Source organism: Ovis aries, chromosome 2 (assembly GCF_016772045.2).
Source record: "Ovis aries strain OAR_USU_Benz2616 breed Rambouillet chromosome 2, ARS-UI_Ramb_v3.0, whole genome shotgun sequence".
In the NCBI taxonomy this organism is placed as follows: Eukaryota; Metazoa; Chordata; class Mammalia; order Artiodactyla; family Bovidae; genus Ovis; species Ovis aries.
In genome coordinates, this window is record NC_056055.1 from 101,679,446 (window position 1) to 101,751,534 (window position 72,089).

General features: G+C 41.6%; 3 protein-coding genes and 1 non-coding gene across 6 annotated transcripts; 2 read left to right on the forward strand and 2 right to left on the reverse strand.

The window, feature by feature from the left end:
* Positions 1 to 2,296: 2,296 nt before the first annotated feature.
* Positions 2,297 to 13,289, reverse strand: TOPORS (TOP1 binding arginine/serine rich protein, E3 ubiquitin ligase). Of its 3 annotated transcripts, none has more exons than XM_042243512.1 (3): positions 13,097 to 13,289; positions 11,314 to 11,508; positions 2,297 to 5,836 (listed from the first exon to the last, which is right to left on the reverse strand). In XM_042243512.1, exons 1-3 carry the CDS (start codon positions 13,097 to 13,099, stop codon positions 2,924 to 2,926), a joined length of 3,111 nt encoding a protein of 1,036 aa, XP_042099446.1. In that variant the 5' UTR covers positions 13,100 to 13,289; the 3' UTR covers positions 2,297 to 2,923. The 3 variants fall into 3 exon arrangements, with proteins under 3 accessions (XP_042099446.1, XP_027820398.1, XP_060265513.1); XM_027964597.2 differs by having other exon boundaries at positions 12,759 to 13,289; XM_060409530.1 differs by having other exon boundaries at positions 12,651 to 13,289.
* On the forward strand, positions 12,975 to 13,679 carry SMIM27 (small integral membrane protein 27). Its single transcript, XM_027964598.3, has 2 exons — positions 12,975 to 13,142; positions 13,469 to 13,679. Exons 1-2 carry the CDS (start codon positions 13,098 to 13,100, stop codon positions 13,589 to 13,591), a joined length of 168 nt encoding a protein of 55 aa, XP_027820399.1. The 5' UTR covers positions 12,975 to 13,097; the 3' UTR covers positions 13,592 to 13,679.
* Positions 13,680 to 14,437: 758 nt separating this feature from the next.
* NDUFB6 (NADH:ubiquinone oxidoreductase subunit B6) lies at positions 14,438 to 29,094 on the reverse strand. The gene is given in 4 exon segments (NM_001185123.1): positions 14,438 to 14,506; positions 18,390 to 18,434; positions 25,316 to 25,408; positions 28,915 to 29,094. Coding segments are annotated over 4 exon segments (387 nt in total).
* Positions 29,095 to 36,868: 7,774 nt separating this feature from the next.
* On the forward strand, positions 36,869 to 36,940 carry TRNAS-GGA (transfer RNA serine (anticodon GGA)). The gene has a single exon. It is a non-coding gene; the product is annotated as a tRNA-Ser (tRNA).
* The last annotated feature ends 35,149 nt before the right edge of the window (positions 36,941 to 72,089 follow it).

The following is a 72,089-nucleotide window of genomic DNA, read 5'->3' on the forward strand; positions in this document are numbered from 1 at the left end:
TTTGGTTGAAAGCTTATTATGTAGCTTCATGAAAGCAGGTCTCAGGCAATTTTTAAAATCTCCAGCCCCTATACCTCCACCCAGTAAGGGTTTTAAGCATATCCTATGTGAAAGAAAAGGGATACAGCAGACACACAGTTGCCAAAGAACTTTCAGAATGGTGAGAGAAAATAAAGTCAGTCAGTCAGTTGTGTCTGACTCTCGGCAACCCCATGGACTATACAGTCCGTGGAATTCTCCAAGCCAGGATACTGGAATGGGTAGCCTTTCCCTTCTCCAGGGATTTTTCGCAACCCAGGTTTCAAACCCAGGTCTCCTGCACTGCAGGCGGATTCTTTACGAGCTGAGCCACAAGGGAAGTGGTGAGAAAGAGGACATTAGTAACCAACTGCAACCAGTGATGCATGCTCTAAAGGAATCCAGGGTTGTTGAAGAGCGAATGATTGACAGGAATGGATGGAAGGGCACACTAACACTAACCTAGTTTAGCCAGAGTTTAGTTTCCAGCAGAAGAAAACTGATATGCATGAAGGCTGTGAATTAGTGGGGAGCAGCACACACGCAGACCCAAAGCGTGTCAGTGAGGCCAAGGCACAAATGAAGTGAGAGAAAAGCTGAAGATGGACTAGAGTCTCTAATGACGCAGAAGTTTGTAATTCATATGTTTTTGGACTTTTGTTTCCTTTTAATAAATATCCTAAGAATAACAGGAAGCTACTGAAGGATTTTAAGTAGAATGAAATGATAAAAAATGTTTGTAAAGGTCTTTTGAAAGCTGTATCAAGAATGGATGGAGGCAACTAGTGGATGCAGGCAGACCCATTATGGTAGCACAAGTGAAGAGATCTGGGCTCTCTAGACTGGATGATGGTACAGACAGATTAGAAACATTAGAAAAATATCTAGTAACCAGGATTTACTGATTGCATGAGAAGGCTGAAGGAGAAAAAAGAATCAAAGACTTGGAAATTTGGGGCCGGAACAGAATGATGTAATGGTGCCATGTATGAAGATGGCTTTCCACTAGTGCTTTGAGCTTTTTCATTAAAATACTATGCAAAAGCAGAATGTGCAATAAAACAACACTTACATTTTTAAGCACTTACATACTTAAGAAAAATTAGTCATTTCATAAGTTCAAAGTATATTTCTTGATTAACTATAATCATCCCACAACCTCTCACTGTCTGAGCTTACCAAAACTGTCAGTATCAACTTTAGATTTTCATCACTTTAAACCAGTTTCCTACTGCCCGTAGGCTAAGCACAGCCTACAAAGCTTGGTCCCATACTCTTGTCCCTTAATAAAACCTGCCTTAATTCCCGGAATATACCAGACTCCTTTTCACCCCTGGATTTCTGTACATCTCCTTTACTAACTCTGCTCCTGCTTAATAGCTACTTTTCTCAACCATCACTTCCATCTAAGATTAGGCCCCCACTGTATGCTCTTATAGGAAATTATACTTTCTCTCTAGATAACTTATAGTCTGTAATGTTTATAAATATATATACATAAATATCCCATGAGGACAGGGAACATACCTGCTTTGTTCTGTCACCGAATCTCTAAAAACCTAAAACAGAACCTGCCACACAAGCAGGCATTCTAATTTCTGTTGAACAATCAACGAACATAGCAGGGAGCCAGGCAAAGTGACACCTAAATTTAGACCTAATCCAAGTTCCACTGTTCACTGGCAATCAATCCTACATCAATCAGTTCGTTCAGTCACTCAGTCGTGTCCAACTCTTTGCGACCCCATGAATTGCAGCACGCCAGTCCTCCCTGTCCATCACCAACTCCCGGAGTTCACTCAGACTCGCGTCCATCGGGTCAGTGATGCCATCTAGCCATCTCATCCTCGGTCGTCCCCTTCTTCTCCTGCCCCCAATCCCTCCCAGCATCAAAGTCTTTTCCAATGAGTCAACTCTTCGCATGAGGTGCCCAAAGTACATCAATCAGGCTACCGATATTGAGCAGTTTTTATCACCTCTGAAACAGAAGAACACAAACACAGCCCTCTTTTGTGTAAAAGAACTATTTAAGTAAAAGAAATCAGGCAAGGGTTTTGTTTTTAGTAAGCTGTAACTGCATTTTGAAGACAGAAAACAAGAAAGATACTCTTCATAATCAAAGAACTAAAATAATCATTAAAACTGTTTGAGGTTAAATGCAGTTCACATTAAAACTGTGAAATTCAGTATTTATAACACAAGGATAGCCTTAACTATTTACAAGATTTTAGCTCCACTAAAATGATTTAAAAAATACTGCATAAAAAAAATTTATGGATTGTTTTAAAGTGTTACTGTTTTATTTTTTTCTTTTGTTGAATACACATTTGCTTTACTGGCAGTCCAGATAAACAAGTATATAAAGGAAATATTTAAATTTTTCTTTTGGCAGATGTCAAGATAAGCTGTGCAGATTAAAATGCCTCAATTTAACCTGAAGAAATGGTTTTGAATCATACAAATTTTTAAGAAGAAAAATAAAGACTGTCCAAAGGGATTCTTCTAGCTTATAACACATTTCCAGAATACTCTCAAAAAGAAATTCAAAAATACTCATTGGCTACTTTAAAAATATGGCAATACCATATGGCTTTACGAAATAACTTCTAAAATTTTTATTTTTTATTTAAAAATGATCCCAAGTTTTAAATAAACTGCTAGCAATATCATTTTCTTCACTTAAAAGTGCATATCTCTGAGGGTGGAACATACATACTTTTTGAACAAATAATGATTTTTACAAATTTTTTTTTAACACCAAAAAAAAAAAAAATCACAAAATATTTTTAAGAGGGAAAAGAGTTTTCACCAAGTGTCATCTCTAAACAGACTGCACTAGATGACACTGTTCTTTTTTCTTCTCTTTTTATACCATCAGAATTCTCAAAGAGATGCTTTGGCAGTTTTAAGACACATCATGGTCTCTACCAAGAGACACTGACATTAACGATGATGTCCTTAATGGCTCAGTCTGAAGAGAGACATTACTGGGTTGGTTCTCCAAATCAGAGGCCAAGGTGCTCTCTTCTCTTACATCAAGAGTTTGTTCAATTGAAGCTGCCTGGGGTGGTATATTATCCACAGTTTTATTGGCATTATTCAAGTTGTTATTAAGTATGGTAATATCACACTCCTTGCTCAGGACACCAAATTCATCTTCTATTGTAACTACATCTTTAGATTCAAAAGGAGCCAAAACTTCACTTTGGAGAGGGCCTTGAGGACCACTAGAGTCACATTCTATATCCTCCTTTACTTCACAGTCTTTATCACTGTCACTGTCAATGGTAATCACAACTGGGGAATGTGAAGCATTATCACCATGGTGTTTCTTATGCTTCCTCTTATGTTTCTTCTTTTTCTTTTTATGGTGTCTGGTTGTATCGGTAGCTTTCCCTTCATAAACTATCTCTACACTCAGGCTGCGGGTCCTCCTTTTTCTCCTCTTGTGCTTTGTCTCTCTGTCTGATGACCGGCTGTCTGAAAAGCTATCACTCTCATTTTTGTAGCCTCCATCCAATTTTGATGAAGATTTTGAATAATGACCTTCCTTTACTTTAGAAGCAAATTCATGAGATGGTTGAGCAACATCACTGGTCCCCTCCAAATGCCGTGTTTTGTATTTTCGTTTCCCACCAGGCTTTTCATTTCTCATCCGGTCAGGCCCTGTAGATGCAGTCTTTGACCTACTACTAGATAGGCTCCTCGATCTATGCCTTTCATAGTAGTAGTATTTCCTTTCACTGTGATTATTTTTCTTCCGAGCATTTGTTCTTTCAGAAAAGGACTGAATTCTAAGTTCTGGACTTGACGATTGTCTGGAATAGTGAGCTCTGGACAGAGTCCTCCTCCTGTAAGATGACTCGTAGCCATCCCTGTCCTTGTTCCTACTATAGTAAGTATACTCCCACTTGTATCTGCTGCCATAATTATTTCTCAAATAGTAACGATCTCGATTTCTGCTCCGTGATCTTCTTTTACCATGATCACTGCTACGAGACCTTGATCTGCTAGAGCTTTCACTACTTAGAGACAGAGTTTGGCTTCTTCTTGACCAACTGCTATCTCTGGTTCTTGATCTCTTTTTGTCTCTTCTACCTCTAGGTCTACTACTCTCCCTGCTTCTGGATCGCTTGCCTTTCATTCTTTTCTTCCCATGATGCTTTCTACGGTTCTTCTGATCATGCCCACTCCTACTCTGGGAATGTGAATCTGAACTTCTCGATCTTCCCCTCTTTCTGTGTCTGCGGGTATATGGGGAATAAACTCTGTCTCCTCTGAGGGATGAGCTCAGGTCTCTGAGAGAGGACAATGATATAGATCGTTTCTCTTCCTTCTTTGAGTTGATTTTTGTACCAGAATCACAACGACCTTTACTTATTTGCTCATCCTTTCCAACGACAGAGCGCGGAGACGAACATCTGCTAACGTCACTATCACCAGAGCTGTAAGACTGCTCTTGTTCTTGTGTCTTCATGGTCTCCATTTTCTCATAAGAACCTAACTCCACCTCAGAATCAGAGGACAGTTCAACAAGTTCTGGGGTCCTCTCAGCTAGTGGCTTAACAAATCCAACAATGACACAGTTATCTGAAGAAGAATCACTGTCATTATTTAGGTCCTCATTGGTCTGTACTCCTTGTATCTGAGATGTAGCTCTTGCTGTTACAAGTTCTTCATCTGAACTGTCAGAAGTATTTAAAAGGGAAGACATGGCAGCATGCACCTGTTCTGAGCTTGAGTAAGAAGGTCCTGGAGTTTCATCATCCCATGGTGCTTGACTAACAGTGGCTACATTAACATCCAGCTCTTGGGTCTCAGCTTCATCTGGAGATATCGTTATGACTGAAGAATCAGAATGGCTACCTTCTTCATATGAAGGAGCAGGGCAATCATAATTAGCATGCTGATCAAAGGCGGCCATGTTAAATGGAGAGCGAGCAAAACTGATAAATTCATGTATAAAATGCTCAGTCCGATTAAGCAAAAATGGCCTCAAATCAGACACAAATGCCTGACTCTCCAAGTCATAGCGAGTAACATTACTCATGATGATGTGCTGGACGATATTCACTAAAGATCCATGAGCTCCAAAGAGAACTGTCAGTTCACGTTTTAACCAGGGGACTAATCTGTGAAGGCAAGCTGGATTTCTACGGAAAAATTCAGCTGAAATGTCCCTGTAGCGACCACCATCTTCAATATTTCTAACTCGAGCACCAGCACGATAGAGAGTTCGCCTAAAATTAATGATATCCTGTTCTTGAATTTTCCGCAAAGATCTCTCATCTGTAGTAGTTGGCCTTATTGAAATCTGTCTCATAAATGGAGGAATTTCACCATCTCTAGGTCTTGCTGAAATGCTTAACCCTTCAAATAATACTCCACTGTCTGGTGGAGTTGTTGTTCTTCTATTCACGGTACTGCTAGGTGAATAAACAGAAGCACTTCGTTCCCTTGTCATAGTTGTGCGATAGCGGAATCGTCGGACATCAGGAGTAGCAAAAGAGCCATTGTACGAAGGTCTTAGGACATATTCCTTGAAGTCATCTTCTGCCCTCACAGAATGAAAAATAGAATCAAAGGGCTGCTTACACAGTGGGCATTCAGCTTTGTTTTTTGACCACTCCTGAACACAGCGAAAACAGAACTTATGTAAACAGCGATCTAAGTAAGACACATTATCAAATCTATCCAAGCATATAGGACACTTAGAATCGGGAGATGCATCAGCTGGTACTGTCTGTTGCAATTTGCTAGTGCCAGCTTTAGGTGAAAAGTTGTCCATTTTAAATTCCTTAGCGGCTGATGCCATTATCTGTAAAAGGGAAAAAAATACATCAGTAACCTGATAAAAGTGAAATGACTAAATCTGAAAAAAATGCAAATGACTGAAACATACTTCAGTGAAAAGTAGTACATGTCTGTAACATAAAGAGACAGCGTAGCATAGTAATACAGCACTTAAAGCACAAGCTCTAAAGTCAGATTTCCTGGTTCATATCCAGGTTCCACACTACCAGTATGATTATAGACTAGTTATTACCCTTATGCTTCAATTTCATCTGATAAGCACTAATACTAGAACCTACCTCACAGGATTTGTGAAGATGTTTAAAAAAAGAAAAAGGTCTTAGAAAAAGTGCCTGGTACATAGTAAGCTCTCAAATATTCTATACTATGCTATTATTCCTTTTTAAAAGATAATTTGAGGAAAATTTGATATATACAATAAAGTGCAAAAGAAAATATACCAAGCAGCCAAATATCCACCACTCAGATTTAGCAACTAACATTTTCTCATGGTTATTCCAGATTTTTTAAACCGTCCCTTTATGTGTCACTCCCCCAAGCCCATCCTTCTCCAGAAAACAAAAACCAAAAATATCACAATTCTCAGTTATTTCTATGTATGGTTTTATATCTTTCATACATACACTCCAAACAATATGGACTACTTGTTTTGTTTGTGATATTATATATGTACTTTTAAAAACAGCTTTAGTGAGAAAATTTGTACACCATAAAGTTCCCCTACTTGAAACAGTTCTGTGGATGATTCTTTCAAACTCAAAAAAGACCTGTTAGTGAAAATTATTAAATGAAATAACTGAGGATACAGCATGCTTGGGCCTGGTGCATGGGGATGACCCAGAGAGATGTTATGGGAGGGAGGTGGGAGGGGGTTTCATGTTTGGGAACGCAACTAAGAATTAAAGATTTTAAAATTTAAAAAAAAAAAAACAAAACTTTAAAGTTGAAAAATAAATAAATAAATAAAAAATAAATGAAATAACTGTAAAAGCATTCAAGGCCAGTCCCTGGTTTAGAGCAACTGCTAAGTAAATGTTAACTACTGTTACTATTGTTACTATATTCAGTTCATCACTGATTCCTTTCAGTATCCCTAAGAAGCTTTTCTTCACCTTTCTGTTTAATCTAGTCATTCACAAAGTATCTTGAAATCATGCTTTCAGACTCCTCCCCTTATCTATTCTCACTAGAATCTTAAAAATTCGTTGTTTTCTTGAAATTTACCAGTTTACATTGGCCCATAACTTACTAAATGAATTTTCAAGAACTGAAATCTAGTTGCATTACATCTGGGCCTTGTTCCCTGTTTAGTTGCTTTCTATACTAATCATTTTATAAATATTAAATGTTAGTTTCTTCTATATTTTCCTGGGCCTATTATCCATCTTTCTCCACCTCTTCTATCACAGGAAGTCTCATGACCAGTCAACTGCTATCTAGTCAAACAATAAAACTGTAATTTTCTAAATGAGAGACTCACTGGCCATATCTAGCTCTAACAGAAAACAAAACCCACAACAAAAATCTGTGATTGCAGAATATAAGTATTTCACCACAGACTTCAAATTAACTTGTTCATCTAGTGCATCTTAGCTTTCTCAGAGCTGTATCTTAATAGGAAACCAATCAATGCTAAATGAGTTTCTTCAAGGGGGTCCAAATACCTCCAGTCCTCTGTCTTCTACAGTGGGAATGCAAAAATTACCACTGTTCTTAAATAGAAGAGAATTATAAATATATTAATACTAGTTGCATTTTTGCAAATGTATTTAAACTCTGAAAACAATGACATAAATTTCTCAGCATTTCCCCCTACTTCTCATATTTTTAAATTCTCTGACTCAGGGGGGGAAATCTTTTAAAAATAAAAACTGTTAAGAGACTCTGTGGCCATTAGGGAAAAGAGTGGAGAGGGCATCAGATCTGGACTGATGATGACCAGGTTTCACCAAAAACTAACTCTGTCAACTGGAGAAATCCACATTAACTCTGGACTTTAGTTTGCCTCTCTATATAAAAAATCACTAGACTTTTAAAACAACTGGAGAATTTCTAGGTAATACAGTTTACCTTTATTTGTTTTTCTGGAATACAGAATTTTGGTGTTTACTAAACATTTCCAGGTCACACAAAGATTTACAACCCAGAATGAATTTATTAAAGAAAATTATTTGATAATTCTAAGTTCAAATAAAACAAAATTTCACTAATTATACATTTTTTAAGATGGAATTTTAGTCCTCCTTTCCCTAGTTTTATAAGCCTGTTAACCAATTTGACAGCACAAGTGTATAAAGAATGATGAGTAACATTATGTATAGTAGGTAAAACGAAAAAAATCCTTAGTTCTGTTTCCTATTTCTACACAGGAGTTTCTTTAGCTATAAAGAATGGTATTCATGTAAATCATCATACAATGGCAATGAATGTAAATCACCACTAAATACTAAAAATATGTGCTAATTCAAATAAAGTAGAATTACCACATGACCTAGCAATTTTACATCTATCTATCCAAAAGAAACAAAACCACATGCCCACACAAAAACTTTTAAATGAACAGCCATTGTTGCTAAGTTGCTTAAGTTCTGTCTGACTCTCTGCGACCCAAGGGACTGTAGCCTGCCAGGCCCCTCTATCCATGGGATTCTCCAAGCAAGAATACTGGAGGGGGTTGCCGACCCCTCCTCCAGGGGATCTTCCTGACCCAGGGAAAGAACCCATGTCCCTTAAATCTCCAATACTGGCAGGTGGGTTCTTTACCACTAGCGCCACTTGGGAAGCTAAAAAGTGTTTTAATAGCTAAAAAGTGTCAAATGCTCATCAACTGATGAATTCTAAAATTTATCATATTTAGAACTGGGGGTGCAAGGCAGGGTGGTGGTGCTGGCAGGTGGAGGCTGCCTCCACCTGTGGTATACCCATACAATGCGGTATATCCATACAATGGAATATTTGACAATAAAAAGGAACAAAGTACTGATGTATGCTACAACATGGACAAATCTTTTCATTATCAATCACAAAATATCACATTATATGCTATTTTATATGAAATGTACAGAACAGGAGAATTGATAGAAATTAGTGATTCAGAGAAGGCAATGGCACCCCACTCCAGTACTCTTGCCTGGAAAACCCCATGGACAGAGAAGCCTGGTGGACTGCAGTCTATAGGGTCGCTAAGAGTCGGACACTACCTGGCAATTTCACTTTCACGCACTGGAGAAGGAAATGGCAACACACTCCAGTGTTCTTGCCTGGAGAATCCCAGGGATGGCGGAGCCTTGGTGGGCTGCCGTCTATGGAGTCGCACAGAGTCAGACACGACTGAAGAGATTTAGCAGCAGCAGCAGCAGACTAGTGACTGCTGGGTGTGTGTAGGGGAAGCCTGGGTAGGGATTATAAAGGTTTCTTTCCAGGATGATGAAAATGTTCAATTATAACTTAAGAAATATACTCCATAAACACATTAAAAACCACTGTATTATAAATTTTAAAGAAGTGAACTTTATAGATGAAATAGAAATTATATCTCAACAAAGCTGTTTCAAAAATACAAATTAAGGCATAAAACAGAGATAGCAAGGGGACAGATTTAAAGATTTGGGGGACTTCTCTGGTGGTCCAGGGGCTAAGACTCTGCGCTCCCAATGAGTAAGGGGCCTGAGTTCAATACCAAACCAGCCAACTATATCCCACATGCAACTAAGATCCAGCAGAGCAAAACAAATATATATTGAAAAAAAAAAATTTGTAGTTTTGCTGGAAGAAGTCTGGGTTAGGCAGCAAAGGCAGACCTGATGACAATAAAAGTTTCTCTATCCTAGTACTCTAGGAATTAGGACTTCAAATTAATTTCCCCAAGAAGAGAAGATTAATCAGTTCTTCTGAACCCTTCCCCTTAACTGCCCCCCGAATTCTAAATAAAATGTATCATCTTTAGAACTCGGGGGAGGGATGGCAGGTGGAGGCTGATAAAAAGAGGCAGGAGGCTGGAAATCTAAATTAGACCATAGACTGGACATTTAAAAACACCTCACATTTTAAAAATTTGACAGAGTGATGTTTTCATGGAGTGATGTTAATTCTAACGCAGAATCAGGGCTGAGAATCAAAACACTCATTAGTGGTGTGATCTGCAGAAAGTCAATTTCTCAAAACCTTACATTTTTCTCAATTCTAAAATGTGTTAACAGTATCCACCTGAAAAGGTGGTTGTGTGAAGAGATATATTCCACATAAACCCTTGGCATAGTGCTTGGTGGGGAGTAAGAACTTAATACTGTTATCCCATGTTACGTGAAGATAAAATTAATTTCTATAATTTCCATCACCCCTAACTGATTATAAATGCACAACAGGATGACAAGCGAATGATCCTCATATCAGTATCACTACCGTATTTATTGTATCTAACCAAAATGGCTAAAAAGGGTTCACAGGTGGATCAACTAAACAGTCCCAACTATTATAAACAATCTGGGACCTTATCTCTTGTGACTTTAAAGAAACTGTGTACCTCTATGCACTGCAATCTAATCATCAATACCAAGAAATCAAACAATTTAAACGATCAACTAACCACACCCTAAAAAATTTAAACACTGACCAGATTCAACGAAATTTAATTCCAGGTCCAACAATAAAAGGAACTGCTTGGGAACCATTACTCTCTAAAGCCGCCCATTCCAGCTAAACATGACTGCTTTGGCTGACTGTATAGCTTCCAAAGCCAGAGACTAAAAGCAAACAAGACCCCCAACTCTCGCCGTTATTAAATCTTCTGTAACTCTTTCTGAATTTATCTTCAATTAACTTCAAAATTACCTACCAAAAATTCTATTCACTTTTCCTCGCAAAGCACTGTTTGCTTCCCCTCACTACTGCCCCCTTCCAGTCTACCAAAGTAGCCCGTGAAGAGAGATGCACTGAGTCGATGGATGAAGTCACAGGTTCACGGGGTGTAACAGACAACCACAAGAGTTACAGAGACAGTCGCTTCCTTTGGTTGAGAACTGCCACCTGCTAGGATCTAAGGTAGGCACCCCGTGCATTACATAATCACAACGAACTCCAATACTGTTACTCCCATTTTACAGACATGCTCAGAGATTAGGGGGCCATCCAAGGTCACACCTCTGGCAGCAGCGATGCCACGACTCAAGACTCGAACATTTCGTGCTTTGTGTCGGGTTCCCCCCACCAACCCCCCCACCCAGAGACCAAGCTCCTTCCAGTACGCGGCTGGGCTCGCGCTTTCGGGAGCGCTTCTCGGAAAGCAGCCCTCCCCCGCCCACCGGCACGGATCCACAGGTGCGCCGCAGAAGCCGCTCGCCCGGAGCCCGGCCCGCCGGCTCACCGCGGCGCCTCAGGCCCGGACCGCAGCTCTCTCGCTCTTGGGCCTCGCTGCAGGCTGGAGCTCCTGCCGTGCCGGCCCCCTTCCGACCCCCGCGCCCCATTGTTCCCGACCTCACTCACCTCAGAGGATGCCGGCGCAGGCCGGACTGGGGCGCTCGTGGCCAGTTCCCGGCGGCCCAGAAGGCTGGGTCGGTGACGGCAGGATCCACGAAGGCGAACTCTACGACTTCTCCGCCGGCCCTCCGGAGCGGGAGTAGGCGGGGGCGCTTCACCCTCCTCGCGAGACAGCGGAGACCCCGGCGGTTGCTGCGACCCCTGTGACGTAAAGCGCTCATCACCAATGGCAGACAGGGGGCGGGGGCAGAAACCAAAACCCACTTCGCCGGCCCCCAGCGCGTCAAAACACAGCACCCGCCCGCGTGACGCATGCGCGGTAGAGGACGCCCGCACTGAAGGCGGGCCTTCGCGCGCTCGGCCCTTCCCCCACTTGCCTCCGCTCCCGGAAGGAGAGCGACGTGACCCCTGAGGACGAAATCGCTAACGTACCGTCAACTCGAATAAATACCAGGGGATCTTAAAGTTCGCGTCTGACTTACTCGGAAGACACAACTAACTTGGTCTCATTTGAAAGTTACGTCTGACTCTGCGAGACCTCCAGGGAATTCCTCAGGCCAGAATACTGGAGTGGGCAGCGTTCCCCTTCTCCAGCGGATCTTCCCAACCCAAGGATCGAACCCAGGTCTCCCGCATTGCAGGCGGATTCTTTACTAGCTGAGCCACAAGGGCTGGGGTCTCATTTAAACCTTGCCAAATTCTGCGAGAAGTTACTCAAACTATCTCTGGTGTTCGATTAATGAACCGAGTTATCCGGAAGGGAATGTACTTGGGCTGAAAAGTTAAGAACCACCACCAGGATTCCAATGGAATCCCAAATCAATTTTGAGAGATCAACTCCAGTCAGGATGAACTATCATCTGACGTAAAATCAGTGGGAATTGAAATCTTCCCGAAACAGATAACGTCTTTTCCTTACCTGCTCTCCGAAATATGTATTAAAACCCTGTTTAGGTGATAGCTTAGATTACAGAAACAAAACGTCTGGTGCCTGACGCAGCCCGGTTGTCCCATTCTTCGCTTCAAATATAAGCATCCCGAACATTCTAGAGCTGAACTTGGTAAAACGGCCCGCGTGCCAAACCCCATCCTTTGGCTTCATATTTGATCGTGCTACAGTTCTAAGCATACAAACGCTCGATGAGCACTTGCTAATTGGCAGCTACATTATGCCGGGTAATTCGTGCCACGTTATTTCTTCTTAAAAGTAGCTGATATCAACAAGCCATTGCGTTCTCAAAAACTTTTAAGAAACTCCAGTAACAGGAAGTCCCACAACGACTCGTCAGTTATATAAAAGCAGGTTGTACTCTAAAAGGTGAATACACGAACTACCTGGTTACCGTGGTTATCCGGTTAGAAACATTAATTCTTTCAGTGCTAGACGTCGGCGTAATACTTAAACCGTGGATTATTTTTCCAAATAAACTTTTAAATGCACATGACGGTACCTTATCTCGCATTAATACTGCTCTACACCTGAAAGACCGGTTGACGAGTCAAGCCTCTCCCTCACAGCGGCAAAACAAACCCATCTCCAACGTTATTTTCTCGTTTCTCTCCCTCCCTCCCCTTAAAGCGGGCTAGGCCCCCGGGCACGTGACACCGCCCCCCCAGCTCCGGGCGGAAGAGGCTGGCCGGGCTGATGGGAAACGCGCGGGGAGGCGAGTGGGCGGGCGCTCGCGCCCGGCTGAAAGATGGCTGCCGCCGCCCGGCAGCCACCGCCCCGCAGGTTACTGTAGGGCCTGCGGCTTCCGCCCGCGCCCGCGGACCACCGCCACCGCCTTACCATGAAGCCAGTGAGTCGCCGCACCCTAGACCGGATTTATTCCGCGGTAGGTATTGGGCTTGGTGGGCCTCCACGGGGGTCTACGTTCGAGGCCCGCGGGTGGAAGGTCCCCTATATCCTCAGCGCCCAGAAACTCTAAAATCCATTCTTGAATTAAGCCTTTCACTCCCTAACCTCGACTCCGCCTCTTCCTGGAGGACACGGTCTTCCGCTTCTTACGTAAGGGCTACTGGGTGAACTCGCTTCCGGAAACACATTTATTCGAGTTTGTCACTAAAATCCCCACCTTAGCAACGTGCGCGGCAACCTGATGTGGGCCGGGAGGACGTGCCACTCACAGGTTGTTTTCACTCCTACTCTTGCATTTCCTAGTTGCTCCTCGCGGTCGTATTGCTCTCCTGGGGATACGTCATCTATGCATCAACTGTAGCTGCACGACGACAACTAAGCAAGGAATACCCAGACAAAATCTTCGGAATGAACGAAAATTTGTAATTCCTCTGGATTTGATTTCATGTATAAACAGTTCTTTACCTCTGTCTGATACATGTCTCGATTTAAAGTAAAATCTTTAATACAATGATTCCAAATTCACTTTTGTATACCGTCCGTTATAGTAACCATTAATTCTCGATTTTTCATATACCAAGAGGTTTGTCTTTTAGGTTCTCATATAACAAAGCACAAGGATCTTAGGTGATGCAGTTGTAAAGAATCTGTCTGCTAATGCAGGAGACACCAGTTCCATCCTTAGGTAGGGAAGATTCCCTGGAGCAGGAATGGCAACCCGGTCCAATATACTTGCTGGGAGAATTCCACGGACAGAGGAGCCTGGCGAGCTACAGTTCAAAAAGAGTTGAAGGAAAAGAACACGAGGAAGGATAACAAAGCAAAGTAAATCTGACAGTCTTTTGATCTAGAGTTTCTAAAATACTTCTGAAATGTCTCCAGAAAGCCGTCAAAACAAAGTGTGCTGTAATTTCTGTTCTTATTTTTATTGCAACATTTCATTCCGTTGTATACCTTCACATCAACTAGATTAAGTACAGTGTAAGAAAAACTGTCATGTGACTAAACAAGTTTCTACGTTGTGTTTTCCAGATTAAAAATGGCCAGAAAAAGTAGGTGACTGACCATATTATTTTTATTTAGCCTGTCCAGTTTTTACTTATTGTTAGATAATTCAGTCTCAAATTGTACAGAGAGAATGGCATAGGCTGGGAAGAAACAGATGACACATATGTGAGTAAATTTTATTACTTTTCCAGAAAATACTTTCAATAAGTTGGTAATGTAGCAACAAACTTAGGCTCATACACCTTTGAAATTTTAAAGTAATCTTCAATGATGTTGATCAGGAAATTCTTTCATGGGTGGGATTACTTCTCCAGTCTCCAGAATTGTATCACCCTAGAAAAACAAAGGTGCATTAGTGATAAATCTTGTCAGCAGAGGTAACAGTTCCCCTCTGAGCTCATCTGGAAAACCTAGCTCAGTTCTGGCATTCAGACTTTAAAAATGACATAGGTAAAATAGAAGCTGTCTAAAGATAAGAAAGCAGTATCCAAAATCTTAAGGAATAAGGAACAAATAGGGGAAGTTTTACTCGAACCAAACGACCACAAAGAACATGAAAGTTGTCTTTACAAAGTGACAGAAGGATGACCTTTATTTGCTTGGCCCCCCAAAATAGGAGAAGCCCTAGAAAGAAGTTGTAGGGAAACAGCTTCACTTCAATAGAAAGAAAGAAAGTGAAGTCGCTCGGTCGTGTCCGACTCTTTGCAACCCCATGGACTGTAGCCCACCAGGCTGCTCTGTCCATGGGATTCTCCAGGCAAGAATACTGGAGTAGGTTGCCATTTCCTTCTCCATCACTTCAATACAAGGTGGTATATATTCCCAGCAACTAAATATGGTAGGCAGCCACCAGTTTACTGTTTGGCTCAGAACAGATATTAAAGACAGACCTGCAAACTTTGCCTAGGCAGCTGGTCCAGCTGTCTTTCTAACTTTCCACACCTAGATACAGCATGTGTCACAGAACAGGATGGGACTTCAAAGCTAGAACCAAGTAGTGTGAATCCTGGAACCTTCCACTGACAAGCTGTATAATTTTAGGCAAAGTACTTAGCTTTCATTTCAGCTCTCTGTTTAAGATAGCACATTCCATAAGCCCGACAGTCCATGAATTGACTGAGTAGGGCAGAATTATCCCATCACCACCTGCCATTCCCTGTCCTGGTTGCTCAGGACTATAAACTTGTATTAGTGTAAGCCAGTATACATTTTGGGGAAAACCTGTTACCACAGCTAGCTTTACCCTTACACAGAAATTAATAACCTGAACTGGTATGAATGCTGCTGTAATAAAAATTGATCTACATGGCACTGGCTTAGCAGTCTGGCTTCAAGCCACGGGCACTGGAGGCTAATAGATGGAAACAAAAGGCACTAATCACTTAGAAGCACCAATAACTTAGAGGTTCTAGGAGAAGTACCTGGAAAAAAGTTATAGTATGGGTTAACCAGTACACTAATGGCTGCCTTGGGAATGTACTTTAAGAAACGTAAGCCCAGCTAAGAAGTGGCTGATTTGAGAAGAGAAATAAAAATAAGAATCTAAAAATTCAGGACCATGCAATATTAGAAAATCAGATGGATTGTTTCTGAATCTCTAAAGAGTAGGAGCTAACACTGAGAAGATTCTGAGAAGCCCATAAAGCTGAGTAAACACAGGGACCCAGCACCATGCAAAGATCAGACTGAAGCCAAGGTAGCCTTTGAGCCACAGTATGTTTCAGTGGCTTCCACATAGGGCTGCCACTGAGTAGAGAGGTGGCAGGGTGAGGACAATGCAATGAAAGAACCTGGTAACTATGTGTACAAACCACAGATACTGGCAGGTGGGACTGACTAGAAGCACAAAGACTTCTACCAGGTTTTTCTTTCCGTGCCTGCCAATTGTGAGAACTACATGGTCTAAGAAACCAAACATATGAAACAAAAGCCTGCGATTGTTTTCTCTGGCCCTCAACCTTCTGTGAACCTGAGGTAGACTTTAAAGGCTGTACAACCCTAAGAAGGGCATATTTCCCAGTCCTCATTTTAGATATGGTCTAGATTGATAAAGGAAAACAAAGGATGCGCCTCCATGGCGCTCCCCCGCCAGGAGTCAGGAAGAACAATGAACAAAAATGTTTCCTCCGGAAGCAAAATCAGTCCCATTCAAGTAACTTCCCACACACAGGGGTTAGGAGTCTTCACAGTGTTTGACCAGTGGGGTTTCAGAACCAAGGGACTGCTACGCTGTCCACATTCCACTGTTGAATAATGGGTGTGATTGGGGGGACAAGGGATACAGTTCACTTGTCATTGATCCTCAAGTCTCTAAGAGAAGAATCTCTAAGATTAACCCTGACAGATATTACTGTGCCTCATCTGGCAGTCTCAGGTTGCATTGATGGAATGGGATCTTGGGGTTTCTCCCAAGGAAAAAGTCATGTTACATGTGTGGGAAGAAGGAAGCAGAGAGCCATTTGTTGACTAGAAAGATAGATTGTGGCAGAAACTCCAGGTATGGGAAGCTGGGAAACACAAAAAAGCACAAAGATATCTGGGACCATGAGAATAAGTCCTGGCCAACAGGACTTGAATAGAAGTGATTGATGTAAGCTACATCCAAGCTTAGACCTTAAAATCATCCTCTGAGATATTCAACCCTGTGATCTTGGAGCTGCATATTCTCAATGGCCTAACTATAATTGATCTATACTAGTCTGTTATATCAACAGGAAATAAACTTTTGGTAAGCCACTGTGATTTGGGGGTTTATTTCTTACTGTCTATCCTATTCCAAGGTATGTACAGATGAGCACTCTTAGGTCCTCAAAGGGGCAACTTCTCAAATGGGTTAATGGTACAGAAACAGGAAAGAACCACAGTAGCAAAAAATACTGGTCTTCTAAAGAGATCCTCCTCCTTTCCCTTCAAACAGCAATGGCAAAATACATAACAAACATATAAATGGAAGAATAAATAAATTATCTAACTGGTTGAAACCAGCAAGATAAATGAGGCTAACTGAAGAATTGATGGTTTTGAACTGTGGTGTTGGAGAAGACTCTTGAGAGTCCCTTGGACTGCAAGAAGATCCAACCAGTACATTCTAAAGGACATCAGCCCTGGGTGTTCTTTTGGAAGGAATGATGCTAAAGCTGAAACTCCAGTACTTTGGCCACCTCATGCGAAGAGCTGACTCATTGGAAAAGACTCTGATGCTGGAGGGATTGGGGGCAGGAGGAGAAAGGGTCAACAGAGGATGAGATGGCTGGATGGCATCACCGACTCGATGACGTGAGTTTGAGTGAACTCTGGGAGATGGTGATGGACAGGGAGGCCTGGCGTGCTGCAATTCATGGGGTCACAAAGAGTCGCACACAACTGAGCAACTGAACTGAACTGAACTGGGCACTGACAAACACCAATTATACACAAATACAGAAGAAATCTCCTATTTCCTAAAGCAGAATTCCAGCTGGAAGAGTTAGCCAATTTTGGTGGTTCTCCCTAAAATTCCCTTCGACTGCAGTTGTCAATGGATTATTGTGACTATGTCATCTGATGGAAGCAAGAATCTACAGTTTTGTTTTCTAGAAGTACATAACTTAGAGATTGATGGTAATTAATTCATTATCTGTGACTAGAAATGGGAAAAGAACATAACATGTATTTGACTCTGCTAAACAATAACCTCATTGAACAGCCAGCAAAATACCAACTGACTAATAAGTAACCTTTTAATGGTAAAAAGAATCATTTTAAATTAGGTTTATAGCCTACATATCCACAGTGTACAATTTAAAGCACACAATAACATTTTAAATTCACATATGGAGAGGCTATGGTCAAACTATCACAGGAAATGATAATAAGTTTGGAAATAATAAAAGAATTCAGTTGCTCTTGCAATGCCCAGGTGTCTGCTCAGGACAGTGCCCTAAATCCTTAACCCACATGAAACAGGGCACCAGTGAACAACTATTGGGACTTTGAATTCACTTTAGGACTATGAAAGTCACACAAGTTTTACAGCCAGAGTGAAGAGAATGTGCCCATGTCCCAGGTTTAACTCCAACTGGTACATCACGCTATTTCCTCCTTTTTTCTTTTTTTTATTTTAAGAGTATGCAATAGGTACTTAAAACTTTCAGCAAGAAGAATTTTAGTCTAATGATCATTTGGGAAGGGAGAGAGAAATATAAGCAAAAGAGAAAATAGATGTTTTAAGACTTACTGGAAATATTCTGGGCTTCTTTTCAACGATGGTATATGGTTTTGTCTGCAATAAAAGTAATTCTCTGTTAATTATGGTTTTAGAGTTTTTTCTAAAATACATCGATCATATCCCAAACTTTTACTAAGCTTCAGGCTCATACATTCAATTATTTACTCAAGATCTACTTGATCAAACAGGCATTGCAAACTTAACCAGGCCCATCACTTAACATCCCTCAGCCCCAAACTATTCCCTATCTCTGCAACGGCACTTTCATTCTCCTAGTTACAAAGGCCAAAAACCCTGACTGCTCGGCAGATCCTGCTGACTCCCCCTTGAGGATTTATCCTGAATCTAAGAGCTTCTCACCACTTCTAATACACTACTACCCTCGTCCAAGCTGCTACCATTTTTTCACCTACTAGTCTCTTGGCTCCTGCGTGTGCTCTCCTACCGTCTACTCTCCACTCTGCAAAAGAGTAGAGTGATTTTTTTTTAATATTTACTTGGCTGCACTGGGTCTTAGTTGCAGCACGCAGGGTCTTTAGTTGTGGCATGCGGGCTCTTTAGCTGCAGCATATGGGATCTAGCTCCCTGACCAAGGATCAAACCTAGGCCCTCTGCGTTGGGAGCTCACAGTCCTAACCAATGGACCACCACAGAAGTTCCTACAGTGATTGAGATGCATCACTCCTCTGCTCAACTTTCATAATTCTTAAGGAAAAAAAGCCAGCATCCTTGGCCAACTCTCTGATCTCATGCTACCTACCCCACCCCACCGCCTGCACTGTACTTGCAGGGGCTCCTCTGCATTAGGACACTCTGTGGGGCCTGCTTGTGCCTCAGAACCCTCCCACTTCATGATTCCTCTGCCTGAAACGCTTTTCTCCATATCCCCAGTTCACGAACGTTTTTCAAAGAGCATTTCCTCAAAGAAGCTTAATTTGAATAGCAGTCCCTGTCATTCTCTAGTCTTCTACCCTTAAGTTTTCCTTCTACAGACTTAACCACCTGCTGTAACACTAACTTACAACATTTGCTTATCTATTTACTGCCAGTCTCCAAGACTAGAGCAAACATTTCCTGAAGACAGGGACTCAATCTGCCTTGCTCAGTGCTGTATCCCTACAGTGTTTAGAACAGTGCCTTGCACACAGGAAGTGCTAAATAAACGTACTTATTAAGCACACACATCTGTAACAAGATACGACACCAAACATTTAAAAGATTATTGGCATGATGTAAGACTTAGGCAAATTGGAACCAAAAGCAGGAGAGAAACTCATAAAACAATGTGAGGACATTCAAATGTCTCTCAAAACTGCAGCCAGAGGCAAGAAGATACTGAAATATCTTCACAGAGAATGTTCAATTTAATGCAGCATAAAGGTATTAGCTGAAGTGAACTGGCTGTAATAGTACTGAGGATGCAGGCCTACCCAAATCAAGAGAAAGAATAAAGTAAAGGAGAGGCCTGTGGACATCTACTGACACAAAGCCTTTAATTATGTCCATCTGTCCAGGAAAAATCATCTAGAAGCATGAATTACTCAGATAAGCCACCATATTAATGGCTCAAATTCTCAACCTAGCAACTGCAGGTAGTTAAAATCTTTTTCTCTGAGGAGATAAGTATTTTCTCCATCCTAGAAATATTCAGTTAAACATAGCTATGACAAGGTAAATTAAGCCAGGGTATAAACAGGTGAATGTCAAATTTAATAAGGATTCTAGTTAAAATGCATTTAGATGTGTGAATTTTAAATTTAATAAGATTTTCCTTTTAAGGGTCATTAACGTGTCCTATAAAATTCAGCAGTCCCCAACATTTTTGGCACCTGGAGTCAGTTTCCTGGAAGATAATTTTTCCAGGGGGGTGAGGCAGGGAGTGGTTTCAGGATGATTCAAGCACATTACATTCACTGTCACTTTATTTCTATTATTATTACATCAGCTCCATCTCAGATCATTAGGCATTAGAACCTGGAGGTTGGTCCTGAGGTTGGGACCCCTGTCATAAATACTTAAAAATAAAACTGAATATATAAAATATATAAATTCAGCTTAAAACATTTAAGAGAATTTGATGATGTTTGTAAGTGGAATTGTTTTATGGAAATTCAATTTGAATTATCCAAAGATAATAAGAACAAAGAAAAGAGACTGTTCATATTTTACTATATGTATATCTAGTTAACAGAATTTTAAAATTGAATTTAAAAAATTAAGAAAAGGTTTTAAATTTGAAACTAAGAAATTGAATATTAATTTATATTTCAGGTAACTGGAACAGTTATTCCTACACATAAAAACCACTCTTAGATGTTTTAAAAAAATTTCACAGACAGTAACATTTTTTTCTTCTCCAGGGTCCTGCATGTTAAGACACTGAAAAAAATAAGAGGTATAACGATACAAGGCTACCCTCATAGCTCAGTCAGTAAAGAATCTGCCTGCAGTGCAGAAGACCCAGGTTTGATTCTTGGGTTGGGAAGATCCTCTGGAGAAGGGAATGGCAACCCACCCCAGTAATCTTGCCTGGAGATTCCCATGGACAGAAGAGCCTGGTGGGCCGCAGTCCATAGTGTCACAAGAGTTGGACACGACTTAGTGACTAAACCACCACCGTCATGATATAAAGCGGGCTGTGGACGTGTAAGTGAACATGAATATAAAACTTTGTCTAAGCTCATCAGTGACAGAAACGTAAACTACACTCTGACCTTAGCCATACATTGTTTGCCCCCTTTTAGTGGCTGAAGAAAGATTTTCTGTTGGTTTCTAAAGTGAAACACTAACCCCCAACTCTTCATTCCCACTGGCCTCCACTCATCTCATGTTTCTACCATGTAAGACAGCCCATGTCCACTCAGATTGCCACGGACACTGACAGGGCAGCACGTGCGCCTAAGCAAACTTACTTCCTCCCCATCCCAGAAAGCCCTCCTTTACAAAGTCCTCCTAGTGTGGAGGAAGAAATTTTCCTTTACCTTTCTAGGCTCTGCTGGTTGGCCTAAGAATTAAGTTGACATGAGATATATTAATATGAGAAAAGCAAACAAAATTCAGTAACATCTACACATCGGAGAGACCCAGGAGAACCAAGTAACTCCCCAAATGAGTTAAATACCATCTTAGGCTAAAGGCAAAAGCAGACGCTGGGAGTGTTTGGGACTTAATTGGAGAGGAAGGCAATTCACATGGAGATGGAAAAGCAAAAATTTGGGAAACAAACGTCTGCTGGACCATGAGAGACGATGGGACACAGTAGGGGATTTCAATAGCCTTTGCTAGGTTCCTTCCTGTCTACCACATCTAGAGTTCATATTATAGTTATCTATGGTAATAGTTCCGTTCTTGGAACAGGTCTTCTAATCTACATTATTTTAAGAAGTTAGTGAAAGTGTTAGTTGCTCAGTCTTGACCAACTCTTGTGACCTGATAGACTGTAGCCCGCCAGGCTCCTCTGTCCATGGAATTTCTCCAGACAAGAATACTGGAGTGGGTAGCCATTCCCTTTTCCAGGGGATTCTCCAGGGGATCATCCTGACCCAGGGACTAAACCGGGGTCTCTTGCATTGCAGGCACATTCTTCACCATCTAAGCCACCAGGGAAGCTCTATCTCTTGTCTAACACTGTCCAATAGAAACATAATGGGAGTGGCTTATGTCATTTTCGGAGAAGGCAATGGCACCCCACTCCAATACTCTTGCCTGGAGAATCTCAGGGACGGGGGAGCCTGGTGGGCTGCCGTCTGTGGGGTCACACAAAGTCGGACATGACTGAAGTGACTTAGCAGTAGCAGCATGTCATTTTAATCTGCATGCCAAAGAGACATTGCGAAGTGGCAAATTTTGCTTCCCTGAACTTTCAAGGCTAAGAATTTTAGAGTCAAAATGACTGTGAAATTTTATTTCATCCCCACCCTGGGTTATTTATTTAAAAAGTATCTTCTGGCTCACTACTTTTTCATTCCTATTATCTCTGCCCTAATCAGATTCTCATCAACTAACATCTTGTAAACTGCAACAGCCTCTGCTGATTTGCCTGACATCAGTACTTTCCTCCCTCCAACTCGCCCTACAGTTCTACGTTTTTATGTTTTCCTAAATAGATGAGTTCAGTTCAGTCGCTCAGTTGTGTCTGACTCTCTGCGACCCCATGGACTGCAGCATGCCAGGCTTCTCTGTCCATTACCAACTCCCAGAGCTTGCTCACACTCTTGTCCATTGAGCTGGTGATACCATCCAACCATCTCATCCTCTGTTATCCCCTTCTCCTCCTGTCTTCACTCTTTCCCAGCATCAGGGTCTTTTCTAGTGAGTCAGTTCTTTGCATCAGGTAGCCAAAGTACTGGAGCTTCAGCATCAGTCCTTCCAATGAATATTCAGGACTGATTGATTGGATCTCCTCGCAGTCCAAGGGACTCTCAAGAGTCTTCTCCAACACCACAGTTCAGAAGCATCAGTTCTTCAGTGCTCAGCTTTCTTTATGGTCCAACTCTCACATCCATACATGACTACTGGAAAAACTATAGCTTTGACTAGACGGACGTTTGTTGGCAAAGTAATGTCTCTGCTTTTTAATATGCTATCTAGGTTGGTCACAGCTTTTCTTCCAGGGAGTCTGCAGTGATTTTTGAGCCCAAGAAAATAAAGTCACTGTTTCCAAAACAGATCAAGCCTCCTATACACAAACTTTCAAGTTACAAAATTTCAAAGATGTAAATGTGTCTGCATGTCCAATCACCTAAGGCCTGAGTGAAACTGCAGCTTGCCCTCCATCTCCTATTGCTGATACTCCTTCAGCCCTATCATCTTCCACCCCCTCTCCCTCCTCCAGTTAGTAACTCCTTACTCATTCACCTGATGCCAGCCCCTGTATGTCAGCTGTTATACTGTACTCCTGTACTCTTCAAGGTACTTTTGTTGTTCACTGTCACTTTTATGTATTATTTGTGTGAAAAATACTATAAACCTATTACAGTACAGTACTTCATAGACCACTGTGTTAGTTGGGTACCTAGGCTAACTTGGTTGGACTTAAAAAAAAAAACAACTGGATTTAATGAATGTGCTCTCAGAATGGAATTCGTTCACATGTAGGAGACTTACTGTATATCACTTTATCAACTCACTCTCCTATTTAAAAGTGGAAAGCTTCTCACTGCCTGCCACATAGAATTCAACATGCATAAAACCAACCTCCCATCATCACCACCACCACGTTCCAGTATAAATAACCTCCTTACCTCATTCAGGTTCTGACACCTTACTCTGGCTCGCCAACTCCATCACTGCCCCAAACCACACTTCTCCCTGATGTCCTCCTCTCCATGCTTAGGTTCCAATCTCCTACCCCAGGTTGCTGCTGCTGCAGCTATCCACACAGGTACACTCATCAACCCCCAACCCCCACCCATTCAGGACCTAACATTCATCCCTGGGTACAAAAATATCCTCCTCACTCTTTGGGTTATAAGACTCCACGCTGGGCAGGCAACTATCACCACTCTTCTTCCATTCCACTCCCTGAAATGTACTCTTTCCTCACCATGCCTGGGATCTAACACCCTACACCAAGGTATGCTGTGCTAAGTCGCTTCAGTCGTGTCCAACTCTTTGCGACCCTATGGACTGTAGCCCACACCAGGCTCCTCTGTCCATGGGATTCTCCAGGCAAGAATACTGGAGTGGGCTGCCGTGCCCTCCTCCAGGGGATCCTCCTGACCCAGGGATCAAACCTGTGTCTCATGTCTCCAGCATTGGCAGGAAGGTTCTTTACCGCTAGTGCCACCTGGAGAGCTCCCACCAAGGTATCCTGAACCTTTAAAATAAGGCAACAGGCTGAGTTCAATCATCACATGCAAACGTTCTGGACACACTGAATTCTAAAGAAAGTAAGTTGTAAAAAACCAGATAGAACAAAGGAAAAGGAAACGATGACAAAGAACTTTATCCATTTTGAATTCTATCTTATATCAGATCTGTGCTCAATAAAAGACGGAGCAGAAATTCTGTTCTCCTTTCCAGACTCAGGACCCTAATTTTGCACCAGTATTATTAGATCAACTACATTCCTGATCATTAAAACATCATTTGTATGAGGAAATACAATTCAAGTTGTAACCAACTAATATAAAGATTAAATTTTCTGGGACATTCCTGGTGGCTCTGTGTTAAATGCATCAGCCTGCCACTGCAGGAGACATGGATTCGATCCCTGATCGGGGAAGATCCTACATGCTGCGGGGATGCCCGTGCATCACAAATACTGAAGCATGTGCACCCTCAAGGCTGTGCTCTGCAACAAGAGAAGCCGCTGCAATGAGAAGCCTGCATGCTGCAACTAGAAAACGCCCCCGTGAGAAAAGCCCGTGTAGCAATGGAGACCCAGCACCGCCAAAAATAATAAACAAATACAATTATTTTAAAAAATTAACTTTCTGAAAAACCATGCATTAGTTAAGTTTCATTAAGCCATCTACTGAAAAGATTCAAAGTAATTCAAGACCAAGTTATCAGTGGCAGATTATTCCAACTAAGTAGAAGAGGGTAAGGCAAACCCATAGAGGAAATAATTTTGTGCAATATTAACAGTATCTTCTGGGATTTCCCTGGTGGTCCAGTAGTTACGAATTTGCCTGTCAATGCCAGGGACACAAGTTCCAACCCTGGTCGGGGAAGATCCCAGTTGCCAGGGGGCAACTTAGCCTATGTGCTACAACTACTGAGCCCACTGCCCTGGAGCCTGTCCTTCGCAACAAGAGAAGCCACCACAACAAGAAGCCAGTGCACTGCAATGGAGAGCAGCCCCCACTCGCTGCACCTAGAGAAAGCCTGCCCACAGCAACAAAGACCCAGCGCAGTCAAATACACTTAAATAAACAAGTATTGTTCAAAATAAATAAATTCTGAAAAACACATACTTAAAGCATACTTACAGTCACATGATACTTGAGATAATAATGAATAATCCAGACAGGAATAAGTACATGAGTAAAAGCAAAGATACTGTGTCGGTATGTCTTATAGATCTGGGAGAGAAAAAAAATACATGAAATAAATAGATTTCTCACTTTTTTTTTTTGCCAAACTACAGTAATATATGCATAGATGTATGCCTTTAAAAAGACTTCTAAAAATATCCTTAATATAAATTTATGATAAAATATGGCATTAAAAACTGATTTAACCAGAGTAATCAAAACTACAGAATTTTCAGGTAAAGTAATTTCCCTGATTTATTAACTTCAGATATGCATGATCAACACCATTTGTATCATTCCACATGTAGGTTGGACAACCTTGAGTACACTAATGCTGGAAAAAGAATGTTTTACCTACTGGGATAAGGGTGGCCTAAGCTCACTTTGAGGTGCCTTTAAACACACGTTGTTTTCAAAAAGAAAGGCAAAAGACAGCTAATAATGGAGTTTTTCGATGGCAGCCAATTTCAGTGAAAGAGACCTATCCTTTCAGGTAATGGATAATCCAGATTATAAGTGCTATAAGAGATATGATTATGGAAAAGAATGTTAACTCCAAGTAAGGTAAGACAGATTTCAACAAACAATTATTTCCTTAAATCACTGGCTGTCAACTTTCAATCAGTGGCTGCCAGTGAGTAATATCAGAGATACAAAGTGGGAGAGGGGAGGAGGGTTGAATTTTACCACCATACATTAGCACTGAATACATTCTTTGAAAAATTTGCACCAGACTTTGTAGCACAGTAAGAAAGTAGATACACATGGATTTCAAAGTGAACTCCTTCAATTACTAGCCCTGTGACCATGGGTAGATCACTGAATTTTTGTAGGTCTCCATGTCCACACATTCACAAAGAGGATGAGAAAAGTTTTCTACGTTACAGCAGTAAAAACTTAAGTTTTAACACACATAAAAGTGCCAGGCACAAAGTAAGCACCCAAGTGTTACTTATTACCACTATTTTTAGGCAAAGTCCCAAGGAATTCTGAGATACAGTATTCATCACCTATAACTGATGTGATTTAACAACAGCTTCAAGAAAATGTGAAGAGACCCCGAAAATAAAGACAACACTTGAATGATTTTCTGCAGAGTAAAGTCCAGGAATGCCATTCTAAAACAAAAGGATGTGTTAAATGTACATATTGGTGGTTAAGGAAGTTCAGTTCAGTTCAGTCACTCAGTCATGTCTGACTCTTTGCAACCCTATGGGCTGCAGCATGCCAGGCCTCCCTGTCCATCACCAACTCCCGGAACTGACTCAAACTCATGTCCATCAAGTCGGTGATGCCATCCAACCACCTCATCTTCTGTCGTCCCCTTCTCCTCCCGCCTCCAATCTTTCCCAGAATCAAGGTCTTTTCAAATGAGTCGGCTCTTTGCATCAGGTGGCCAAAGTATTAGAGTTTCAGCTTCAGCATCAGTCCTTCCAATGAACACTCAGGACTGATCTCTTTTAGGATGGACTGGTTGGATCTCCTTGCAGTCCAAGGGACTCTCAAGAGTCTTCTCCAACACCACAGTTCAAAAACATCAATTCTTCGGCACTCAGCTTTCTTTTTAGGCCAACTCTCACGTCCATACATGACTACCAGAAAAACCATAGCCTTGACTAGACGGGCCTTTTTGGCAAAGTAATGTCTCTGCTTTTTAATATGCTGTCTAGGTTGGTCATAACTTTCCTTCCAAGCAGTAAGTGTCTTTTAATTTCATGGCTACAGTCACCATCTGCAGTGATTTTGGAGCCCCCCCAAAATAAAATCTGACACTGTTTCCACTGTTTCCCTATCTATTTCCCATGAAGTGATGGGACCAGATGCCATGATCTTCATTTTCTGAATGTTGAGCTTGAAGCCAACTTTTTCACTCTCCTCTTTCACTTTCATCAAGAGGCTTTTTAGTTCCTCTTCACTTTCTGCCATAAGAGTGGTGTCATCTGCATATCTGAGGTTTTGATATTTCTCCTGGCAATCTCGAATACAGCTCGTGCTTCATCCAGCCCAGCATTTCTCATGATGTACTCTGCATATAAGTTAAATAAACAGGGTGACAATATACAGCCTTCACGTACTCCTTTCCCAATTTGGAACCAGTCTGTTGTTCCACGCCCAGTTCTAACTGTTTCGTGACCTGCATACAGATTTCTCAAGAGGCAGGTCAGGTGGTCTGGTATTCCCATCTCTTGAAGAATTTTCCACAGTTTACTGTGATCCACACAGTCAAAGGCTCTGGCATAGTCCAGAAAGCAGAAGTAGACGATTTTCTGGAACTCTCTTGCTTTTTCGATGATCCAGCGGATGTTGGCAATTTGATCTCTGGTTCCTCTGCCTTTTCTAAAACCAGCTTGAACATCTGGAATTTCATGGTTCCCGTATTGTTGAAGCTGGCTTGGAGAATTTTGAGCATTACTTTACTAGCGAGTGAGAAGAGTACAACTGTGCAGTAGTTTGAGTATTCTTTGGCATTGCCTTTCTTAGCGATTGGAATGAAAACTTAGCTTTTCCAATGCCGTGGCCACTGCTGGGATTTCCAAATTTGCTGGCACAGCAACATGTTTTAGGATTTGAAATAGCTCAACTGGAATTCCATCACCTCCACGAGCTTTGTTCATAGTGATGTTTCCTAAGGCCCACTTGACTTCACATTCAAGGATGTCTGGCTCTAGGTGAGTGATCACACCATCGTGATTATCTGGGTCGTGAAGATCCCTTTTGTACAGTTCCTCTGTGTATTCTGCCACCTCTTCTTAATATCTTCTGCTTTCGTTAGGTCCATACTATTTCCATCCTTTATTGAGCCCATCTTTGCATGAAATGTTCCCTTAGTATCACTAATTTTCTTGAAGAGATCTCTAGTCTTTCCCATTCTATTGTTTTCCTCTATTTCTTTGCAGGGACCACTGAGGAAGGCTTTCTTATCTCTCCTTGCTATTCTTTGGAACTCTGCATTCAAATGAGTATATCTTTCCTTTTCTCCTTTGCTTTTCGCTTCTCTTCTTTTCACAGCTATCAACAACATATCAACAGGACCTCTTCTTTTACAGTAATTAACAAGGAGCTGCATTACCAGCTAGAGGATTATCCTGCTTTCGGGTAGTCGAGGGTAGTGTTAGTTGGTCTGTGTAATCTCAACCTCAAAAATCACAAAGTGTCCTTGGATACTAAAATCATTGAATTTTAACTCTAGTGAATCCTTGGCCATCCTTCTGAGGAAAAGTTTCCCCAGTTCAAAAGAAAGCCAAACCTGTAGCATCCTGTATAATCTAGGCAAAGATTCGCCTCCTTCTCATCACACTTGAGAGACAAAGGGCAAGACAATCCCAAAGCCACACAAGCTCCGAACTCCTGACTTCCAGCGCATGACTCTTGGGACCAGAGGGAGTCCCAGACAAGCCTAAGTCTCGACTGAACCTGACTCTCCCTTGGGGAACTTCCGGGGGCAGAGCGAGTTAGTCCTTAACGCAGCTATAGCGAACAGGTTGTCTCAGCAGCCAGGCCGTGGACTGCGATGGGACGAGAGTGGGTGGGGGCTGGGGAGGGCGGTCACTCACCACGTTCTTCCAGAGAGCTCCGTCTTGCAAAAATTTATTCCAGAATCGCTCCACAGGCGACACTCTCCGCGGAGGCAGCACCGGTTCCCGGGGGCTCAGCTCCTGATCTTTCAGCCATCGCCTTCTTAGCTCTCGCAGCTGCTGCAGCCGCAGCTTCTCGTCGGGCGTATACCCCGACATGTCGCTGCTGATACCAAGGCAGCAGGAGTCGGCGCGCACCCGAACCAGGGTCTTGTCACTTACGCGCGCTCCCGCTCTGCAAAGCGACCTTGCGAGGACGCCTGGGAGCGGCGCGCCGTTATAACGTCACTACGTTCCTGCCTCCGAGCGACTCCAACCTGCGCGTAGTGGCTGGGCATGCGCAAAGCCCTGCACACCTCGCCGGCGGTACTGGTCCAAACTACCAGAAGCGGCGGGGGCGGGGGCCGGAGGCCGCTTAGTTACCTGAAGGGTATGAGAGGTCGGAGGACTAGAGGTTCTGTTAAGGAAGAACTGGTGTGCTGGATATTGGAAGAATGAGAATATGTGACTCAATGAATGTGACGTCCAAGTGTTAAATGCTGTATTTGCTCTCCCACCTTAGAATTTTCTCTTCCTGTGACCTACAGAGTGTGTGGAGACATTAAGTCTTTTGTCAGTGACTGAAAAAGTGACCCTGAGCAGCTGTCTCAGTCTGTTCCTTCATCGGTTGCTGTTATTGTTTAGTTGCTAAGTCGTGTCTGACTCTTTTGCGACCCCTTGGACTGTAGCCGGCCAGGCTTCTCTGTCCATGGGATTTCCCAGGCAAGAATACTGGAGTGAGGTGCCATACCCTTCTCCGGGGAAATCTTCCTGACCCCGGGGTCTGCACTGCAGGCGGATTCTTTGCAGCTGAGCCACTGGGGGAAGCTTTCCTTCATCTGTACTGTAGAAGTAAAAAGAATCTCAGTATATAGCAGAGTTGTACACATTCACCCTTTGATCCGGTATTCTCATTTCTAGAATTCTGTCCTAAAGATATAGTAGTAAAAGTACTATTGTTCTATTAGTAAATAGTAAAAGTACTATTGCAAATTTGTTTACTGCAGCACCATAAATAATAAAATATGGAAATTCCTCAACAAATGGCTAGTTGAATAAATTGTAAACGAATGCAATGAAGTGAGTTCCTAGAAACATAATATTGTTCAGTGGGAAAAAAGCTACGTGGAGGGAAGTGTACATAGTACCTTTTATCCAAAAAAGGGAGGACAGTAGTAATGTTATATATAAATTTGCCTATGAAACGGCCCAGGGACTATGGCCAACCCAGTAACCATGAATATCTCTAGCTCCTAGATTGTGATCTCTAGATACTATCTTCAATTAAAAGGAACCAAGACTCCTTAGAGTAGTTGTTCTTAAAACATTTTGTTCCCTAAATCTCTTTAAATTCTTAAAATTGTGAGAGAGCCCCAAAGAGATTATTGATGTGGGTTATATCTATTGATGTTTAGTGCATTAGACATAAAAACGTGGAAAATTTTAAAAAATCTGTTAACAAAAACTACTTAGAAGAGTGCCATTGTAAACTTTTCTAATGTCTGGCTTAATAAATGATGGCAGAATTCTTATAGCTGCTTCTACATTCAATCATCATATCATACATCATGTAACCATGGGAAACTCTGTATGTGTTTGTGAGACAAAGAGAGTTTAAAAGAGCAAATAGCATCTTAGTATTTTTATGAAAATAATTGTGACCACACAAACCCCATGATAGGATCACAGGGACACCCAGGGGCTCCCCAATCACACTTTGAAAACCATCACTTTGGAGAAATAACTAATTTCAGGTTCCCGTTGGAAATGTAAAATAAGCCTGGAACATCTTATCTTAGCTGAAGGCAGGGAGGTTTTTAAAGACTAATAGGGTGGTGTCAAAATGATTGAGGAGACAACTTGAACAGACTTACACTGGTCAAAGATGGAATGATTTGAGCATCAATAAGTATGGTGACTTCAGTGGGTGAATGAAAAATATCAGATACATTTACATACATGATTTAAAAAATGATTTATGATTTTAAAAAATCATGATTTTTTTTCACTATGATTAAAAAAAAACCTTACTGGTCACTTTTTGATGGTGTTAGCGAAAGTGAAAGTGAAGTCGCTCAGTCGTGTAGGACTCTTTGTGACCCCAGTCCATGGGGTGTTAGGGAACCAACTCATTATTTTGAAAACTAATAAGCAGAGGAAAAATCAAGCACTTTTCTGGCCTCTTTATATAAATCATAAAATAACAAAATAGTTGATAAGGAGACATTTATTCAAAAAATCACAAAAACCTAGTAAAAGAATAGATGGCATAGTTAGAATATTACTATTTTGCAAACATTGGTTTGTTAATGAATCAATGCCCAGATCAAGAGGTTGACATCCTTGACAGAGAGCCACTGCGCCTCCTGGTGGAAGACTACCTCACTGCCTGTGAACGAGTCTTGGTAAACAAAAAACGGAGCCTGAATCTGATCAAGTTTCTAGATCTAACCACTCATTTACAGGAAACATAGGAATAACATCAGAATGATATGAATACATTATGAAAAATCTAACTTGTAGAAACTTCAGACAAGCAGCTCGGATTCTTTAAAAGAATATATGGAGGCAAGAGAGAGACCCTATAGAATTAAGAGAAACAGCAATAAGAAAACATCCCAATTTAAAAACTGGCTAAAGATCTTAGCAGACACCTCACCAAAGAAGGTATACAGATGGAAAGTAAGCGTACGAGAAGATGCTCCACATCATATGTCATCAGGAAAGTGCAAATTAAAACAATGCCACTACACACCCATTAGAAGTGCCAAAATTTGGAACACTAACAACACGAAATGCTGTGGGAGAGGGATGTGGAGTAACAGGAACTCTCATCCAATGCTAGTAGGAATGCAAAATGGTATCACCACTCTGGAACTGGAGGTTTCTTACAAAATGAAACTTTCTCTTAAAGTAAAATCCTGCAATTTTGTTCTTTGATATTTACCAAAGGAGTCAGAAACTTACATCCACACAAAAACCTGCCCACAAACGTTTACAGTACCTTTATTTATACTTGCCCAAACTTGGAAGCAACCAAAATGTCCTTCAGTAGGTGAATGTTAAATAAACTGTGGTACATCCAGACAGGGCTTCTCTAGCGACTCAGATGGTAAAGAATCTGCCTGCAATGTGAGAGACCTGGGATTCTGTTCCTGAGTTGAGAATATCTCCAGGGAGATATTCCTGGAGAAGGAAATGACAACCAACTCCAGTATTATTGCCTGGAGAATTCCATGAACTGAGGAATCTGGTGGGCTACAACCCACGGGGTCACAAAGAAAGAGTCAAACACAACTGAGCGAAGTTGCAATAGCATTAAGTGTGCAATAGCATTATATTTTAAAAAATAAAAAGGAAAAACATTAGCTTTAAAATACTTTATTGAGCTTCCCCGGTAGCTCAGCTGCTAAAGAATCGTCCTGCAATGCAGGAGACCCCAGTCCGATTCCTAGGTCAGGAAGATCCCCTGGAGAAGGGATAGGATACCCACTCCAGTATTCCTGGGCTTCCCTGGTGACTCAGATGGTAAAGAATCCACTTGCAATGCAGGAGATCTGGGTTGGGAAGATCCTCTGGAGGAGGACATGGCAACCCACTCCAGTATTCTTGCCTGGAGAATCCCCACGGACAGAGGAGCCTGTCGGGCTACAGTCCATGGGATCGCCAAGAGTGGATACGACTGAGCAACTAAGCGCAGAACAGCACATCCAGAAAGTGGCATATTATTCAGTGCCGAAAAGAACTGAGCTATCAAGCCATTGAAAATGGAGGAATCTTACTGGAATATAGCTAAGTGGAAGAAGCCAAACTGAGAAAGTTACATGCTGTATGATTCCAACTACATGACGTTCTCTAAAAGACAAAACTGTGAAGACAATAAAAGATTACTGGTTGCTGGAGGGGGTTGGGGGAGATGAACAGACAGAGCACAGAAGATTTTAGGGGAGTAAAAATATTCTGTATGATACTATTATAATGATGGATGTGTTATCATACATTTGTCCAAACCTACTGAATTCACACCACCAAGAGTAAACACCATGGACTTTGTGTGATGTGATGTTTCCATGTAGCTTTGTTGTTGGTTTAAAATAAAAGCACTATTCTGGTGAGAGATGTGGATATTGGGGGAGGCTACATATGTGTGAAAACAGGGCGTATACCTCTGTACTTTTCTCTCAATTTTATTGTAAACCTAAAACTTGTCTAAATATTTTTTAAGAGAGATAATGAGGGAAATTTGAACACTTTCTCAATTTTTTATGATAATAAGAAATTACTTTTCATTCTATGTATTATGATTTTGTGGTTGTATTTTTAAAGGGGCATTCTTAATCTTTTAAATTTAACTTCTGAAATACTTATGAATGAAAGGACAGTAACCTGCCAGGTTCTTCTCTCCATGGGATTCTCCAAGCATGGAGCGGACTTCCATACTCTCCTCTAGGGGATCTTCCAGACCCAGGGACCAAACCCACATCTCTTATGTCTTGCATTGGCAGGCGGATTCTTTACCACTAGCGCCACTGGAAAACCGGCAATTTACTTCTAAATAATGAAAAATTAGTAATGAGTTGGTAATGCTTGAAGCTGACTAATAGGTAAATGGGGCTTAATTATACTCCTCTCATTTACTGTCTTGTATATGAAATATTTTAAAAGATTTATGCCTTATAATAGCAAATGAAGCAACTGACAAACAACTAATCTCAAAAATATACAAGCAACTTATGCAGCTCAATTCCAGAAAAATAAACGACCCAATCAAAAAATGGGCCAAAGAACTAAATAGACATTTCTCCAAAGAAGACATACGGATGGCTAACAAACACATGAAAAGATGCTCAACTTCACTCATTATTAGAGAAATGCAAATCAAAACCACAATGAGGTACCACTTCACACCAGTCAGAATGGCTGCGATCCAAAAATCTGCAAGCAATAATTGCTGGAGAGGGTGTGGAGAAAAGGGAACCCTCCTACACTGTTGGTGGGAATGCAAACTAGTACAGCCACTATGGAGAACAGTGTGGAGATTCCTTAAAAAATTGCAAATAGAACTACCTTATGACCCAGCAATCCCACTGCTGGGCATACACACCGAGGAAACCAGAATTGAAAGAGACACATGTACCCCAATGTTCATCGCAGCACTGTTTATAATAGCCAGGACATGGAAACAACCTAGATGTCCATCAGCAGATGAATGGATAAGAAAGCTGTGGCACATATACACAATGGAGTATTACTCAGCCGTTAAAAAGAATTCATTTGAATCAGTTCTGATGAGATGGATGAAACTGGAGCCGATTATACAGAGTGAAGTAAGCCAGAAAGAAAAACACCAATACAGTATACTAACACATATATATGGAATTTAGGAAGATGGCAATGACGACCCTGTATGCAAGACAGGGAAAGAGACACAGATGTGTATAACAGACTTTTAGACTCAGAGGGAGAGGGAGAGGGTGGGATGATTTGGGAGAATGACATTCTAACATGTATACTATCATGTGAATTGAATCGCCAGTCTATGTCTGACGCAGGATGCAGCATGCTTGGGGCTGGTGCATGGGGATGACCCAGAAAGATGTTATGGGGAGGGAGGTGGGAGGGGGGTTCATGTTTGGGAATGCATGTAAGAATTAAAGATTTTAAAATTTTAAAAATAAAAAACTAAAAAAAATAAAAATTAAAAAAAAAAAAAGATTTATGCCTTGAAGTAGTAAGCAAATTTTGTCTTTAAGCTCTTAGTAACCCTCATTATGTCTTATAACAGCTTAGGTGAGCGCTCTCATCTCTATTATGATGAGATACGATCACTTGATAGTCATATTTGTGTAAGTCCCTGGGTGTTTAATTACTCCCAGGGGGGTTGTGTAAGGCATTGATAGCCTAAGTGTTTTCTTTGTGAGTAAAGACAGGGCTTCCCTGGTGATTCAGTGGTAAGGAATCCACTCGCCAAGTAGGAGCTGCAGGAGATGCAGGTTTGGTCCCTGGTTTGGGAAGATCCCCTGGAAAGTAAAATGGCAACCCACTCCAGTATTCTTGCCTGGGAAATCCCTTGGACAGGGGACCCTAGCAGGTTACAGTCCATGGGGTCATAAAAGATTTGGACACAACAACTAAACAACCAACCAAGAATTAAACACATCTAGTAGTTTCTTGAATAGAGGGTCCTTATTCTGACTTGCTCTGGAAATTTACCACCCTTTTCCCCACTTCCCACCACCACCACATTTAAAAAGTTGGGGGGGGGCCAGAAATTAGTATTGTTTTGGAAAATATGACCTTATTCCACTGGTTAATGCCTACCATATTTCCACCCCTTTCCATTTACCTATAGCTGTGGAATCCATCGAGATTAGTTAAATAAAAACAAAGCACAATTGGGGAGCCTGTCCCTCTCAACACACCTGGGAAAGGTAACACAAATTTAGATGGTTGGCAGCACTTGGATAACTACCTGATGTTCCCACAAGAGGGCACTCTAACTTTCTGAAAAATCATAAAATCTAACAAATGGGGTTTTATATAGGGTCTCTTTAACAAGCCCATATGGAGAAGGCAATGGCAACCCACTCCAGTACTCTTGCCTGGCAAATTCCACGGACAGAGGAGCCTGGTAAGCTGGTGGCTGCAGTCCATGGGGTCGCTAAGAGGCGGACACGACTCAGCGACTTCACTTTCACTTTTCACTTTCATGCATTGGAGAAGGAAATGGCAGCCCACTCTAGTGTTCTTGCCTGGGGAATCCCAGGGACGGGGGAGCCTGATGGGCTGCCGTCTATGGGGTCACACAGTCGGACACGACTGAAGCGACTTAGCAGCCGCAGCAACAGCAACAAGCTCATAAGGCTGGGAAAGAGCTTAGGAACAGTGGGCAGGGAAAATAAGGAGTCAGGAGATAAAGTGAGAAGTTGTCTTCTGTCAATAAACTTACCTCTTCAACTTTGAATCCATCTAATAAGGGTCTGTCGGAGAAGGCAATGGCACCCCACTCCAGTACTCCTGCCTGGAAAATCCCATGGATGGAGGAGCCTGGTAGGCTGCAGTCCATTGCGTTGCTAAGAGTTGGACACGACTGAGCAACTTCACTTTCACTTTCCACTTTCATGCATTGGAGAAGGAAATGGCAACCCACTCCAGTGTTCTTGCCTGGAGAATCCCAGGGATGGGGGAGCCTGATGGGCTGCCGTCTATGGGGTCACACAGAGTCGGACACGACTGAAGCGACTTAGCAGCAGCAGCAGTAAGGGTCTGTGGGCATCCCAGGTGGTGCTAGTGGTAAAGAACCCATCTGCCAATGAAGGAGACGTAAGAGAGGTGGGTTCGATCCCTGGGTTGGGAATATCCCTTGGAGGAGGGCATGGAAACCTGCTCCGGTATTCTTGCCTGGAGAATCCTATGGACAGAGGAGGCTGGTGGGCTACAGCTCATGGGGTTGCCAAGAGTCAGACCCAACTGAAGCAACTTAGCACACAATAATAAGGGCCTGTATTTCTACCTAAGGTTTTAAAACCCAGTTCAGTTTGACTGCTGCAAGTGCGCTAGTTGGGGCAGATGTGAAATGGAGGCTGTGGATTTTAGATGGTGTGGGACAGAAGGCTGAAATGCGTGCAGCAAACCACCTCCCTACCAACACCCCTGCACCTGTCTGAGTCTGCCAGAAGGAACTGAGATGAGAGTTCCACATCCACGTTCCCTTTCCTTCCTTCAATCAAAATTTTAAAACCTTTATGTTGTCTTCATTTTAAGTATTGCTTAAGACTACTGTTGAAAAAATATTTATTTTCCCTGTAAATTCCTTTATATCCCAGTAAGATTCATTCATCTTGTGCTTCCGCTTTAAAGAACATTGTATCATCCTACTATACAATATAGGGCTTCCCTGGTAGCTCAGAGGGTAAAGCGTCTGCCTGGAATGCAGGAGACCCGGGTTCGATCCCTGGGTTGGGAAGATCCCCTGGAGAAGGAAATGGCAACACACTCCAGTACTCTTGCCTGGAGAATCCCATGGAGGGAGGAACCTGGTAGGCTACAGTCCATGGGATTGCAAAGAGTCAAACACGACTGAGCAACTTCACTTCACTATACAAGGCATCATTATTTCTAAAAGGGGAAAGGGGAAAACCATGCTTGCTTATGTTGATCAGAAAAATCTGTGAAGGTGCTTAAGAGGGCGCAGTTCAGTCCAGTCACTCAGTCGTGTCCAACTCTTTGTGACACCATGGACTGCAGCACCCCAGGCTTCCCTGTCCATCACCAACTCCTGGAGCCTGCTCAAACTCATGTCCATCAAGTTGGTGATGCCATCCAACCATCTCATCCTCTGTCATCCCCTTCTTCTCCTCCCTTCAATCTTTCCCGGCATCAGTGTCTTTTCCAATGAGTCAGTTCTTTGCATCAGGTGGCCAAAGTACTGGAGTTTCAGCTTCAGCGTCAGTCCTCCCAATGAATATTCAGGACTGATTTCCTTTAGGATGGACTGGTTGGATCTCCTTGCGGTTCAAGGGACTCTCAAGAGTCTTCTCCAACACCACAGTTCAGAAGCATCAATTCTTCGGCGCTCAGCTTTCTTTACCTTTGCCTACAAATTTCCAACTAGTGTTTCAGACATGCACAGAAACTGATACAGTGAGCAGCTTCACGGGGAAGTTCACTACTAACAGAGGGAGAAGGGTGTGCCAGAGACAGGGCATTGAGCTGAACCACCTACGGAGCCTAGTTGGCATGACTGCTGCTGCTGCTGCTAAGTCGCTTCAGTCGTGCCCGACTCTGTGCGACCCCAGAGACGGCAGCCCGCCAGGCTCCCCCGTCCCTGGGATTCTCCAGGCAAGAACACTGGAGTGAGGTGCCATTGCCTTCTCCAATGCTTGAAAGTGAAAAGTGAAAGTGAAGTCGCTCAGTCGTGTCTGCCTCTTAGCGACCTCATGGACTGCGGCCCACCAGGCTCCTCCGTCCATGGGATTTTCCAGGCAAGAGCACTGGAGTGGGGTGCCATTGCCTTCTCCCAGCTGGCATGACTACAAGTGTCTTAATTTCCTTCTGAGATGAGCAGAGCAGACTAAGTTTTGTGACATATTAGGCATTTAGTAGTCCTGGACAACAGTGTCCAGTAGCAGTAGCCAACAATGCCCACTGATCAGGTTTCCACATCTGTTTGGATGCCTGCACTTTCAGTGGCAAGCGATGCTGATCAGAAATCAGCCTAGAAAGAGTGATTGATAAAAACCACTATCTCTGTAGCACAGAAGGTATCCTCCAATTCTCTGCAAGAGTTTCTAACTTTTATGTTTTCATTTCAATGATAATTTAAAAAATATAATGCGAGCATACCCTCCATTGCCTCAATGACTACCTTATAACCACATACCCAAATGTGCATGTGTGTTTACAATTGTATGGGAGCCACGGGAAGGCCTGTGATGTTACAGACACTTTGCAAACAAGGCTTCACAGTCAGGAGGGGTGGAAAAGTGGCAGATGGAGCCAGCTAACAGCATATAGCACCTCACAGTGAAGATCCTATCTTTGTCTATTTTGACTAGCAACAGTTTATTCAGGAGATGAGGTAATAAACAGACAAAAGAAAAGGTTTTTATTATGCCTTCTTGTTGTTAGAATATTATGTTATTATTGCAATTTGGTGGATGCTATTGACAGATCAGCCCAACAAAACAACAAATTGGTTAAACTTAGTATCATTGTTTAAAAGGAAAAATAAAAAGCAATGCTCAATGATGCAATATTCCAGCATGTTCAAAATCAAGGCAATATGCAATGAAGCAGAAAACTCCAAATACATCTCTCCATTATTCAACCCAGTATCACTTTTTTTTAATTACAACATATTCATTATTTGAATTTTATTAATTTTTTGTTATTTTTTTATTTGTAAGTTAATTTATGTTTTATAGTTGAAGCACAACATAGACAGGTTTTATGTAATTCTTGTTTGTGAATATTTAAGGAAAGTTGTCATGAAAATTACTTTATTCTAGGAATATGAAATAATTTGCTTTCCCTTCTTTAAAAGGGATTATTACATTACTCACATTTGAAAAACACTATTGTAATATCATATAGGTTTAATTCTTAAAAATACTAACTATGTATTATAGGCATATATGAATTATAAATGAAAATAACTATATGCTATTAATATATATAAACTATAAAGTTAATAATGACCAACAGGAAATAAAGTAAGGAGAAAAACACAGTAAGCTTGTAGTCATAAGAGCAGCTGTGTGCTTTTGGGGGACTAGAGTGAAAACTAACTTCTTTTTCCTTTGGCTGTACCTCGTGGGCTGTGGGATCTTAGTTCCCCAATCCAGGATGGAAGCCAGGCCCCCTGCAATGGCAACACGGAGACTTACCCACTGGACAGCCAGGGAAAGCCCTGTCTTCACTTTTTACTTAACTAGATCTGATATGGGTCTTTAGGTCCCATTAGTAATAAAAAAGGAAAGTACTGTTTGGAATTTTAATTAACATTAAAATTCTTTATCATTATGAAAATTTAGCTCTTTTCTGTTTGAGTTTTTGAAATAACATTTTATTTCTTGGTTTGGTTGTGCCCAAGTTATCTTTGGTCTCCCACACCTGCTGTGGTGTATTCATGGGTTTCTGTAACGAGATGAGTGGTGGGAATACTCAGATGGCTTCTTTGCTCTCTTTTCCTTGCTTGTGTATTTCATGAGCATGAAGATGCAGTGATCATAATCCCAAGAGTTATTGCTATTCTCCACACTTTCTCATTCACGCAGCATGGCCCATCAAGCATTTGCTTACTAAACTTTTGCTTTTTGGTCTTCGTGTGGATAGCTCTCCTTCCCTTTGAAGTCTCAAACCTTTTTTTGTCTTCAGGTAAACATGGTATTTAAGGTGGGCTTCCCTAGTGGTTCAGATGGGAAAGAATCTGCCTGCCAGGCAAGAGACCCGGGTTCAATCCCTGGGTCAGTATTTAAGTGAGGTCTTCACTTGCATTGGGAGTTATTCAATTTTCCTGGGTCTCTGGCATGTATGCATGTGGGCTAAGTCGCTTCAGTCATGTCCAGCTCTGTGTGACACTATGGACTGTAGCCCGCCAGGCTCCTCTGTCCATGGGATTCTCTAGGCAAGAACACTAGAGTGGGTTGCCATGCCCTCCTCCAGGGGATCATCTTGACCCAGGGATCGAACCTGCATCTCTTATGTCTCCTCCATTGGCAGGTGGGTTCTTTACCACTACCACCACCTGGGAAACCCCTCTCCATGTACACACGTTATTAAATTTTGTTTGATTTTCTCCTGTTAATCTACTTCATGTCAATTTAATTCTTAGACCAGCCAGAAGGACCTAGAAGAATAGATAACAATTTCTTCCTCCCCAAAATAGGCCAGATACTGAAATGTGCTAAGAATAAATTTGTGAATAAGACTCAAGGAGCCTTACGATCTAATACAGGAAGACAGTTGTGTAGACAAATAAGAGTATGAAATGGCTGCCTGTGTGAGTGAAGTCTCCAACCTTGGGGAAACAAACCTTCGTACTTTTGATTCATCCATCCATCTGTGCATTTACCATATATTCATCTTGAGCACCCAAGAAATGGCAGGGCTTGCTCTCCGAGTCAGGAATAGAGAGTTGAATGAGACACAGATCCTGCCTTCAAGAAATCCACAGTTAGTACAGGAGCCAGGTAAGTAATAAAAGCATGCAATAAGCAAGAGTTACAGTTGATATGGGTTTCCCAGGTGGCTCAGTGGTAAAGAACCTGCCTACAATGCAAGAAACATAAGGGACGCAGATTGGATCCCTGGGTTAGGCATATCCCCTGGAGGAAGAAATGGCAACCCACTCCAGTATTCTTGCCTGGGAAATCCCATGGACAGAGGAGCCTGATGGCCTACAGCCTGTGGGGTCGCAGAGTCAGACAGAACTGGGCATGCATGCAGCTAAATAAACAAAAAGAAATATTTAAAAACTGAAGTACTTTCATGCATTTAATCCTCCTCAGAGGTGATTTATATCTGGTACTGTGGCTGCGCAAGGGAAGGAGTGGTCAGCTTCCTGGACAAGGCTTCAGGCAGGCTTTGCAGGGCAAAAGGTGGTAGAGCAGGATCCTGAAGGCTGGCATGGCATCATCAGGCAGTCGGGGATAGAGGGCACTCCAGGAAGAAGCACAGTCTAGGACTTCTCATTATCTCTTAGTGTTTAGATTTAGGAGCAGGGTAACTAGTCAGACCCTCTCTCAGTCTGAAATGCTCATGGGTATGCCGTGGGGGAAACATGAAAGATGGCAGACACCAGAACAAATGGCTGCACAAGGACAGTATTTGGTTGGCCTGGGACCTCGGGCTCATCCATTCTGGCTTCAAATACAAAACTCAGTGATGGTTTTCAAGGCTCTTAGTCACCTGCCTTCATCTTCTCTTTGCTGCTTAATTTCACCCTCTTCCTCTACCTCAATCCCATAAGACCAATTGCCTTTCTATTCCTCAACAACATCTCCGTATTTATTCCTCTCTCTTTTCTGCCACCAGGCATGCTTCCCTCCTTCTCTGCCCGCCCACGGTTCAGTTCAGTCCCAGCTCCTCTGCAAAACTTTGACCTCTGTGACTCAGTGGTTTCTATTTCTTTTGCTCACTTAAAAGACATTTTGTGTGTTAAAACCTGTGCCAAGTATTGCTTCCATCAGTGGCTCAGGTGAAGGATTTTGGGGATAACCCACTCTACCTAGCCTGAATATACCTGGAACGCCGATTACTATATGGAGGCAGGCATAGACCCACATCTTGCAGAATATCTTGAAAAGAGTTAATTGAAAAGTTTAATTAGCCTGATTTGATGCATAATCACATAAGAGTCTGGGGGCTGAAACTGACAAATCTTGTTCCCATGTTTCCCATATTGTAAACACTTCACACTGCAGTCACCATGTCTCAAGCTGTGGGAAGCATCTTGAGCCCACCTTCATCATTTCCACCCACAGCCCACCTTCCTGACCTCGTCAGCTCCAACCCTACCTGAAGGCACTCTGTGGTTCTACGTCCAACGGATCTACTAAGTGTTTTCAGAACTCATTGACCACGTGCTTACTCTGAAACCTGGAGAAAAGAGAATGCTTCTCAGTGTATCTGAAGGAAATTTGGACCTTATTGTCCTCTCACTTCATAATCTTTTTTTCCCCCTCCATTTCTTTTTCTCTCCAGTATTTATCAGGGTAATGAACAAATAATCACCAAGTCTCATTGGCTTAAAATGATGAGAGCATATCCCATGCCCATGTCACTGTCGTTATAGGTTGTGGGGATCAGGGGACAGGGCCAGGCTCCATTGGCAAGGCAGAGATTGGAAGACTCGGCACGAGAAAAGCACTCATGTTCTGTGTGGGCAATGACACCCACCAGATGGTGGTGAGGGTGGGGCAGGGGAGACTAGAGAAAAAGGGAGCGTGGTGCAAAGGATTTTAAGAGTCAGGCCTGGAAGGGGCAGGGGTATATGTCTCATGTATCCACATTTCACTTGCCAGAACTAGATCAAAGGACTCCACCTGAAGGAAAGCTGCAAAATGCAATTTAGCTAAGTTTCCAGGAAGAGGATAAAATGCATTTGGTGAACAAGCCCTCCATCTCGTTTGGAGGGGAGGTCTGTTCTCTTCAAACAGTCCAAGGAAACACTCTTTGACACCTTCTGCAATTTCAGCACTGTGTTTGATGGTTCATCTCCAGTTCCACTTGTAGCAAATATTCCTTAATTCTACATCATACCCTGTCTTGTTCAATTCTCGGATTGTCCAACATATACATTTCTTCATTCTTCAGTGAGATTTCACGGTGGAAGGTGTGACAGTATGAGAGAAGGCAGGCTAGAAGGGACTATTTTTCATAGGAAGGGAAAAAAGTAAACAAATTAGAACTTTCAGAAACTTAATTGAATGTGTTTCCACAGATTATAAGAAATTAATTACAACAGGGATTTGAGCGTCCAGATATTTATTTCTGTCCGATTATTTCTATAAAGAACAGTTAATTGGGGTTTAAAGGGACTAAAGGGATTTTAAAAATTTTAAGATAGAAATTTTTAGTTTTATTTTTATTTAAAAAACTTGAACGTAAGGTTTTAGAGGATGCATTCGTGGTTTCATAGTTCCACTAGATGGCCCTGTTTCAAAATATTACAAAGCTGGAGATGAACGGCTTTTTAATGCATTGCAACTCTCATATCTTTTCAAGCGTCTAGGGCACTTCATTATCAATTGTAGCTGATTTTCCTAAAATACTATTGATGTAGCAAATCTCATCTTGTAGTATGACATAGAAACTGTTTTGGTAAAAGAGTTTAGCCCAGAGTTTTCTTAACAGGGCATATTTTGTTCTGAACAGATCATTTGAAACAAACAGCCGGATGACACTGAAATGACAACCTGTTCCCCAAAGTGCAAAATCAGCAACAATGCTGGAGAGTCCAGAAAGCAGCCTGCTCTGTAAAGTTCCCCTGCTCCAAGTGGATTTTAAAACCGACACAGATTCTACTCCTTTTTTCCCAGCTCTATTTTGAGACACAGATTTCAAAATCCCTAAGGTTATTCTGCAAGGTTACATGGATTCTGACAACCCCAAATAAGTCAAAGCCAACCAATTAAAATATTCTCTGAAACTAAAAATGGGATGGTTATAGTAAAAAGCTGCAAGGCCAGTGTTTAGCAACCAGAAGCTGGTAGTTGCCATTATAAGGCATCTCTGCAACTGCTGACAAGACACAACTAGTGTCTCTCTTTTCTATCTGAGCATCCATTAAATCCAGCATCATTTGTGTTAGGAACCACCTCCCAATGCAAGAAGCGAGTGCATCTGATTGAAAATTTTAAAAAAGTCAGGGAAATGGATAGTGGCTTTTTGACTTTCTCCTTCCTTCCCCTCCCCAACCTTCAGTCTTGCTCAAAGGACACCATTGATGGGGTCTCCTACCACTTCAGCTCTCATAATCCCTCTAGCAAATCTGGTAATAGCAACATTAGTGTGTTCCCAGAAACAAAGAGAATATCAGAGCCTTCTTACTTCACTCCTACCATTCTTCAGGGTGCTTCTTAACTTTAATGGAGCCATCACACTATGTTCAACATTTCTAAACCATTCTAATGTATAGTCACAGTTATAGACAAGAAATCAGAGCAGTAAACTCAGGTTAGAATAATTTCCCACCAGTAGTGTGGTCATCCGAGTTATCTTAAACATTATGTTGAAATCATTTCTGATCCTGGTTCTTCCAAACTTATGGTACCCATATATATCCTTAATCATTAAATTCTAGACCACAAAAATTGCACGTTTGTGTGTATAGAGAGTTGAAGGATTAAATTTGGCCAAACTAATGTGTGTGTAACCCTACCTGTGGCCATGATGAAATCACAGGGACTGGATTTACTTTTCTGCCTTAAAAAATTAGAAAATCAGGTAACATGTATCAAGTAACAGTTTCAGACATTGGATGTTAGGCAACATAGGACTGTAACCCCCAAGAGAAAGGAAATAAATGAGGCAAGCCCTACAATTGTCCCATTTCCCATTTTTCTGCCTGGAAGTTTCTAGGTTGTAGTATATGCGTGTGTGCTAAGTTGCTTCAGTCATGTCCAACTCTGTGTGACCCTAAGGACCTGACTGTCGCCTGCAAGGCTCCTCTGTCCATGCAATTCTCCAGGCAAGAATACTGGAGCAGGTTGCTGTGCCCCCTCCAGGGGATCTTCCCCACCCAGGGATGGAACCTGTGTCTCCTATGTCTTCTGCATTGGCAGGTGGGTTCTTTACCACTAGCGCTGCCTGGGAAGCCCCAGGTTGTAGTATAGGAAGTGATAACCCAGAAAGCAGCAGTCTCACTGAGCTGAGGACACAGAGGTTAAACTCTGAGGAGGCCGAGGTAGCTAGCCTCCTCTCTAAGAGGAGGAGACTAACCAAGAGAGAGCTCTGGAGTAATGGGATAATGATTTATGCATGTGTGAGGGAAAACCATCTGAGTGCAGATAAAGAAGTCCAAGAAGTCATGTACCGAACGCTGCCTGCAGCTAACACAGGGTTGGGAATGGTTCATGTTCCTACCAGCAATGGTGAAGACATCTCAAAACACAAAAGACATCAGACAGTGACCTGAGAAGGGTGTTGCCTTCTTGGTAGTGGGCTATTCTGGATCCTGGCTAACAAGGCTCTTTTTTAAAATTTTTATTTATTTTAATTGAAGGGTGATTGTTTTACAGTATGGTCAGCCTGACAAAGCTTTAAAGCAAGCCTTGAAACAATCAGGAAGAAAGGCAACATTATGTAAGGCATACAACAAAATGCATCATCTAAGAAAGTAAACAACATGATATCCAGGATTCAATTTTTAAAAAATTACCAAGTATATGAAGGAGAAGAAAAAATAAGATCTATAACCAAGGGGGAAAATTACCTGAGCCCCAAATGGCAGAGATAGTGGAATTAGCAGACAAGGATGTTTTTAAAAGCGGTAATAAAAACGCTTCGTATATTAAAGAAGGTAGAAGAAATGTAAGAATGAACAGGGGAAAACTGAATGATATATAAAAAAAGAGAATCATGGAACTTCTAGAAAATAAGACTACAATCTCTGAAATGAAAAATTCAACAGGTGACATTGGCAACAGCTTAAGCACTGTAGAGTAAGAGATGAGTAAACTTGAAACATAGTAATAGAGACTACCATAAATGAGTAACTCAGAAAAATACAGAGAGAAAGAAACGGAGCATCAGTGTCTCGGGAGACAATACCAGTGTGCGAAAGCGGAGCCCCACATTCACTATACTGTATGAACACAAATACACAGATTAAAAGTAAAAGGATGGAAAAGACACCACGCAAACACCAATATTTTCAGACAAAGTACATTGCAGAACACGGAATGTTATCTGGGACAAAGAGAGACACTTGATAATGACAAATGTGTGTGTATCTAATAACAGAGCTTCGCGTACATGAAGAAAATATTCATAGAAACAGAAGGGAGACTGCAGCACGCCAGGCCTCCCTGTCCATCACCAGCTCCCGGAGTCTACTCAAACTGACGTCCATCGAGTCGCTGATGCCATCCAGCCATCTCATCCCTTCTCCTCTTGCCTTCAATCTTTCCCAGCATCAGGGTCTTTTCCAATGATTCAGTTCTTTGCATCAGGTGTCTAGCTTGGTCATAGCTTTTCTTCCAAGGAGCAAGTATCTTTTAATTTCATGGCTGCAGTCTCCATCTGCAGTGATTTTGGAACCCCTCAAAATAAGGTCTGTCACTGTTTCCACTGTTTCCCCATCTATTTGCCATGAAGTGATGGGACCAAATGCTATGATCTTAGTTTTCTGAATGTTGAGCTTTAAGCCGACTTTTTCACTTTCCTCTTTCACTTTCATCAAGAGGCTCTGTAATTCTTTTTCACTTTCTGCCATAAGTGTGGTGTCATCTGAATATCTGAGGTTATTGATATTTCTCCTGGCAATCTTGATTCCAGCTTGTGCTTCATCCAGCCCAGCATTTCTCATGATGTATCCTGCATGTACTCTGAGAAAAATTACAGAGCGGTCCCAATTCACCAACATGAAATAGAGGACATCCTACAGATCCCGCACACATTAAAATGAAAATAACAGAGTGTTAAAGAGAAACTAAAGAGCCTCTTGATGAAGGTGAAAGAGGAGAGTGAAAAAGCAAATAGATGGGGAAACAATGGAAACAGTGACAGGCTTTTTTTTCTTGGGCTCCAAAATCACTGTGGATGGTGACTGCAGCCATGAAATTAAAAGATGCTTGCTCCTTGGAAGTAAAGCTTTGACAAACCTCGAGAGCGTATTAAGAAGCAGAGATATTACTTTGCCAGTAAAAGCCCGTTTAATCTAAGCTATGGTTTTTCCAGTAGTCATGTATGGCTATGAGAGTTGGACCATAAGGAAGGCTAAGTGCCGAAGAATTGATGCTTTCAAACTGTAGTGTTGGAGAAGACTCTTGAGAGTCCCTTGGACTGCAAGGAGATCAAACCAGTCAATCCTAAAAGAAATCAACCCTGAATATTCATTGGAAGGAATGATGCTAAAGCTGAAGCTGCAGTACTTTGGTTCCCTGATGTGAAGAGCTGACTCATTGGGAAAGACCCTGATGCTGTGAAAAACTGAAGGAAGGAGAAGGGGACGACAGAGAACGAAATGGTTGAATGGCATCACTGACTCAATGGACATGAGTTTGAGCAAGCTCTGGGAGATGGTGAAGGACAGGGAAGCCTGGTGTGCTGCAGTCCATGGCATTGCAAAGAGTCAGACATGACTGAGCAACAGAACAACAACAATAAATGCAGAGTCATAGATGGCATGTTTACAGATAAGAAAATGAAACATTTTTTTTATGACAATTCTCTGCTAATTGATCTATGGAGCCAACACAATTCCAGTCCAAATACCAGCAGGTTGTTTTTTTTTTTTTTTTTAACGCACATGGCAACACTTATAACTCAATAATAACAAAAGAAATCTGGTTCTAAAACTGAGTAAAATATTTGAAACAGACACTTCACCAAAGAAGACAAATAACAAAATACTCAACATCATTAGGCATGAGGGAAATGCAAACAAACAGACAACCCAATGACAACAACTAAACACAGCACAATGCTTAAAATGAATGATAACGTGGAGTGTTGCAAGGATGCCAGTCACAACTGTCATATGCTGGGGATGGAAACGCCAAATGGGATAGCCACTTGGGAAAACAGTTTGGTAGTTTTTTAGAAAGTTAAACTGGCAATCCCACTCCTAGATTTACCCCAAAGAAATCAACATGTGTCCACACAAATATGTATAGCAGCTACATTCGTAATAGTCCAGCCTTGAAAACAACCCCAGTGAATTAGCTGGTAAATGGGTAAGCGAATGGTCCTATGTCCCGGTGATGGAATACGACTCAGCATTAAAAGGAGCAACCTACTGATACAAGCACCGACCAGGATGGCTCTCAGAAGCATTGAGCTGCGTGAAAGAAGCCAGCCACAAAAAGACTGCATGCGGCAGAAGTGCCTTGTCTGAATGTTGACAAAGGTGCAATTACAGGGATAGATAGGAAATCAGTGATTGTCAGGGGCTAAGAGGGGGAGGTGAGGACTGACTGCAAAGAGACGCGTGATGAGATGTTCTGTATCACGATTGCGGTAGCAATTGCAGAGCAGCATGCGTCTGCTAGTACTCAGTAAAGTATACACTTTAAATTGCTGGATTTTACTGTGTATAAGTTATACCTCAATGAAGTTCTTTTTTTAATATAGAGGTGAGAAATCCACAAGGTCCACTGAGTGAGGACAGTGACAAAAATATACATACATTCTTTGGAATTCCAATGCTGAGCTCCCTAGACAATTGGAATCTTTAATCTGACCTATGCTGGTAGCTACCTTTTAATCAAGAAAAGTATAGAGTCAACTAAATAAGTACAAAGGGTACCCTGGTATATGACCTACTTCCAGTGCTTGGGATGGGGAGGGGTGGGGAGGGGAAGAAAGAGATGTGAATTCGGCATGTGACGCTAAAATCATCTCCCAGCCATCTGTTCAAAACAGTTAACCTGGGGTTCCCATTTAATCAACATACACCCCTGGAACACCTACTATGTGTCAGGCAGACTCAGTCCCTGGGCAAAACACGAAGATGAATAAGACAAAGCCTGTGTCCTTAAAGGCAAAACCAAGATTACAATGTAGTCAATCAGTGCAAAGTGTTCCTGAAATATCCAGAGGAATCTATCTGTTCATGTGAAAATCACTGGCTCAGTCCTAATTATATTCCAGGCACTGTGCTGTCGGTCTTTGAATGCAATGATGGGCAAAATAACCAGAGAACACCCTCTCCTGCAGATAAGTCATCAGTCATTAATAAGGGAACCACACTGTTACTACTCATCAGGATTCTTGATTATAAAAATGACATTGACTCTAGTTAAGTAGAAAAAAATAACCTACAAGGGGATCAGATGGCTCATAGAATTGACAGAAATGAGGAAATCCCCTGGCAGTCCAGGGAGCAAGCCCAGGCCTCCAGCAGTGGCCCAAGCCAGCCACACAGTGGCCAAAACAAAGCAAAGCAAAATAAACACAAAAACAATGAAATAGAATTGATAGAAATGCTAAAGAACCAGACTAAGGCAGGAACCACGGGAGTCGAGACTCGGCTACAGGAGCTGGCTCCTGCCCCCCTGACGACTGTCACCCCTGTCGTCACGACACTGAGCTCTCCCTCTGCACAGCCCAGAATAATCTCTAATCAGCCCCGTGCTTTTTGCAACTTTCCCTTAAGACTGGTGTGCTTGTCCAAGCTTAGATCATGTGCCTGCCTGGAAGTGGGAAAAATGGCTTTTTCTCCTTTTGAGTTTTTGTATTAGGAGGCAGAGTTTTAGTTTTTTTTTCCTTTTTAATTTAAATTTATTTATTTTAATTGGAGGCTAATTACTTTACAATATTGTATTGGTTTTGCCATACATCAACATGAATCCGCCACGGGTGTACACGTGTTCCCAATCCTTCCCCCTCCCTCCTCCCTCCCCATACCATACCTCTGGATCATCCCAGTGCACCAGCCCCAAGCATCTTGTATCCTGCATCAAACCTAGACTGGCAATTCATTTCTTATATGATATTATACATGTTTCAATGCCATTCTCCCAAATCATTCCACCCTCTCCCTCTCCCACAGAGTCCAAAAGACTGTTCTATACATCTGTGTCTCTTTTGCTGTCTTACATACAGGGTTATCATTACCATCTTTCTAAATTCTGTATATATGTGTTAGTATATTGTATTGGTGTTTTTCTTTCTGGCTTACTTCACTCTGTATAATCAGCTCCAGTTTCATCCACCTCATTAGAACTGATTCAAATGTATTCTTTTTAGTGGCTGAGTAATACTCCATTGTGTGTATGTACCACAGCGTTCTTATCCATTCATCTGCTGATGGATATCTAGGTTGCTTCCATGTCCTGGCTATTATAAACAGTGCTGCGATGAACATTGGGGTACATGTGTCTCTTTCAATTCTGGTTTCCTCGGTGTGTATGCCCAGCAGTAGGATTGCTGGGTCATAAGGCAGTTCTGTTTGCAAATTTTTAAGGAAACTCCACACTGTTCTCCATAGTGGCTGTATTAGTTTGCATTCCCACCAACAGTGTAAGAGGGTTCCCTTTCTCCACACCCTCTCCAGCATTTATTGCCTGTAGACTTTGCTTGAATTCTACCAAAAATTTAGAGAAGAGCTAACACCTATCCTACTCAAATTCTTCTAGAAAATTGCAGAGGAAGGTAAACTTCCAAACTCATTCTATGAGGCCACCATCACCCTAATACCAAAACCTGACAAAGATGCCACAAAAAAAAAGAAACTACAGGCCAATATCACTGATGAACATAGATGCAAAAATCCTTAACAAAATTCTAGCAATCAGAATCCAACAACACATTAAAAAGATCATACACCATGACCAAGTGGGCTTTAGCCCAGGGATGCAAGGATTCTTCAATATCACGAATCAATCAATGTAATACACCACATTAACAAATTGAAAAATAAAAGCCATATGATTATCTTAATAGATGCAGAGAAAGCCTTTGACAAAATTCAACATCCATTTATGATAAAAACTCTCCAGAAAGCAGGAATAGAAGGAACATACCTCAACATAATAAAAGCTATCTATGACAAACCCACAGCAAACATTATCCTCAATGGTGAAAAATTGAAAGCATTTCCCCTAAAGTCAGGAACAAGACAAGGGTGCCCACTTTCACCACTACTATTCAACATAGTTCTGGAAGTTTTGGCCATAGCAATCAGAGCAGAAAAAGAAGTAAAAGGAATCCAAATTGGAAAATAAGAAGTAAAACTCTCACTGTTTGCAGATGACATGATCCTCTACATAGAAAACCCTAAAGAGTCCACCAGAAAATTACTAGAGCTAATCAATGAATATAGTAAAGTTGAAGGATATAAAATCAACACACAGAGTCTTAGTTAATTGAGTGAAAAGGATAGGAAAGAGTGTGTTAACCAAAACACACACACACACACACACACACACACACAACCTAAAAGTTGAAAATTATGTTTTATTTCATGGACTCTTTGAGGACTTCAAGCCCAGAAGGCAGCCTCTTAGGAGCCTCTCTGAAGAGGTAAGGGAGGAGTCAGAATATATGAGTTTTTCAACAAAGACCAGGAATTAATAGTTGGAACATCAAAAGATGGTTCTTTAGTCAATAGGTTGTGTCCAACACTTTTGTGTCCCCGTGTACTGCAGCCTGCCTGGCTCCTCTGTCCATGGGATTTCCCAGGCAAGAATACTAGAGTGGGTTGCCATTTCCTTCTCCAGGGGATTTTCCGATCCAGGGATTGACCACGTCTCCTGTGTCTTCTGCAGTGGCAGGCAGATTCTTTACCACTGAGCCACCAGGGAGGCCCATCAAAAGATTACTGTTAATTGAAGAAAACCAGACATCTAAAGTTAATGAATTTAGTGCTTCTCTATGTATGGGAACATGCAAGAGTCTGGATTCATTGAAACAGTTCCTTTGATGGGCACCTTAGCTATCTAGGACCAGTATCCTTTTCTTTCCCATCCTCAGCCTCCACAGCGTGCACCACTGGGACAGCGGTAGTGGCTGACAGCTGAAACATACTTTGTTTATTGACATGGCAGGGAACATTTCTCATTTGCCAGTGTTTGGAGCGTGTACTGAGGAAACTGCAGGTACTGAGGTCCCACCATAGGAGGGAGAACAATGTGTATCAAGTACTGAAAGGCTGAGGGACCATGTAGCACTTTGGGGCAGTGTTCAAAGGATTTGACCTTTCCAAGAGCAATGAGAAGCCACTGTGGGATGTTAAGCAAGGAAGGAGATCCCTGAATTCCTGTGTCTAAAAGATTACTTTGCACTCTGAAGAGCAAAATGGAAGGAACGAAAACAAAAGTGGAGCCACCAGTTACTTGGCTACCCCAACAATGCAGTCTAGAGGCTGATTCACGCGGTGCCAGTAGAAGTGGAGAGACAAGGATAGTCGAGAGCTCTGTAGAAGGTGGTATATAGGACTGGCTGCGATGGTAGCAAGGTGTGGGAAGTGAAAGGGGGGTGAAGCCAGGATGACTCCTGAGTTTCTGACTGGCATAACCGGACTAATGGTGGCACAAATCATTGGGAAAGGGAACGCCAGGAGAGCGCCTGCTTGGCAGAGAAAATGGTGAATTTTAGTATTCAACCTGTTTACTATGAAATGGCTTGAGACACCCAAAATGCAGTATCAACTAAGTGAGAGAATCTCAATCCAAATGAATTTTTTTTTTAAATTTATGTTAGATGTGGTGGGTCTTTGTTGCTATTTATGGGCTTCTCATCTCGTGGCTTCTCTTATTGCTGAGCACGGGCTTGGTTCTTGCGGCGCTCAGGCTTAGTTGGTCTGCAGCATGTGGAATCTTCCTGGAGCAGGGATCAAACCCACGTCCCCTGTGTTGGCAGGCAGACTCTTAACCACTGTGCCACCATGGAAGTCCGCAAATGAATTTAATTAAAAAAAAAAAAAGGAGGGGGGAGAAACCAACAGAGGGGTCACAATGCACAAATTACAAGGTAAAAAAAAAATCATGGATGCAGGTCATTAGACAGAACTGGAATCAGAAGTTGAAATAATATCAAGGTGGTTTACCTTCTCTCCTCATTGCTCAGGAAAAGCAATATTAGTCCCTTTAAATGAAAAACATTTCTTAAAAAAAATACTATGACCTCAAAAATGTCTCAGAATCAAGTAAGAAAGAAAGATGGATGGATCAAATGACCTCCAAAATCCCATCCAACCCTAAGATTCTACTGTATTGTCTAAGTTTTGAATTGTCTAGAGTGCTGCTGTGCTGTGTGGAGTCTCTCAGTTGTGTCTGACTCTTTGTGACCCTATGAACTGTAGTGCACCAGGCTCCTCTGCCCATGGGATTCTCCAGGCAAGAATACTGGAGTGAGTTGCCTTGCCCTCCTCCAGGGGATCTTTCCAACCCAGGGACTGAACCCAGGTCTCTCACATTGCAGGTGGATTCTCTACTGTCTGACCCACGAGGGAAGCCCAAGAATACTGGACTGGGTAGCCTATCTCTTCTCCAGGGGAACTTCCTGACCCAGGAATTGAACCGAGGTCTCCTTCATTGCAGGCAGATTCTTTACCTGCTGAGCTACCAGGGAAGCCTCTATAATTTTGATTTATTCCTATTCAAATACCCTGGTTCCATTTCTTAACAGTAATAGCTATCATTATTATTATTATTATTTCAAGCATGCTACCTCCATTCCTCTGATGTAAATTTTAAGAGGCAATAATATGATATATTGAGCAAAAGCATGAAATTTGAGGACGGAGAGTTCTGGGTTTCAATTCCATCAAACATTAATCAGTTATGCAAATTTAAAGAATGCGCTTTTCTGGGCCTCAGTTTTCTGGTTTTCAAAATGAGAATAATAATAGTGCTTATGTCATAGTTTTTATGATGATTAAGAGGGTTCTTGAATATTTAAAAAAAAGCAATATCAGGTAGGTGGTTGGACATATGAGTCTGGAATGCTGAGGAAAATTCTGTGTGAGAGATATACTATTAATCTATATTTATATTTAAAGTAGGTTTCTTTTCATGACAAGCCCACAGCTAACATCATACTCAATGGTGAAAAGCTGAAAGCATTCCCTCTAAGATCAGGAACAAGACAAGTAGGCCTCACCACTTTTATTCAACATAGTATTGGAAGTCCTAACCACAGCAACCAGACAAGACAAAGAAATAAAAGGAATTCAGATTGGAAAGAAAGAAGTGAAACTGTTTGCAGATGAAATGATACTATACATGGGAAATACTAAAGATGTCACCAGAAAACTACTAGAGTTCATCAATAAATTTGGTAAACTTTCAGGATATAAAATTAATACACAGAAATCTGTTGCATTTCTATATGCTTAAGCTATCAGAAAGAGAGATTAAAGAAACAATCCCATTTACTATTATATTAAGAAAGATAAAATACCTAGGAGTAAACTTACCCCAAAAGGTAAAAGACCTATACTAGGAAATCTATAAGGCTCTGTTGAAATCAATTGAAGATGGCATGAAGAGATGGAAAAGATATACTGTATTCTTGGATTGAAAGAATTAATATTGTTAAAATGACCATACTACTCAAGGCAATCTATAAATATAATGTGATCCCTATTAAAAAAACCTATTTTTCATAAAACTAGAACAAATAATTTTAAAATTGGTACAGAAACACAAAAGATCCCAAATAGTCAACACAATCTTAAGAAAGAAGAAGAGAGCTGGTGGAATCATTCTCCCTCTTTGGACTATACTACAAAGCAACAGTCATCAAAACAGTATGGTAATGGCACAAAAAACAGCCACACACAGATCAATGCAACTGCATAGAGAGTCCAGAAATAGAACCATGCACTTAAACAGGCAACTAATGCATGACAAAGACAGCAGGAATATACAATGGAGAAAAGACAGTCTCTTTGATAAGTGGTATGGGAAACACCAAACAGCTACATGTAAAAGAATGAAATTAGAATATTTCCTAGTGCAAATAAATAAACTCAAAATGGATGAAAGAGCTAAATGTAAGGAAGGAAACCACAACACTCCTAGAGGAAAACATGGGCAGAACAGTGTTTGACCTAAATCATAGCAATATTTTTTTTTGGATCTGTCTCCTAAAGCAAAGGAAATAAAAACAAAAATAAATAAATGGGACCTAATTAAGCTTAAAAGTTTTGGACAGCAAAGAAACCATCAACAAAATAAAAAACAACTTATTGAATGGGAGAAATACTTGCAAATATTGAAACTGATAAGGAATTAATATCCAAAATATATAAACAGTTCATACAACTCAACATCAAAACAAAACAAAACAAAACACAAGCAAACAAAACCAAAAACAGTTAAAAAATGAGCAGAAGACTTGAATAGACATTTTTCCAATGAGGACATGCAGATGTCCAACAGGCACATGAAAAGACACCCAATATAGCTAGTCATCAAGAAATGCAAATCAAAACCAAAATGAGATATCACTTCACACTTGTCAGAACGGCTATCATCAAAAAGAACAAAAATAAATGCCGGTGACAGTGTTCAGAAAAGTGAGCCCTTCCTTGTACGCTATTGGTGAGAATGTAATTCAGTGCAGCCACTGTGGAAGTGGTATGGAGCTTTCTCAGAAAACTAAAAATAGAACTATCACACAACCCAGCAGTTCCACTCCTGGGTATATATCTGGGAAAAAACAAAAACAATAATTCCAAACAACGTATGAACCCCAGCATTCACAGCAGCATTATTTACAATTGCCTAGACTGCAACAACAATTGCCAAGATGGAAATGACCTGTGTCCATCAGCAGATGAATGGATAAGGAAGATGTGGTATAGATACTTACACGCATGTATAAGTGTGTAAGTGTACATACATACACATATATACAATGGAATACCTGCGCTCATGCTCAGTATTCAACTCGTGTCCGACTCTTTGTGACCCTATGGACTGTAGCCCACCAGGCAGCTCTGTCTCTGGGATTTTCCAGGCAAGAGCACTGGAGTGGATTGCCATTTCCTCCTCCAGGGGTTCTTCCTGACCCAGCTATCGAACCCAGTTCTCCTGTGGCTCTTGCTTTGTCAGGCAGAGTCTTTACCACTTGAGCCCTAGAATTTGCAATGTACATCAACAACTAATCCAAGTCTACTCTCAAATAGCACCCTATTTCTTCATGGGTGGTACAAACACCTTACAGTAACACAATATTCTCAATTCTTCCCTCCCACCCCTTATATCATTGCTGTTATTCATTTCACTTGCATATAAGCTGTAATCGTTGAATACATTGCTATTATTTTCTCAAACTGTTATCTGCTAGATAAATTAAGAATAAAAAAATGGAAGCTTTTATTTTACCTTCACTTATTCCTTCTCTAATGCTCTTTTCTTCTTTTTGTAGACACGTTTCTGACCTGTTTCATTTTGCTTCTCTCTGAAGAAATTCTTGTAACATTTCTTGCAAGGCAGGTCTACTGGCAGCAAATTCTCTCAATTTTTGTTCATCTAAGGAAGTACTTCTCCATTTTTCAAGGGTAAATTCACAGGATACAGGTTTCTAGGTTGGTGTTTGTTTCTTGTTTTTTCTCTTTCTCTCAAAACACTAAATATTTCACTCTATTCTTGATTGCCTGGTTTCTGAGAAGTCAGATGTTCCTCTACAAGAAAGGGTTTTTTTTTTTTTTTTTTTCCCCTTTAGATTGATTTGCTGCAGTTTGAAAACATATGTTTAGGTGTTGCTTGTGGAATGGCTGGACGGAGGGTGGGGGCGGCATTTATCCTGTTTAATACATTCTGAGTTTCCTGGATCTGTGTTTTTTTGTCAGACACTAATTTGGGGAAAATTCTCAGTCATTATGGTTTCAAGTATTGCTTCTGTTCTTTTCTCTCTTATTCTCCAGATTTTCTTATTATATATATGAGAGGGGCAAACCAGGACTGAAATCTAGCTCTAATGCCAAAGCCCATGATTATCTCCAGGCTGATTTATGAAGAGTTGGCTAGCAAATATTCACATTAAGCCATAAATTACTCAACCTGAAAAACTACAATGGCATAATGGAAAGTGAGCCTAAGTGAACAAACAAAACAAAACAAACACCAGCTTTTAGGGCTATAGGAACGGATGGGAGTGGGAAAGAGACTACAATTACTGAGCGCTTAGAACACAGAGGTCCTGTTGGTCTTCACATACCTTTTCTCTCTTACTCCTCTCAATAACCTTGCAAGGCAGAGCTAATTATTTTCATGTTACCCTATGAGGCTCTGAAGCACAGGCAGGGTTAGACTGATGCAAGACCTTAATAAAGACTGACTTTTTATGCTTTCGTTCCCACTTCCCTATCCCCAACATTCCAATCCTCCTCCTCCTTGATGCCCTGAAATAGGTGAGGTTTCCTTTGAAAACTTAATCCTTGACAACTTCAGAAAAAAAGTTGAAAGAAAAATTAGATGATTTCACCTTATCTCTTGATTGGCTTGATTTTATTGTCAAAGAAATGTGTGAGTGTGTGAATGTATGCATTTAAAATGGGCTCTATTTTCCTCATTCTTTCCTTTTCCTTCCCCCGCCCCTTCCTTTCGTTAGTTTGTTTTGTATTTAGAAATGTCTGCCTTTTGGCTTAGTATAACATCATTGGCTCTCACACTGTTTCCTGCAGAAATTGTAGATCTTGCTTACCCATCTTCTGTGGAAAAGGAGGGAGCCAGTTTGACCTTTCCCCATTGTAGGCAACTAGCCTTTTCTGCTTGGATGCCTCAGGAAACCTCTCTTTATCCCTGAAGTTAAATATCTTAATCAATGTCTATTGTTATACATCAAATAGTCTCTGGGTATATGGTGTACCATTAAGATAGCAGATTCCATTCTTTCATTTCAGGGAAATTTTCCTTCATTGTATTTCTGAATAATTTTTATCTCCTGTTGTTGAATATGCTATTTCAGGGACAATAATTATCTTTGTTTTGTGTCATCTAGAACTGAACACCTTATTTTGTCCCTAATTGTTTGAGCTTCTTGGTAGTCTTCTTCTGTGTTCATAGTGATGGTTTTAAGGTGTTCTTCAATGCCAGTAACTCTTCAGTCGTGTCTAGACCGCTCTTTGATTTCTAATTTATTTGTTAGATCTATAATAGCATTATTTTGGTTCTGATGGGATTCCTTAGCCTTGCAAGTCTCTTTCATCTCTTCATGTTGTTTCAGCACTTCGTCTCTGAGTTCTTATTTACTGATAGCATTATTTTAAAGTTTTTCTTTAGCACAAGACAATCTGGTGAGTTTTCTTCTGTTCTTTGGGTTTTGTTTTCTTCTAGGCTGTCTCCTTCGTGTTTGGTTTTCTCTCTCTCTCCCCTTCTTTCTAACAGATTAATAAAGTTGACATGACTTTTTTTTTTCTTTACATGCCATTTATTTTTATTTGCTCAAGCTATAATTGGGAAGTTCTGCTTCTCTTTAGTTTCTCTGACCTACTGTAGTTCTCCTTGACCTCCTTTGTACCTTCCCTGGAAACTATCAAACCAGTGGACAGCAACTTGGGGGCTGGATGTCATTTTCTATTTACTTTTCAGCAGCTCGAGTCTTGAGAGGAAGAACTCCTCTGGACCTGCCTGCAGCTCTTGCTGGGATCCTAAACCACATTCTCTGAGTCACAGTGAATGTTCTTTCCCCAGGCAGTCTTCCCAGTGAGGGCCAGGGGTCTCCTAATCCGTGGGCTCTGGTTGGCTCCTCCAGCTCAGCAATGACCTTGGAGAACAGCCAGGCCTGTCAGCCCCTCTAGCCTCAGCTGGGATCCACAGTGGTATGGAGAGCAGCTCCTACTCTCAGAGTTTCCACACTCACCTTCTGGCCACTTCTATTAAAATCAAGGTGAATTCAGAGTATCAGAAATTTTTTTTGACTCACCTGTTCTCACTTCTCTTCCTGGGGAGTGGGTGTTGTGGTAAGCAAGATTAAGAGCTACTTTTCAAACTTTATTACATGAAGTTTTATCATTTTTCTATTTTGACTGCTGCTGCTGAATTTTTGGCCTCCTGAAAAGCAAAATTTTTGTTCATTTCCTTGGGACTGAGGGACAAACATTCTCTGATCTGATATCCTTTACTCCAAAGTCTCAGAATAACTTTGCAATAAGCAGTGTTGGTGATTCCAAGCAGATGGTTTGAATCAAATTCAGAAAAAAAGCCAAAGCATGAAATTCAGAGTCAAGGTAAAAATAAAACTAAGGATGGGATGAAAAGCAGAGAGCCTTATTTTGTAGTGGCTTTAAAGAGTGAGCGAGTTTCCAATTTCATATTTATTTAAAAAATATACTTGGGCCTCCCTGCTGGCTCAGATGGTAAAGAATTGCCTGCAATGCAGGAGACCCGGGTTCTTTCCCTGGGTTGGGAAGATCCTCTGGAGAAGGGAATAGCAACCCACTCCAACATTCTTGCCTGGAGAATTCCACGGATAACGGAGGAGCCTGACAGGCTACAGTCCATGGGGTCTCAAAGAGTCGGACACAACAGCAACTTTCATTAAAAAATATACTTATACTTCTAAGAGCTTAAAAAAAAAAACAGCAAAGATACTTTGCTTTTCCTTTCCCAATGTTAAAAAGAATGAAAGGTGAATAGGGGCAAGTTTAAAACCTCATATATTAAATACATGTAAAGAAAAAGAAACCCCAAGCATTTTTGCAGTCATAGAAGGTACCAGAGTGGCATTAAAAATGTGACCCAAGAATATCCTTCCCCAAGATGTCTCCTAAAAGCAGCTGCGCTGAACACCTCTGACTTTACCATACTCTGCATTTATTTATCTTACAGAGTGTAACGAATTCTTTAGTTACTTTCAGAGATTAATTCTGTGTGCTGACTCCAACAAGACTTGATGCTTCCATTGTGCTCAGCCGCATTTTAAGCAACTCCCTGGGAGACAGTCAGTGCTGTGTACAGGGATTTCACTGCATGGTTCACATCGAGATCAGCAAAAGGGTGGATAAATCCCTAGGTGCAGTTTTAGTTTTGTTGCCAGGAAAAAAAAACACACACACACACAACCAGTGTTCAGAGTCCATCAGGCTTAGCTTCTCTGATGTGCCTCTGTGAAGTGCATCAGGCAGGAAACAGCCCATCTTGGAGCCAGGCCCTCCTTGAATCACAGCTGCCAGCCAGATCCAGGAGGCTGCGTCCTTGGAGCCCAACGATCGCGCCGCCCAGTTCTGCGGGTCGTCGGTTCCTGAGAGCTGCTTGTCCTCTTTTCAGCGTTTGGCAGATGTGCTTCACCGTTAGCTCAAGTTCTGTGTTCCTTTCACAATGACTCCTGCACATGTCACCTTAACCCAGTGAGCACATTTTTAAGAGTGGTTTATTCATTTTAAAGTATTCGAATGCCTCCCAGTCACAATGCCTCCCAGTCACAAAGGCCAAGCTCTTCAGTGAACACCACTGATTTCCTGAAATGCTTCACAGGTACTAGTTAGGTATAGTGACGGGGCAGGGTGGCAGTGGCTGAGCTCCTGCACTCTGATCCCAGGAGCCTAACTCCTGTCTCCAACACTTCACTACCTGCATGACAGAGCTAGGTACTTACCCTCAAGGCACTCTTTATATGTGAAATGGGAATAATACTGGCATCCTCTGGAAAGGTTTTTAAAAAGCTAATCTACAGGGAATTCAGAGGTAAAGAATCTGCTTGTCAAAGCAGGAGACATGGGCTCAATCTCTAGGTTGGGAAGACACCCTGGAGAAGGGAATAGCAACCCACTCCAGTATTCTTGCCTGGAAAATCCCATGGACAGAGGAGCCTGGCAGGCTACAGTCCTTGGGATCACAAAGAGTTGGACACACTAAGCATGCAGGTTCACAGAGTTACATACAGAATTCTTAGCCCCGTGCAAACGACGTAGCCACTAAAGATGATTAGCATCTTATTTTATTACAGAAAGATAGCACCAAAGATTCAATTGTATACATCTTAAAGTATTATTGAGTTGCTTTACCAATGGAAATGAATAGAGTGAAATACTCTTGAAACTGGACGCTTTTCACTTGCAAGTTTTAATAATTTATTTTTAACTGTATAAAAATCACCTGATTTTATGGACGAGGACACACACACAAATATAGAGACCTTCCTGGGGTCACAAAGCTGACTAGAAGTAAAGGCAAGGCTAAATCTCTAGCAACATTTTTTTTTCTTTTTTTATTTTTTTTTTATTTTTAGTTTTTTATTTTTTAAATTTTAAAATCTTTAATTCTTACATGCATTCCCAAACATGAACCCCCTCCCACCTCTCTCCCCATAACATCTTTCTAGCAACATTTTTTAAAATTAATCAATTTGTTTATCCGGCTGTGTCGGGTCTTAGCTGTAGCACACGGACTCTCTTTTTCAGGTGTGCAGGCTCAGTAGTTGTGGCAGGAGAACTTAGTTGCCCTGTAGCACATGGCTTCTTAGTTCTCTGACCAGGGGTGGAACCCGCGTCCCCTGCGTTGGAAGGTGGATTCATAACCACTGGACCACCCGGGTTGTCCCTAGTCTCACTTTGAGCCCACTGCTCTTTTTCCTACATTACCTTGCCTTTCTTTGTGTGATCATCTTCATCAGCGAAGATGCTCATGTTAGTGACTTCACATTTTAGCTGTTATAACAGAGAGCCTCAAAACAACCCTGGATTAAATAAGGCATTTAGCTCTCTTGTTAAAGTTTGACTAAGTAATCTGGGACTGCTGTGGTGGCCCTGGAATGGTCAGAGACCTGCCTGCAGTTCTGATGCTCTGCCGGCTTTAGCACGTGGTGTCCAAGAGGGCACCTCCAGCCTTTGCCATCATTCCTACTTTCCAGTAAAGATGTGGAAAAAGGTGAAAGGCTCACTTCTTTGGTCTCAGAATACACTGTATTTTGGCTCACATCCCATTCACCTGTCCTTAGTTATGTTTCTACACCCAGAACTGCAAAGGAGGAAGGGAAATGTACTTTTTGGTTCTGCCCATCCAATAATTATATTTCTATGTAAAAAGGGAAGACTGGATGTTGGGGTATAATTAAGAGTCTCTAATACACACACACAGTAAGCTTTAAATAGAGCAATATTATTTTAAAAAGTACTAATGTTTCTAGAGTTAAATACAGCAGCTGGCAGATACGCACAGGTCCTAAGCTCCCACAAAGGGTTCAGTTCAGTTCAGTTCAGCCACACAGTCATGTCCGACTCTTTGTGATCCCATGGACTGCAGCATGCCAGGCTTCCCTGTCCATCATAAATACACAAAGCTTGCTCAAACTCATGCCCATTGAATCAGTGATGCCATCCAACCATCTCATCCTCTGTCATCCCCTTCTCTTCCTGACTTCAATCTTTCCCAGCATCAGGGTCTTTTCAAATGAGTCAGTTCTTCTGATTAAGTGGCCAAAGTGTTGGAGTTTCAGCTTCAGCATCAGTCCTTCCAATGAATATTCAGAACTGATTTCCTTTAGGATGGACTGGTTGGATCTCCTTGCTGTCCAAGGGACTCTCAAGAGTCTTCTCCAACACCACAGTTCAAAAGCATCAGTTCTTTGGCACTCAGCTTTCTTTACAGTCCAACTCTCACATCCATACATGACTACTGGAAAAACCATAGCTTTGACTAGATGGACCTTTGTTGGCAAAGTAATGTCTCTGTTTTTTAATATGCTATCTAACTTGGTCATAGCTTTTCTTCCAAGGAGTGAGTGTCTTTTAATTTCATAGCTGCAGTCACCATCTTCAGTGATTTTGGAGCCCCAAAAAATAAAGTCTGTCACTGTTTCCATTGTTTCCCCATCTATTTGTCATGAAATGATGGGACCAGATGCCATGCTCTTAGTTTTCTGAATATTGAGTTTTAAGCTAGCTTTTTCACTCTCCTTTCGCATTTTCATCAAGAGGCTCTTTAGTTCTTCACTTTCTGCCATAAGTGTGGTATCATCTGCATATCTGAGGTTATTAATATTTATCCTGGCAATCTTGATCCCAGCTTCATCCAGCCCTGCATCTCACATGATGTACTCTGTGTATATGCATATATATATAAGTATATAATAGGTAATTGACCTATTTGAGACTCTTGAAAGTCCCTTGGACTGCAAGGAGATCCAACCAGTCTAGTCTGAAGGAGATCAGTCCTGGGTGTTTTTTGGAAGGAATGATGCTAAAGCTGAAACTCCAGTACTTTGGCCACCTCATGCAAAGAGTTGACTCATTGGAAAAGACTCTGATGCTGGGAGGGATTGGGGGCAGGAGGAGAAGGGGACGACAGAGGATGAGATGGCTGGATGGCATCACTGACTCGATGAACATGAGTTTGGGTAAACTCCGGGAGTTGGTGATGGACAGGGAGGCCTGGAGTGCTGCAAGCAATTCATGGGGAGGCAAAGAGTTGGACACAACTGAGCGACTGAACTGAACTGAACTGAACTGAATCTATTTCTAAAAATGTAGTTCAGGACAGCAGCACCCACCTAAGGATCTAGGAAGGTGGTATGGGGTTTCCCCACAGTATTTAAAATATCTAACAAAGCCAATGAATAAAAAGATAAATAATAAGCATTGGTGAGAGTATAAAGAAACTATAACTCTTGTCCTTTGCTGGTAGGAGTATAAAATGGTATAGCCATTCTGTAAAACATTTGGCAGTTTCTTAAAATGTTAAACATAGAGTTACTAGATGACCCAAGAATTTCACTCCTAGTCAACTGTCTAAGAGAAGTGAAAAGTTACATCCACACAAAGATTTGTATGTGAATGTTCATAGGAGCATTAACATAGGTAGGAGTGTCCCCAAGTGGAAAAACCCAAATGTCCATGAACCTGCAAATGGACAAGCAGACTGTGGTTTATCTATGCAGTGGAGTATTATTCCAGCAATAAATACAATCCAGTACTGATATATGCTCCCATACAGATCAGTCTCAAAAATGTGGTGTTAAATGAAAGCGGTCATACGAAACACCACATATTGTATGATTCTCTTTACATGAAATACCCAGAATTGGCACATCTGGAAGGACAGGAAGTAGATTAGTGGTTGCCTAGGGCAGGGGGTAGGAATGGCAGTGGGGGTAGTGGGGTGAGATGGGAGAGTTTTGACTGCAAAGAGGCATGAGGGCTTCTGTACGTGTGTGTGTGATTCTGAAATTTTGATTGTGATAACAGTTATACAACTCAGTAAATTTACTTAAAATTATTAAATTGTACAATTTTTAAAGGCCAGTGGAAGCAGCACATGGATCCTTAGCTGGCAGGCAGATGTACAATGCATGTTTGCTAGGCCACAAAATGGGCTGTTCTAGTTATGGGCTGTTCTAGTTAGCATAAAGTTTAAGCCAAATCATGAATAAGCGAAAATGATGTCCCCATATCTCAATGTATGAACATTTCTTCTGCAGCCTTTTTTCTCATTTACTGTACTCATAGAAATAATATTTCCACCTTTTACTAGTTTCCTTGCTTCTTGTTCTACTGTATTTCACAACAACGGAGAATCACTTCTTCTTTTGGTTTTCTTTAGGAAAATAATAATATGCGTTAATCAAATGACTATAGATAACTTAAAAATCATCTCTAAGCAATAGTTAATCTTGCAAATAGCTCTTTCAACAAAGTAGTCATTTAGTTTAGTTATTTTAAGGTAATTTATACACATATACCATGCAAATAGGAATTATTAGCAATTCTTTCTGGGAATCTTCTGTTATCTCCATAATCTTATTCTCAGTTTTTCTTAATTGCCAAATTCCATTTAAAAATATAAATATCATCCATTAAAGTGGTGTCAATAATCCATAAATAGAATCTATTCTTTCTAAATAGATTGTGATTTACAAATATTCACATGTAAGTTGACTATACATTTGTAAATCATGTTTTATTTCTGTGCATGGGGAATAATTGATTTTTAAAATTATTTAATTCAGTTTAAAAGTATTTTAGCTTCCTAATCTGTGTGAAGAGGAACTAAAAAGCCCTTGATGAAAGTGAAAGAGGAGAGTGAAAAAGTTGGCTTAAAGCTCAACATTCAGAAAATGAAGATCATGGCATCCGGTCCCATCACTCCATGGGAAATAGATAGAGAAACTGTGGAAACAGTGTAGGACTTTATTTTTTGGGCTCCAAAATCACTGCAGATGGCGACTGCAGCCATGAAATTAAAAGACGCTTACTCCTTGGAAGAAAAGTTATGACCAACCTAGATAGCATATTCAAAAGCAGAGACTACTTTGCCGACTAAGGTCGTCTAGTCAAGGCTATGGTTTTCCCAGTGGTCATATACGGATGTGAGAGTTGGACTGTGAAGAAAGCTGAGCGCCGAAGAATTGATGCTTTTGAACTGTGGTGTTGGAGAAGACTCTTGAGAGTCCCTTGGACTGCAAGGAGATCCAACCAGTCCATTCTGAAGGAGATCAGCCCTGGGATTTCTTTGGAAAGAATGATGCTAAAGCTGAAACTCCCGTACTTTGGCCACCTCATGCGAAGAGTTGACTTGTTGGAAAAGACTCTGATGCTGGGAGGGATTGGGGGCAGAAGAAGAAGGGGATGACCGAGGATGAGATGGCTGGATGGCATCACTGACTCGGTGGACATGAGTCTGAGTGAACTCCGGGAGTTGGTGATGGACAGGAAGGCCTGGCGTGCTGTGATTCATGGGGTCACAAAGAGTCAGACACGACTGAGCGACTGAACTGAACTGAATCTGTAAACTGGAGCACTTCCAGATTCAGTTATGTCATTTTCTAAAGCATATATATGCATTATTAAAGATTATTTGCATGTATCCCACATGTAAATATTTTGAGATGTCTAGCAATATGTGTATAATGAAAGCAATTTCTATTTTAGACTGATAAGCAAGAACTTGTATCTAACTTTATACATAGTATTCCTCACTTTATGTATACACTAAAAAGGTATTGTTAATAACAGCAAAAATAAGACAAAAAGGTGAATTACACTGAGATTAAAAACTCAGAAAAAGCTTGCTTGGGCTAGGGAACATGAAGTTTGCAGAAAGATGAAACCCAGGGATATGATTAGTGAGGCATGCTGCTTTGTTTTAAAGTGGCATTCTTTTTTTAAAGATAATAAGAAAGAACAATTAATAGCAACTGACTGTAGGCTGTTAAAGAGTTTTTAGAATTAACACCTTTTTTTTTTTTTCCCAGTCACTTAGAATGTGAAATTTCTTCTGGAATCGCAGAACAATTTGCATATATGGAACCAATCACTGAATGGCAAACCAATTTAAAGTATTAGAGAAAGAATAATAGAGACAAAAATTCAGAGAGAGTTCAAACTCCCAAAATAGTTCAAAGGATCATACATGGGGCACATAAGACAAGCAGCCTCCAAGTCTGAGGAAGCAGGTAAAACAGTGCCCCCTCCCTCACCCGGGAGAAGTCTTAAGGGCAGAATGGCAAAATTTCTTTATTCACTTAATAAAAGAAAATCTTATGCATTTCCAAATGTAATTTTAACCACAAAGTGCTTCAGTTCAGTTCAGTCGCTCAGTCGTGTCCGACTCTTTGCGACCCCATGAATCGCAGCATGCCAGGCCTCCTTATCCATCACCAACTCCCGCAGTTCACCAAAACTCATGTGCATCAAGTCGGTGATGCCATCCAGCCACCTCATCCTCTGTCGTCCCCTTCTCTTCCTGCCCCCAATCTGTCCCAGCATCAGAGTCTTTTCCAATGAGTCAACTCTTTGCATGAGGTGGCCAAAGTACTGGAGTTTCAGCCTCAGCATCAGTCCTTCCAATGAACACCCAGGACTGGTCTCCTATAGGAGGGACTGGTTGGATCTCCTTGCAGTCCAAGGGACTCTCAAGAGTCTTCTCCAACACCACAGTTCAAAAGCATCAATTCTTTGGCGCTCAGCCTTCTTCACAGTCCAACTCTCACATCCGTACATGACCACAGGAAAAACCATAGCCTTGACTAGATGGACCTGCTAAAGCTGAAACTCCAGTACTTTGGCCACCTCATGTGAAGAGTTGACTCACTGGAAAAGATTTTGATGCTGGGAGGGATTGGGGGCAGAAGGAGAAGGGACGACAGAGGATGAGATGGCTGGATGGCATCACTGACTCGGTGGACATGAGTCTGAGTGAACTCCGGGAGTTGGTGATGGACAGGAAGGCCTGGCGTGCTGTGATTCATGGGGTCACAAAGAGTCAGACACGACTGAGCGACTGAACTGAACTGAACTGATGGGACCAGATGCCATGATCTTAGTTTTCTGAATGTTGAGCTTTAAGCCAACTCTTTCACTCTCCTCTTTCACTTTCATCAAGAGGCTTTTTAGTTCCTCTTCATTTTCTGCCATAAGGGTGATGTCATCAGCATATCTGAGGTTATTGATATTTCTCCCGGCAATCTTGATTCCAGCTTCTGCTTTCAGCCCAGCGTTTCTCATGATGTACTCTGCATATAAGTTAAATAAGCAGGGTGACAATATGCAGCCTTGACGTACTCCTTTTCCTATTTGGAACCAGTCTGTTGTTCCATGTCCAGTTCTAACTGTTGCTTCCTGACCTGCATATAGGTTTCTCAAGAGGCAGGTCAGGTGTTCTGGTATTCCCATCTCTTTCAGAATTTTCCACAGTTTTTTATGATCCACACAGCCAAAGGCTTTGGCATAGTCAATAAAGCAGAAATAGATGTTTTTCTGGAAGTCGCTTGCTTTTTCGATGATCCAGCGGATGTTGGCAATTTGATCTCTGGTTCCTCTGCCTTTTCTAAAACCAGCTTGAACATCATTTATCTAGTTGTATGCAGCCTCTTTCTCTTCCACACACTAACATTTTTATTAGCACTGAGATTTCTGCAGGGTCATACCCATGTGTTGGTTATCTGAGGGCTTGCATTCTTTTCTGGGTCATATAAAAAAGTAATTGACCCTGCATGTGGCTTCTTATTGATTAAATTTCTGATACATTAGTTTCAAACTCAAAAATGTAACCTGTAATAGGGTCACATTTCTTTACTATTTCAAATCAAGATAAATGGAGGGCTTCCCTGGTGGCTCAGTAGTGAAGATGGATGATGGAAGAACCTCTGGCTTACCAGGACTCAATAAAATAAAGAGGACTTGGGCTTGGTCCTTGCAAAGGCCCTGGTGATCGTCTGTGCAGTGTTAAGAAAGAGAAGTGCAGAGTATTGTGAGGGCAGATAATATGATTGGTGAGCCACTTGAGGGGAACAAGGAAGGCAACCCCAGATAAGTGACATTTAACCAGAGTCACAAACAGCAGTAGGATTTGGCTCTTTGCTACTCAATCAAACTTGGATCCCTTCACCCACTTTCAGTAAAGCCAAAGTATTCACACCAGGTTGTGGTGAAGAAAAGTGTAGCGTTTACTGTGGGGTGCCAAACAAGAAGTTCAGGCCTTTTGAACATTAGCTGCCTAAATTCTTTGCCTGGTCTCCTGCAATAAATGCTACATTTTTCTTCATAGTAACCCAGGGTCCTTAGACTGGCTTTACTGCAGGAGGGTGCAGGGAACAAAGTCTGGTTTGTTAACATAATCACACTGTAGGGGTTGGAGAGTTGACTCCTGGGAATGCTTGAGCAGCAGATGGCCAATAGAAGGCTGGATCCCGGTGACCAAAGTCTTCACTAACAGGAGATCCTCAGAAGACTCACCTCATCTCTGACCCCTCTGGCCTTTTTACTGGCCAAGCCTGTTGCTGGTTTTGCCCTTTCCTTTAGGATTTTTTTCTTCAGGAGGTCCCTAGTGCACCATGTTAACAATCCTCAAGACGGACATATCAGATGTACCTGAATCCCAGCAACGGACATCTCTTGGGCTCTATTTGGAACATTCCCTCCATCCCCCTTTTTTCCTACTGTGCCCTCCACAACCACCAAGATCATAGTTGTGATATATTAAAGAACATACGCTTGTGGAAACTAGACAATTTGGAGGAGATTTATAACAGAAACGTACAAATGTTTGCTTTCTGTCCTATGACATTATCTACTTTTTTTTTTAAGTGACAGCAAAATTTATCAAGTGCGAAAGATTCTGAAGTGATTCAATCACCACTTAGCATCAGTAGAAATGGTTCGTGATTCTATTGTCCATGTGCAAGTCTCTAAACATTATTAGATGTGTCCTTTCTGTGGAATCCCAACAATAATTTGATTTTTTTAAAAATCAATGTCAGTATCCTAGACTAAACAAAACCACACGAAAATCATCAAAACACAAGACGAAAGAAGTGCTTGTGTTCTGGGGAGAGAGAGAGTAGGAGGGTGCAGACAATCTACAGTTAATAATAGACAAGTCACCTGTGTATCTTTAATCTCTGAATTCAATTACTGTTTCAGTGAAAACTTGAGATAGCAAAAAACAGGAAAGTCAAACAATAGAATCTTTGCTACTGAGAAAAAGAAAGTAAGTGTGGGAAACTTTCTCCCCTCAGGGCAAAGCAGACACTGAAGAAGCTGATAGTCACAGGCGTGGAGGGGAGGGTAGATAAATAATTTGAAGCTATCAACACACAGGCTCCCCAGACCCTCCTGGTACTTCACTCGCACCCTTAACAATCTGCCTGTATGTAGATGCCCCACCATGGAGAGCTACTGTTACTCACAGAAATGAACCAATTCCTTTAAGCTTCCTAGGACAGGAAAGTGAGCCACCAATCACTGTTCCAGGGTATCTGTACCTAAAAACATCTTCTTCCCTTACAGGAAAAATAAAATGAGAAGAAAAATTAAATTCACTAGGAGACAAAATATGCAAAGGTCAATATATATTGTTGAAACTTTTAACTAATGATTGATTTTTGCTCTTGGATATTTATCCCTTAAATCTAAATAATCTGGCATAGATCTAGGACATAGGAGGTGTTCAGTAAATATTTGTTGAATTCATAAATGAATGAACATATATTACATAGTTGATATTCTTAAACTGAGGACATCATTTTCAGGTAGCTCAGTGGTAAAGAATCTGCCCACAATGCAGGAGATGCAAGAGACATGGGTTCAGTCCCTGGATTGGGAAGATCCCCTGGAGAAAGAGCTGGCCACCCACTCCAGTATTCTTGCCTGGAGAATCCTCATGGACAGAGGAGCTTGGTGGGCTACAGCCCATGGGGTCACAGAGAATCAGACACGACTGAGCAACTAAGCACACACCCCTGCCAGAGTAATTTCAGCTTGCATTCGCTACACTTGAGGATGCAAGGAACCAATTAGTATCTTTAAAGAAACCAAATCTGGACACAAAGCAAGCATATATTGAGCGTTCAGCATGTCTAACTAAGACTCTGTGCTTGGCCATGATGCGTCACTACAGATGCGCAAACCAAGGTCTTGCCCTCAAGTTACAAGCTTCTTTCTCCTTCCTGCTCCAGGGGACGTGAAATATTGGCCACATTGTTGAGGCAGCTGAGCCCACAGCAAATGCTCTTGCTGTAAAAACATCCTTGGCTGTCTGGTACCAGAGGGGACCGTGAGCCCAGCCACAGGGGACAGTGGGAAGGGCTGAAGGAGCACCACGTCAGATGAGAAGGAAGAGAGTCACGTGGAAGGAGAAGCGGGAAGCGAAAGGGCTGCGGCCCTCCCTGAAGTAAAGGTTCCCCATCTCCCTGCTCTCAAGAGCTTCCGTATATTCTGTCATCCGCCCACAGAGGTGACCGAAACATCAGACCAGTGTCCAAAGGCTCAACGTGGCTTTCTACCAAGGAACTCTCTTTTAAAAATAATATGTAGTATTATTACAGGTTAAATGTTATGCTTACTTAATAATTTAAAAATATTAAATAATATATTCAGTAAATATTACTGAGTTACATTCCATTGTATATTTTTGTTTTTTAAAACTTTATTTATTATTTAGAGAAAAGCGTGGGCTTCTCTCTAGTTGCAGCGAGCGGGGGCTTCTCTCTAGGTGCGCTGCTCGGGCTTCTCCTGTGGTTGCCTCTCCTGTTTCAGAACACGGGCTTTAGGGCGCAAGGCCTTCAAGAGTCGTGACTCCCGGGCTCTAGAGCACAGGCCCAGTAGTTGTGGCGCATGGGTGTAGCTACTCTGTTGCGTATGAGACCTTCCTGAATCAGGGATTGAACCTGTGTCTCCTGCACTGGTATGTGGATTCTTAACCTGGAATCAGCTGGAGTCACCCTGGAAGCCCTGTTTTTGTTTTTTTAAATTAATCTTTATTGGTGTATGGTTTTTATGTTTATGGTTGTTTACTTATATGCAGGTCAGGAAGCAACAGTGAGAACTGGACATGGAACAACAGACTGGTTCCAAGTAGGAAAAGGAGTACGTCAAGGCTGTATATTGTCACCCTGCTTATTTAACTTATATGCAGAGTTCATCATGAGGAACGCTGGGCTGGAGGAAGCACAAGCTGGAATCAAGATTGCTGGGAGACATATCAATAACCTCAGATATGCAGATGACACCACCCTTATGGCAGAAAGTGAAGAGGAACTAAAAAGCTTCTTGATGAAAGTGAAAGAGGAAAGTGAAAAAGTTGGCTTAAAGCTCAACATTCACAAAACAAAGATCATGGCATCTGGTCCCATCACTTCATGGGAAATAGATGGGGCAACAGTGGAAACAGTGTCAGACTTTATTTTTTTGGGCTCCAAAATCACTGCAGATGGTGACTGCAGCCATGAAATTAAAAGACGCTTACTCCTTGAAAGAAAAGTTATGACCAACCTAGATAGCATGTTGAAAAGCAGAGATATTACTTTGCCAACAAAAGTCCGTCTAGTCAAAGCTATGGTTTTTCCAGTAGTCATGTATGGATGTGAGAGTTGGACTGTGAAGAAGGCTGAGCGCTGAAGAATTGATGCTTTTGAACTGTGGTGTTGGAGAAGACTCTTGAGAGTCCCTTGGACTGCAAGGAGATCCAACCAGTCCATTCTGAAGGAGATCAGTCCTGGGTGTTCTTTGGAAGGAATGATGCTAAAGCTGAAACTCCAGTATTTTGGCCACCTCATGTGAAGAGTTGACTCATTGGAAAAGACTCTGATGCTAGGAGGGATTGGGGGAAGGAGGAGAAGGGGACGACCCAGGATGAGATGGCTGGATGGCATCATGGACTCGATGGACGTGAGTCTGAGTGAACTCCGGGAGATGGTGATGGACAGGGAGGCCTGGTGTGCTGCTATTCATGGGGTCGCAAAGAGTCGGACACAACTGAGTGACTGAACTGAACTGAACTTATCTTATCCATTTACCACTGGATAAGCATTTACATATCTTATTTTCTCTTGGGTAAATATCTACAAGTGGGATGGCTGGGTCATAAGAGAAGTGTACATTGAATTTTTAAATAACTGCCAAATTGTCTTCCAAAGTGGTTGTGCCATCTCATGTTCCTGCCAGTGATACCTGGGAGTTCCAGTTGCTCTGTATCCTCACCAGCATTCAGTGTTATCAGTGACTTCTTTATGTCTTATTTGATGGGTATTGGTATGTTGTTGTGGTTTTAATTTGCATCTCT

What these genes read in the sequence shown, in the direction of transcription:
- TOPORS (XM_060409530.1), bottom strand. Translation starts at nt 12,770, where the DNA reads ATGCGAGATAAGGTACCGTCATGTGCATTTAAAAGTTTATTTGGAAAA. An exon ending in TTTCTAACCGGATAACCACG is followed by an intron (nt 11,509 to 12,650) that starts GTAACCAGGTAG and finishes TTTACGTCACAG; the next exon opens with GGGTCGCAGCAACCGCCGGG. An exon ending in CTGCGCCGGCATCCTCTGAG is followed by an intron (nt 5,837 to 11,313) that starts GTGAGTGAGGTC and finishes TCCCTTTTACAG; the next exon opens with ATAATGGCATCAGCCGCTAA.
- SMIM27 (XM_027964598.3), top strand. Translation starts at nt 13,098, where the DNA reads ATGAAGCCAGTGAGTCGCCGCACCCTAGACCGGATTTATTCCGCG. An exon ending in TAGACCGGATTTATTCCGCG is followed by an intron (nt 13,143 to 13,468) that starts GTAGGTATTGGG and finishes TGCATTTCCTAG; the next exon opens with TTGCTCCTCGCGGTCGTATT.